This window comes from Colius striatus, chromosome 1, assembly GCF_028858725.1.
Source record: "Colius striatus isolate bColStr4 chromosome 1, bColStr4.1.hap1, whole genome shotgun sequence".
Classification (NCBI taxonomy): domain Eukaryota; kingdom Metazoa; phylum Chordata; class Aves; order Coliiformes; family Coliidae; genus Colius; species Colius striatus.
In genome coordinates this window covers 190,541,280-190,613,368 of record NC_084759.1, presented here as the reverse complement: position 1 = coordinate 190,613,368, position 72,089 = coordinate 190,541,280, and the positions used below count along the sequence as shown (strand labels likewise).

The 72,089-nt window shown below is 38.8% G+C and overlaps 1 protein-coding gene across 2 annotated transcripts; it reads right to left on the bottom strand.

The window, feature by feature from the left end:
- Window positions 1-15,631: 15,631 nt before the first annotated feature.
- On the bottom strand, window positions 15,632-56,591 carry CERK (ceramide kinase). 2 transcript variants are annotated; one of them, XM_062018462.1, is made up of 13 exons: window positions 56,324-56,591; window positions 45,503-45,616; window positions 44,215-44,337; window positions 42,134-42,259; window positions 41,549-41,612; window positions 37,830-37,975; window positions 28,815-28,889; window positions 27,024-27,176; window positions 26,131-26,236; window positions 24,100-24,170; window positions 21,563-21,768; window positions 18,894-19,102; window positions 15,632-17,548 (listed from the first exon to the last, which is right to left on the bottom strand). In XM_062018462.1, exons 1-13 carry the CDS (start codon window positions 56,460-56,462, stop codon window positions 17,449-17,451), a joined length of 1,632 nt encoding a protein of 543 aa, XP_061874446.1. In that variant the 5' UTR covers window positions 56,463-56,591; the 3' UTR covers window positions 15,632-17,448. The 2 variants fall into 2 exon arrangements, with proteins under 2 accessions (XP_061874446.1, XP_061874456.1); XM_062018472.1 differs by having other exon boundaries at window positions 21,563-21,765.
- Window positions 56,592-72,089: the final 15,498 nt, after the last annotated feature.

The following is a 72,089-nucleotide window of genomic DNA, read 5'->3' as shown; positions in this document are numbered from 1 at the left end:
TAAGAAAATTAATTGAACAATAACGAGTGTCTGGTCTGGAATAAAAGACAGAGAAAAATGGCCTAAACATATTGGGAGTATTATTAATTTATATGGAAACAGTGGCTGAGTTTCATCTGCCCTAGTTTAGGCTCCCAAAGTAGAGTAAACTTCTCCCTCTGGCTATGAGCCTACATTTAGTTCCAATGCAATTGCCCCAGACAGCAGATTTATTTGCCCTGGATTGCTAATAACACCTAAGATGTCTAGGCTCTAATTTCAAGCAGCTCAGTCCTATTTAGGCTCATTTGCCAGCTAGCACCCTCATACCCAAGAGGTGACTACAAGCCACGTCGTCCATCAGATAGCACTCTCATCCACAGCCTTTCCTCAGAGACACTCCTTCCACCAGAAGTGCCCAGCAGGCAGCCAAAGGGCACAGCATGGACAGAAAAGGACTGGGCACAAACCCGAAAGCCAAGCCACAGTCATCTGGCTGTTGGAAAGCCTGATTAGGGATGGGGCTGCCTGGCATGCTACCTCCCCTTGCCACAAGTGCTACTCCAGCAGCACTCTTCAGAAGGGTGAGCAGTCCCCACTGTACACGTTCCAGCCTGGATTACTGGGGCCCTGCTCTTCATCCATTTTGAAGCTTCGATGTTTTCAGGCTACCACTGCAAGGAGATAGAAATACTGTGTGCCTTAACTCTCCTGGAGTAACTCAGGGCCAAGAGAAGGAAGAAAATATGGAGGATAACTGGAAGATATGGAGGAAATTAAGAGTTTCTCGTACTTAGTTCACCACCCCTCAAAGGCATTGCCCACAAGAGCCCAGGGAGGCAGATGTCCTCCCCAGCAGCATCCACAGATGAGAGTCCCTGAGAAGCTTCATATCCCAACCCAATTGCATCTCTAGCAAGCCTTCCCCCACCCATGTCATGAATGTTCTGCCTTTAATCATTTGGCACATTGGATCTTTTTCCCCTCTTTTCCCTTTAGTTTGGCTTGCCAGGCACACAAACAAGCCACTCTTCAGAGCAGACTCCTCTTGCCCAGTGCTCGGACACATACCTGTAGACAAGCCAGCCTGACTGCATGCCCAGAAAGCAGTGGTGCTGTGTCAAAGAGCTTGGAGGAGCTGAGAAGCCAAGGACATGTGGAAGTAGTGTACATGTAGGGTAAATGTGGAAGGAGACAATGGAAGAGGAGAAAAAGAAGCTGTGACTGTTGCTCAGATTGACTCGGGGAGAGCAGGTGGGGACTGAGAGCTGCAGAAGCACAGGAGGCATCGGCAGGAGTTTGTCTAAGTGCGTGTGTGCAGAACTGCTGCTCACAGCAATTGGCCATGGCTGTCATGGGGTCTCAGGGTAGAAACAGCATCACGGGCTGGCTCACCTATCCTTTTCATCTCTCAGTCTCAGGTTAATGGGATGAGAAGGAAACTCATGCTCTAACTTTGGCCTCATATTAGAAGATATGCTAACAAATTAATTGCTTGACGTACTTGCAAAGCACATTCACAAATTTCCCCAGAGACCATGCGCCAGCTGACACTAGTCATCAGCCTGGACATGCACAGAAAAGAGCCAGTGGCCAGGCTACTCATGGTGGGCTTTGCAGATGTCTCAGGAGAAGTGGTGAGAGTAATTCCGATGACAGCCTGTCTAAAGGCCATTGCAAGGACATTGCATAATGTCCATGCCCTGTTTGGCCTGAGGTTTTTTATGCAGTCCTTGTCTATGAGATCTGAAAGCTGGATTGCAGATGAAAATCAGAGGCCTTAGAAACCAGACAGTCTCCTGACAGGCCCATGACTGCTCCTTTAGGTCCTCTGAGCAGTAACTATTGATAAATGCACCAGGCTAAGTATGAGAGCTCACATTCAGGACCTGTCTTCTGTCTCCTACTGTGTGTGTCTCCAGGTGTAAACCCCTCCTTCTGCTCCCCAGCTCAGCTCAACACCCTTCGCTGGCCAACCCCACACAGATCATACACTGTCACCCTGCCTCATAGCCTTATTGCTCTCCTCAGCACAAAGAAATCCTCTCAGCACATGCAACTAGCTTATTTTACACCAATCTAATTGATTTTGTTTGCTAAAAAGATTTGTTGTTATATTTTTCTCCAATACTTTCTAACCCAAATGGTAGGGACAATGGCTGAAGTTTTAGCTCAGCACAGGACTCAAACAAAGAAGCTACTATGGCAAAAGCTGTGGACTCCAGTGCCATGGATTCCAGTTGAGTAAGCCATCTGAGCCTGGCCACTGGGCACTGGGGAGCTTACACTGGAGTGTGATCCTGGTAAAGGATGGGAAGCCAATGACAACAAATGTACTTGCAACAGAATGCAAGTCATGAATGTTGACTCAGGATGCTGACCACGTGCTTGGTCTGAAAACATGTAAGAACCTAAGAATGACCTAGATTACAAGTATTGTTACTTTTTGCTTTGTCATTGTTTACTGTTCTGGTTTGGAGTTGGGTTTTTTGTTTTGATTTTTTTTTAGATGTTAGCATGGGAAGATGTAAATAGTGTGGTCTTACACATTTAATACCATTTTGTGGATGACAGGTTTCATGTACTTTATTTACTTCCAGCACAAAGAATGTATTAATTATTCAGTGTGGCAAGAATCAAGTGTCAGAATGCCTATGGGAAGTATGAATTATAGATTGATCTTGATATATACATGTTTTTTTTTCTCATGAGTGGCGTTTTTAAGACTTTCTCTCAGTGGATTGTTCATCAATCCGATTCTGATTCATGTCAGTAATCAACTATCACTGCAGGTGCATGCTCTGTCACTGACAGAGCACCATGCTTTCATCTCTGTGGTCCTGCTCTGCTCTCTCCAACATCAGGGATTAGCCCTATTCAGGAATGTGCGTGCTACCTATACAGTGGCCATGGCCACCTGACATGGCCATTGAAGGTCTCAGTGCTTACTTCCTTACTCTGGTCAGTGCAGCACTAAAGTACATGTTCTGTGCTGACTACTGGGAGGAGAGCTGGAGCCATCACACTCTGCTTAGAAGGTACAGGGGGTCTCACAGATATGCCAGAGTCCTGCTGGTGCAGTGGTCCCCTAGCAGCCTACCCAAGAGCAGGGGAAGCTGACTTGTAGAAATTTGGCAGAGATGGGAGATGTTGGCCATCAGAGACAGAAGCTGCTGTCAATCAGTCAGTAGTATCCTGCCCCTGTGCAAGGAAGAAACACTTCAGCTCCTGCTGCTTTTGAGATTTCTCTATCTGCTGCCCTCCTGAAGGCTTTGTGACTACCGCCAGCACTTGTCAGGCCACACCTGGAGTACTGCATCCATTTCTGGGCCCCATAATTCAAGAAAGAAGTAGACAGACTGGAGAAGGTCCCAAAGAGGGCAATCAAGCTTGGAGAATCTGCTGTTTGTGGAATGACTGAAGGAATTAGACTTTTAGTCCCCAGAGAAAAGAAGGCTCGGGATGGACCTCATCACAGTATTGCAGTACTTCAAGGATGACTACAAAGAGAACAGAGACTCTCCTCTCTCTTCACACCTTTCCCACGAATCAGGTGATCTTTTGAAGTCTTTTCCAATCTGGGCTGCTCTATGACTCTGTCATTATTGTCCTGTACAAGAAAATCTTTTCCAGACAAAGTTCTGCTGTCTTAATGATGGCATCATAACCATATACATTCATGTCTGTCTTCAACTTTGAGTATAACCACCTCTCAGTTACAGATATATTTTCTCACAAATGGCAGATGGTAAGGAAGTGTTGTGTAAGTGATATGCAGCTATCTACTTCTGAGACTGTGGGACTGGTGAAAGCCACAGAGAAAGGAATCCTAGCTCAAGAATTCTTAAGAGAAGGTATTTTTCAAACCCATGAAACCACACAGACTTTAAAACATCAGGCACTTGATATAGTTGAAAGTAATTGCTCCGGTGCTGAAAAACAAAATTGTTCTCTAGGGATTATAGTGTTCTTTAGTTAAAATCACAGGAAAATAAATAACTTACTTTTCTAAAAGAAAGCCAAAAATGTCATTTAGAGCTGAGCAATCATTCTTAAAAGGCAGCACTTGTCTGACACGGCTACAGAAACAGCACTCGTCTCAGGAAGGAGCTTCTGTGGTTATTATCGTAATTTGTGCAGGTCCAGCTGCCTTGCCAGCAGAACGCAGAGCAGCTTTAAACTAACCTGGCAGATATTCATGATAAGAACAGTGGTGTCAGCTGTGTCAGATGCTGTAAAAAAACCCCTCAAAACAATCAGCTGCCAGATGGATTTAAAAAGAGCCACCATCCCCCTCTGGAAGTGCTAAGGGGATTTAAGGAAAAAACATAAAGAGCAAAATGAAATTGAATCGAACTATTTAAATTACAAACCGCACATGGGGAAGTCTCCCAGAGTTGCAAAGAACATGTTTATATTGTCAGATGTGTCAAAAGGAAGACCAGATGGAGACATTGTAATGGCAGGGGAGAAACAGAGAAGGTCCTTTCCCTCAGTTCTCTGCTGTTGTATCATCCCAGAAGTGGGATGTGCCATCTCCCACCTGACGTGGCCAAGTGACATCCCCTGCCTGCTTTCTGCCCCCCTCAGGCTTGCATCACTGAGAACACTTTGTTCCACACAAAGATGGAAAATAGACAGAAACAATGAGAAGTCACCTAATAGCCTACTCTTCTACGTCTGCTCCTAAAGCCACAGCTCTGGGTGCAAGTATGGGACTTTGGCCAGCACTGGTTGTGCTCCTGCAGGGTCACGAAATGAGGGAACACGCAACTGTGCTCTGCTCTAACATCACGTCACTCCTCCTCTCTCTGCCTTGGTGCTGGGTGGCTGGAATTCCCTCCCTGTGCTGATGTTGTCAGGTGGGATTGCAGGGAGCTCACCTCCACAGTGAAATATAGCCACTGCTCAGGGTTTGTGATGCAACACATTAAGGGTGATGTGCCTCAGGTGAAACTGGGGATAACCACTTTGGCTTATATGATATATATAATCATGATCCATGGTAAACACTTAGCACATTAAAAGGGACAAGTAGGGAGATGATCAGACAGCTCTATGCATTAATCCTATATTAAAAAAATAGTAACTCATCTTCTTTGCTGTTTCTGTATTTTTAATGGCAAAATTAATATGGGGAAACGGGAAAAAAATGAAATAGGCTGATCACTTAGTGCCAGGCATTAAATGTTATCATTCAAGAGTGTTGTACACAGAAGACAGCAAATATTGTAGATGTGTCAGGGATGATTCAATGTAACTGAAATAACTCGAGAACATAAGCTCTCCTTCAGCACTGACAGAATAGCTAGACGTGTTTGATTTAGTTCATGCCGCGGTGCTGTGTCGCTCTGCTTTGTAAGTCTGCACTTTTTCTGTTAACTCCTCAATTCAACCTTACAATCGGGAATTCAGATAACACAGCCCTTCACTTCTGATCTTGGTTGAATACCAATGCAATAATTTTATGCTTCCTTGCTTTCTCTACTCCCTGACCTTTATGCTTCTTGAGGGACATCTCATTTCCTCCAGCTTTCAAACACCTTAACACTTATTTCTTCATATTGGTTATACAATTAAGTACACATCTTTAATTGAGTTACAAGCAAATACATAGAATAATAACAGGGTGTTTATCTTTGTCAGCCCTAGACAGGTAATTAAATAGCCTCCTTCACACTCTTCTAAGCAAACAGAACCCTTTAAACTGATATGCCGCCTTTACATAATGTCAATAGACCATCTTTTCCTTGCCTGTGTTTAGATGGGCTTGTGTATTCAATAGAAAATGCAAATTTGCCTTACTGGAGACCCAGCTGGAAATGAACCTTACACTCCTATTAGTCTAGTTCCTCTAGTTCAGAGAATACTGAAGCAGAATAAAAAGTTACTTCTTTGCTAGAGCTGTCAGAAAACAATTCCAGAGGTCACACGGTGTCTGCAAACTCTGTTCACAGTTTTGGTGCAATACTTCCTGATATGTGCATTAAGCACATGTACTTGCTAAGAGCAGCACATCTTCACCTATGGTAAACTGATGTGACTCTACCAAAAATCAAAGGAGATGACTTCTATCAGCTGGGGATGCAGTTGCCCTGCCACCCACGTCTTGTGCCTTTGCCATTCAGAAGACGAGGAAAAGCTCTGGTGTTCAGCACAGTACCTACCTCCAATGGTAAGGAGCAACTGAATTTCAAAACACAACGCTGTTGAAGAGGAATGTTCACATGCCACAGGCTACAAAGTACAGCTGGTTTGGATTTTGTAATCAACATGCCACTGGCTGAGCCTTCAGTGCAACCTGAGATACAGAAACATGCAGAGGTCTGGCTTTGGTTTGTGCTTTACTCTGCTATGTATCATTTCGCTACTGCTCCCCGCAAGGCAGAGGGATTGATACTTCTGCTGCTACTTTTTTGATAGCGTTGTGTTCTCTCTCACAATTTTCCACCACAAGCCCTAGGGATCTTAACACTCCTGAATTTAAAAGATGTCCACACACAGCACAGACTACATGGCCCTTTTGGCCGTAGGAACAGCCGGTTTCCTTTATACAGCTCATGGTTTCTGACGAAATCCAGTTACAAACATTAGGATGCACTTCAATCATATGTTGTGTGGATTATGGATCCCATTGTAAACAAGCCAGCTCATAAAAAGAACCACTAGAAACGTTTGCACTGAAATCACTCTATCCTATTTTCTGCAAAATTGCCTTTGCACATATATCATTGCTCTGCTATACAGCAGAAAAATATGTAGAGCAGAAATATTGACATTTATATTGTTCATATTTGTACGTGCTAAAGAAACCTTTATTTTTTAAAGGCTTTCGATAAAGATGGCTGTTGGAAGGTTAAGAGAGGGAACAAACATCTTAGCAGTGTCACACGGTACTTCTGTTTCCTTGGAGATTCCTTTTAATGTAGAAATAAGAAAAGCTCACTGTTCACAGCAACGTGCTTTTTTTAACCCAGTCTTTCAGACAGAAAAGAAGTATGAATATGGCAGTACCTTACCCTGACAGTGAAGTTTCACAGTCTCATGTCAGCGATACTTGGCTTTTATATGTTCCCATAGACAGTATGGACTTACCTGTAATTGAATTCTACGTAATGAATAATAATTTCCTGTTGCTGTTGTCATTCATTAATTGTACATCAATATTTCCCCTTGATAAAAGGAGTTTTGGTGAGTTTTCAAATATTCAGACAGAAAAACACTCACAAAGCCACAAACTCAAAGCTGATCAGCATGGCTTGGATATACCATACCATAAAACACTTGTGCTCCCAAGGACATGTCCAGATGCCAAGCATCTTCTCTCAGAGATATGCAAGTCCCTTGTTTCAGATTTAAGTCTCTAAAACAGCAGAAAAGTTCTAAAAGAGAAATAACGTAGAGAACTTGACAGCACATGTGCTGCAGCAGCAGGCAGACAGACCGAGGGAGTACCAAAGGTGGAGCAAATGAGGTCAAAGGAACAGAGAGAAATGTCATCAGGGTAGTACTACAGGTACCATACTTGAGCTCCAGGAGCCAGTAAGAGAAAGCAACGGGAACAGTGAAAGGTCAGGGTAGAATGAGGAAGAAGATAAGCTGCAGGATAGCTGGCACACTCAGAAATGCCGCTATGGCCCTAAAGGAGGATAATGGGGCTGAGCCAGGAACTGTCAGGGAGAGGAAAAGATCTAGTCAGATTTTCCCCAGGTGTCCTTATGCCATGTGACACTGACTAAAAATGGTCCATGATATACTTGCAGGCTATCAACTTAACAGGTATGGAATCTTATTTTCATTATTTTTTACATTCTTCCACACTTGCTTAGGGCAGAGCACAGAAAACTCTCATTCACTGAGAACAAGAACTACCTGAGAGCTGGGGGAAACAAATATTTAACCCACCTCTAATAACATGCCCAACACACTTGCAGCACAGATAAATTCTCCTGAGCTAAGAATGTTGGTACATGAACAAGAATCTAAAGGTTCTAGATGCTAAAATTTGCAGTTACACTTTTCCTCTATTTGACCTCTGTTTCTGTCCTTTTTTAATGAAGATATTGTGCAGATCATTCAGTTTTTTGAGAAAAAATAAAACAACTGTGCAGAATCAATCACGGTATCACATCGAATTCTGTTTCTATTCGATCTTCCACATTGAATCATGTGAAGAAAATTAAAAGAAGAAATTAACAGTGTGAAGTAACATGTAATTTGAACTGAAGCACATTACTGCAGATCTCATCTGTAGGGAACCATAAGAAATTGATTTGCCAGACTACCTTAAAAAAGACTGCTGTGTTTTGAAATGTAGAGTTATTTTCAAGAGGAATAATTTTCAGTAGAGGGAGCTGCAGGACCAAGTCAGAATTAAAACTCTGACAAGCAGTCACTGCAGTAAGGTAGATAAAAAAGTATTTACATTAACAAGCAGAATTATTAAACAATGTTCCAGAGAGTTTATTATCATAAAATAATTTAAACTTTAGAACCTTCCACTGAAGCTTCAGTTGTGGAGAAAATAAATGATGTACATAACTGCATATGAAGGCATTGTTTGATGTTTTACTGAAAAATAATCTTCTCTTTTCCTGGATTATAGGCACTGATTTGTTATACAAAGATTCCAAGCCCAAAACAAAGCTGTATTTCTTTCCTTATTGAAAGTTAGTGGCAATATTTCCAACATGGCAACTGCAGACTGCAGGTTCAGGGATTCAACAATGTGCACAGTGAAGAGCAATAGGCAGAGTTATCTGTGCTGTCTTTGTTCCCTCTTATTTGTATGCAAAATAATCTGCTTCTACCCAAAGGCACATCTTATGTGTGTATGATTTTCTCTGCCTGTGGTGTCATTTCCAAGTGTCACCTTTTAAATCCAACATGCACTGTGCTTTTTTTCCCTTGATACTGCTCTACCAAGATAGGCCAGTTAGTGCCACTTGAAAAGCTGTGTTGCTTATGGATGTTCAGCGTCGCTCAGTGTTAGTGAGCCTTCTCTGCACTGACACCGCTCTGTCGGCACTGTCAGCCCAGACTGAAAAACAAGACCTTGACAGGAGCCTGAACAGGAGAAGATGAGGTTACAACAAAATATCCAATGTTATTTACAGATCTCAGACTACATCAAAGAGTGTGCTTGAGATTTTTATTTAGAGTTGAGCGTCTCCTCGAGCAGACCTGCAAGGAGAGCCTTTGAAATATACCTTTGTCACAATTATATTGCCATGTCAAACTGCTTCCAAATGCTCAGTCACAAGCATGCTGTAACACTTGAGTAGCAGCAGCAGGGCTGCTCTTTGGTCACTCCTGATGGCTGCTTCACAGCAGTGGGCCCCTCCATGGCACGTCTATGTCACCTGGCATGGTACATGAACCCAAAGGGCAAGACTCTGCTCCTCCATTTGAACTTCTCTGCAGCACAGAGATCTTGCTGCCCTATATAAAAAGTCCCAATGCCATCACCTCTCTGTATCAGTATTCTTCTGGCTCATTAATAGGTTGTAACAGGCTGGTACTCATGTGAGGAGAGACAGGTGAAAGAGCAAACAGGAAACCAAAGAAAGCTTTAAGTACGAGAACCACCACACTAAGTGCCCCAGTGCATCTCAGGAGTCATGCTGCCTTAGCCATTATCGGATACAAAGGAGGATAGCTAAGCTCTGGAGGCCACCACTCATGAGATCAGAGATTTGGGACTTGCATCAGGACCTTTCAACCTCCCTGGCACAATATAAGCACCTACAAGGGGTTAGTTTTTAGATCTTTGGCCAAGACCTGGAGTGTCAGTACTCCTGTTGTCAGGTCCTCACCCTCAATTGAGACAGTATTGCCTTCTGTGAGCTGGCTGTGCTCAGTCCCTCCAAGTCTGCTGTGCAGTAGTTCACAGTCAGCAAGTCTATTATGGACATCATTAGCACACTGTGTCGTCTCTTCCACTTTGTATAGCCTCTTTTGACTGCTCCCTGTTGGTTGCTGTTCCCCAGTGTCATTTCTGCATTCTGGAGGCAGAGGTACTGTGTCAGAGCCATCAATGAGATGGACATCATGAGGACTACCTGCACAGCTATGGAGATCACCACATCTTTCTCTTGGTATATACCAGGGTTCCCCACCACACATTTCAATACGTATGAGAGACAACAACTGCACAGTCTTCAACACCACCTCCACTTCTGTTGAAATGTCCGTTGCTTTACCTTAAAGATAATGGCAGCCATGTTTCCTGATGGATGTCTTTTCATTTCACTCTCACCTGACCAATGGCCTGTTGTTACCATCTAAGACACTAGTGGATCTCCATAGAAATGGCAGTGCAGGGGTCATTGCGACCCGACATGTGTTTCCCAGCCTTTATCCCAGAATCCCTTTATCCCTTCTGTTATCCCAACAGATAGGAGATGCATTGCCACCCCAGTGGCTTTAGGAGCAACATTAAAACCACAGTAACACCATTGCCTTGCACTTAAGAGAGCAGGGAGGCATTTGCCACTCCATGGGAAGCTCTGGCTGTCACCACTGACAGATCTATGCTGTCCAGGGATTGAAGAGAATTCAAATACAGCTATTTGTGCTTTTGAATGGCCATAGAATTCATTCCCTCAGCCCTGACCCATGTCAAGTGGAGAAAGGAGTTCTGGTATCTCAGCAGCCTTTGTTGGAAGGTAGAAATCAGAAACCCTGGTAGAAATCAATACAAGCAGCAGTAGCCTTCCACTCCCCTTGAACGTGTAAAGATGCATTGTGTCAAGTTCCTTTAGTAATGGACAGGGTGAATCAACAATCCTTTCATCATCTCCTTTTTCCTCTCTCTCAGCTCCAGTGAAAAAACTGAACACAGTCTACTTTGCTAATAAATTCCTACTGTGCTTTTTCACAGCAGTGCTACAGGACAGATTTATCCCAGACCAGTGAAATTTCCTCCATCAAACAAAGGTTGGGCAGACAGCAATGGCCTTCAGTCCCAAACCTAGAGCAATTTACACAGGTGCAGTGCAACATTTTGTTGGCTGGGAAGGTGAGTTTGGACTGCTGAGTCTGCACAGCCACAGATCTTTTGATATTCCTACTCATCTCATCCCTCTTCTGCACTAGTCCATGCAGAAGCAGCATTACTGCCTGCATTCCCACCGTAACAGCCTCAAGGTGAGCTCCTCTCAGCACAGACTGCAGCAGGTCTGTGCTTTTTCCCCATCTCACCTTCTTCCATCGAGTCTGTAGACTCTTTAGGCAGGAAAAAACCACAATTCTTCTGTTAGCTCAAAGTTTTGTCTGCACATAGAGAACAAATACCACAATCTGTTTTCTGGTGAGAGAATGCAATGTGTTGAGGATTTTCTGAAAGACTTTACTAGGAAATTGCAATCACAGCAATGCCTGGGTTTTCAGGTTTTGCCAGTTTTCCCTAGAAAGTTCCAGTATTATGAGATGGAAATGGGAGCCTCCAGCCATCTGAGAGCTACTTATTTTATTGGATTGATTCTTCCTGGGCTAGGGGCAGGGCAGCATCCACCAGCAGTGTAACCCTCAGAGTAGTTAACAGATAGGTATTGCTGAGGGGAGATATCTATTCTAAATGCATCCATCAGAGCTTTAGACGGTGTTCTGTGACAACATAGTATCTGACCTGACTGAAGACTTTACGCATACGCTCATTCCTTTTCCAGAGCAACCCTATCAATACCAGCTCTCCTTTCATAAAGTCCCTTCTTTGGTGGTAAACAGAAATCACCTTCAAGCAGTTTTTCTTGATATTGATATGTGCTCAAATACTGTAGTTTTTTTCCTTCTCTATCTGAATATTAATACTGTTTAGGCAAAGAACAGAAGACTGAGAGGGAACACAATAGCATAGGTAGGGAATTCCCCTGAAGGCAGGGAGCTGTTTTCTGTGCCTGCCAAGGACACAGCAAGCATGCTAAAACACAGCAAGGGAGAGTCAGGGAAGGGAGTAACCAAAGTTTTCTAACTGTAAAAATCTTTAAATCTGTTCTGATGACTAAACTGCTTTGCAGAATACACATCACCAAAAGCTCACAAGAACAAGTTACACACGTATCTACCAGGACCAGCACAGCTATTTTCGTATGCAATTGTTTTCTTCGGGAACTTTCCCCAATGTGACCAGGTCTGGGGGGCAGACCCTCAGCTGATGTGAGTTGCTATCCCACCACCTTAACCTCAGCAGCTGAAGTGCTAAGCTAGCATCCCTTCTTGCTGCCCTATCACTCTTTTCCTAAAATACAGCTGCTGAATAGTGACTTGAAAAATAGATGCTTGGCAGATTAAATTGAGCAGTCATTTTGGAATGCTGAGCATTGCTGCAGGAAGCTGCTTTTACAGCTCTCCTTGAACACCCCCTCCAGTGACGCTGCTATTTTGGGAAGGTTTGTGAGTGCAGATACAGAACATGACACAATATTTTTTTATTAATACATTTTCACAAGAGTGATGAAGCTTCTATTTTGTCTACCAGTTGTAAACAGTCAAACTTCATGCAGTGTACTCCAACCTTTAGTGCTAACTTTACTGTGAAGTACAAACTCCTGGGCAATGTTTTCCAGTAAAATCCATTTAAAAAAAAATCTGTATTGTTTTCCTACTTCTTTTTTTTAAGTTTGTTTTGCAGTTATTCTCTTTCATCCTTTCCACAACTTGGTCTCCGTGGATTTTTTACATTTGCATCACTTTTGTTACTCTTTCAGAATTTTGCCTTTATGAATAATTATTTTTCCCCTTCCATGTTTTTCTGTCCTACACTATTGAAGTCTTCTTTACATGCAGAAGAAATCTATTCATTTTATTTATCGCCGGAGGATACCTCTGAAATAAGGCACAAAACTGCCCTTTAAGTGAAATAGCCACCAACAAGAACAAGTCACCCATTCAGATGTGTAAGAATCTTAAAAGAGAAAATACCTTTTGAAGACAACCTGTCGGCAATTCTGGTAGGTACAAATTAGGAAACATTTCTAAACAGTAGGAAAGGGAATTTTTAAGAAGTGCTAATCCCCTCACTGCAGAAGGTTTGAAAGGCATGACTGATTGCAGAACGAATGCCCCACCCCCTTCTAATTAATGGGACTAGTCACACATTAATTAAGAACATGCACAAGCCTTTGCAGAAGTATATCATGGACGTGCCAGTGGGTAAGACAGAAGGCTGGGGAGATTGTCACTCCATAATGGACAGAATTCATTTACTGCAACTTAAACAGCTGTTAGAATCTATTAAATTTACTTAACTACCCTGTTGAAAATTTTAAATAAGAGAAATGTGACTAATGAGAATAAAAATGATTAATTCCTATTACTCATTTACTTCATAGAGATTAAGGCAGGAGTTCTAGAGAAATAATACTCGAATTGCAGGAATTGAAGACAGAGATGTTCAGACAAATTTCTGTTCCTGCAAACCACCTTCCTGCTCATGCTTTAAGTCATCCCTGGAAATGCTGCCTTGTTGCCTAACTGCATGTGGTGGGGTGACCTTCGCTGACAGTCAGGTGCCGATTTAGCTGCTCTGTCCCCCTCCTTCCTCAGCAAGAGTGAAAAATGCAATGAAAAGCCCATGGGTCAGGATAAGGACAGGCAGATCACTCAGCAATTGCAGTTGGGGCCAAAAGAGTCTTGACTTTGGAAAGATTAATTTATTATCAATTAATAACTGAGAAATAAAAACAAAACCTAAAATCATATTCTCCTTTTCTCCCTCCCAGTCTTCCTCCCAGGCCCAACTTCACTCCTGACTCTTCCATGTCCCCACCTTGCACCGCACAAGGTGATGGGAAACAGGGACCGTGATCAGTTTGTAACATGTCATCTCTCCTGCTCCTTCCTCATCACGAGCTTCCCTGTCACGGGTCCCCCACAGGCCACAGTTCCTGGCAGAAAGCCTTCTCATGCATGTGCTCCTTCCTCTCCAAGGCTGATGCTCCTGCCAGGAGCTTGCTGCAACGCGGGCTTCCCCTGGAGTCACGGCCTCCTTCAGGCCTCCATCTGCCCTGGCATGGGGTCCTCCCCAGGCTGCAGGTAGATCTCTGCTCCTCCTTGCCCTCCATGGACTGCAAGGGCAGGGCCTGACCATGGGCTGCACTACAGGAATCTCTACTCCAGGCCTGGAGTCTGCAGTGATGTTTCTTCATTTTCCCCTCAGTACTTCTACAGCTGCTGTCCAGTGTTTTTTATCCTTTCTTCTTCTAAAGACAGACGTGCTCTGCCCATCAGCAGAGCTTTGATCAGAGGGAGGTCTGACCTGGAGCCAGCTGACACAGGGGCAGCTTTGGCCATCTTATAAAAGCCATCTATGCTGTACCCTCAGCCACCAAAACCTTACCACATAAACCCAATACACTTCTCACAAGTCTCTACAGTGCTGAAAATCATGTTATCCTTCTGTGCAGATTGCCCCTCTACAACAAACATGGTTTACTTCTTAGCATAGCTGCTGCATCTGTAATAACTATTGCACTGAAATTCTAAAACACTCCATCTAAATACTGTACACTATTCATACTGCATAGTTCTTGCTGCTTAGAATGGTAGTTTTCTTTCACTTTTTTGTATTTAGATTTTTTCCATACTAAATACCTGAAGTATACATAAGTTTCTTCTCCCTCTTTCAATCTTTAGTTTACCGAGGCCGAGGTGTGTAGTTCTAGTGTTAGTCCAGCCTTGCCGGTTGCTTTGCTTCACTCTCAGTGCTTGTCCACACTCCCACTTCCTACAAAGTCCTGCTCAATGCAAACTGAAGCTTGTGAATTACTCCTCCACCTGGTTACTTTGTCCCCACTGCTTACACTGAGCACATTATTGCCACAACAAAGGTAGGTATTTTTTCAAGTGGTGAAAAGAAGAGAACCACTGTATTGCTGTACGATGTAATTTTATTTTTGAAATGAAATGCCCTAGCATCAGAAACCAAAATGCATTTTCTAATCTTGAAGCCAGCAAGATTGGGAAAAAAAGAAAGAAAAATAATTAATCAACCTGGGTTTTTCTGCACAGAATTTCCATACTGAGGCTACATTCAGAGGAAAAAACCCTACAAGTAAAATGTAAGCAGACGTTACTTAGGCAGCTCTCTTCTTAAAAAGGGACTAGATGTGTTGCAAAACTCATATATGGTGCTTTGCTAGTATGCTACAAACAATTATTCAAATACAACTATGCAGCTTTTCTATCACCTAAGATCTTTCCATTCTATTATGGTGCAATATATTTATTATTTACTTCCTACTTAACAGCCATATTGCAGAATGATCTTTCCTCCTGCTTTTCTGGAGGCTGGTTCCTCAGAATGAGGTTCTTCACTGTGGCCTTCTTTGGAAACACCAAACACTCGGCTTCAGATATTAGAACTATTCAGAGCATTTCAATATACATTCACAAAGAGATTAAGCCTCTATTTTTCGAGTAAGGGTCTTGTGACTTGTTAGCAAACTAATGGAAATAGCTGGTTAGTATTTACTCCTGTTCTCATTCAAGAGAACATGATCTGGATAGCTGTAACGCCTCATAAATGCCCTCATGAATGGTAAGTTGAGTGTGCACCACCATACCCCGCGCAAGAATTACAGTAACTTCCAGTCTGGGTTCTCTCACAGTATTGACAGATAGATGAAAATAACTGCACAACTTTTTAAACAAATGACACTTCCAAAAAATAATTGCATTTGTAGCACTTCCTAATCTCATTTCAACAGGATTCTTAGTTAAAAAATACTATTTAACTTCTTAAACACGGCTTCAAAGATACAGCACATGTAACACGTGTTACAAATGTGTGACAAACATTCCATCAACATTTCAGCTCATTGCATTAATAAGGACAGTAAACAGCAGTACTTTGGAAAAGTATTCAAGTATTTCCCTGAAATACTATATAACAAAAGACAGATTCTGGACTTTGTATGACAGTACTTCAAGCAAAGATCATTTGCAAGTACTTTTTGTCATAGAGAGCAGTATGAGTAACACTTTGTAGCAAAGATACAGGACACCATTTTGATATTATACACAATTGGAATGTAAATAACCTCAATAGAAAAAAAAAATCTGCCATTTATAACAATTTTCAAGTGCTTCAGTAATAAAATGACCAATCACCATGGCTTACACAGACCAAATAGATGAGAGACATGAAATCAATGCAAGCTGAATGACAGAAGTGCCAATAAATATACACAAATAGAGAATCATGAGCTAATTAGACACAAAAAAGAACTATACACTTAAGACAGAAGAGAGCAGAGGCTGATTTCTGGTCCTCAGACAGGAATAAATTTATGTAAGAAGAGCAGAATTTAGCCCCAAGCCTACACACAGAACATGTATGTGCCACAACGGACAAATCCATATGCAACTTAAAGAATCACTCCGTAGGTAGATATGATAGTCTTCATTTTTTTCCCATAAAAACAAATGAGCACAGTGAACTCGTGATTTATCAGATGCCCATTTCTTCCCTTGACTTCACAAAACAAATAATTTTTGCTTCCTATGTAGTTAAACAAATGTTATTTTAAAAACTTTAAATCATCAAATAATATTTTTAAACTTAACATTTCAAGATCTTGTTTTGCAAAGACACCTTAACATACATAGTAGAATCTCTAAATGACTGAAGAGGGAAGCTTCTCATATGTTAATTTTAGATGTTTCAAAAAAATTAAAACTTGCTGGTGTTTCAGAAGATACTTATATTTTCTTTTGCCTGTGCCTTCTTACCATTGTACAAGTATCCTTGCAAGCTGCTTGCAAGACATTGCATTTGCAGAGTGTGGTATTTGGTTATTGTTCAAACAGTCATAAAACCCCTTTATAATGCCAAAAAGCATCATGCAAGGAAGCCTTCATAGAATAGATAAGGTATGGTCTGTATATGGATGTGCTTTTGTTTTTCAAAGTACTTCTAAACTCTTATTAAAGCCAGGAATGTGTGTTTGAATTGCATTGATAAGTTGCAAGGTATAGTCAGAATTACAAAATGAAAGATTTTACTACAAAAAGATGCGAATGACACCACTGTTGCCCAGCATTTAAGCCACATACAACTATGTAACACTCCCAGCAGAAGATGTCTTCTAAGACACTGGAAACATCTTGGTATCTTGGTTTGATGACAATGCAAAGTCCAATGTTTTATGACATTTAGACATTATTGCAACATAGCTGCTAAATTAGCTCTCTAGAAAAGCACAGAGAATTTATCGGTCATTGTGAATACACATATATATGCCCATCTTCTTTTCTAACAGAACTTAGATTACATTGATCCAAGGTATATTTTAATGATTACAATGTTTTAAAAAAAAGACACAATGCAAGAAAATGTCTAAAATTATACTGAAGCAGCCAAAAAAGTAATCTAAAACTTTAAAATACTTGTCAATTTGACTAAAATGCATATTTACTCAATTTCCTTGAGCTTTTACTTTTTACTTCTCCCCATTGGAGGAACAATGTCTATAGTAATTGTTCAGTGCTAATCTGGCTGTAGGTAGCTTCATCTTTACAGTTTTCCTCGATTCCTCTTGCAAATAGTTTCATTAACTGGCAGTGAACCCTGAAAGATAATAATAAGAAAAGAATGAGTACTATGTATTTGATTCTAACAAGCCAAGAATTTCAAGCAGTTGGATGAAGTTCTTTGCTCCACACTACAGGAAGTGTGCTCTCATTTCACATATGATCGTCTACCAAAAAGAAGGCTTTATTGCTTCCACCTAACCATAGAATCACAGAATGGTAGAGGTTGGAAGGGACCTTTAGAGATCATCTAGTCCAATACCCCTGTGGGATCAGGTCCACCTAGATAGGGTCACACAAGAACACATCCAGGAGGATTTTGAAGACCTCCAAGGAAGGAGACTCCACAACCCCTCTGGGCAGCCTGTGCCAGGGCTCCCTCACAGTAAATAGTTTTTTCTTATGTTTAAATAGAACTTTTTGTGTTCCAGCTTCTTCCCATTACCCCTTGTCCTATTGCTAGCTACTACAGAAAAAAGGGATGGTTCAACCTCCTGACATCCACTATTTAGGTATTTGCAAATATTAATGAGATCCCCCCCTCAGTCTCCTCTTCTCCAGACTAAACAGCCCCAGTTCCCGCAGCCTTTCCTCCTATGAAAGCTCCATCGCTCCAATTATTCCTTTTTTCCACAAAAACAGATCTATGGGGCATTTAAATGAGCTGATCTTGTACAATACACAAAATTTATAAAAATCAGTTTGGAATGCTCTGTGATTATGTTTTAATTGAACACACTTGTATGTAAGTATTTTGTATTGTAGTTTTGGTTCCCTTTGTTCTAAAAACAAATGAAGACAAGCAACAAAAAACCTCAACCAAACCTCAAATCCCCAGCCAAAAAAGAAAAAGCCCTTCAAATTTCACAAACCTCTTCCCTTCTAATCTGACTGTTTGCACAACTGCAAACTTCTTTCTCCATATGCCAAGGCTGGAGATAAGACTCTGTGCTGTGTGTCAAAATAATCAAAGTATGAGACATACTCAGTATTTCTGTAAGACAATGATGTTTATTTAAGCTTAATAGGAAAAGCTACTGCTCAGAATAATGAGGTATTCCACTTATTTAAAAAGAATCCTCCCAACACCACCTCCACCACGATCACTTCAAGCACATAACATCAGTTCCTAAGAATTAAGTATGACTTCAAAGATAGGGCCATCCATCTATCCCAGAGTTATCATTTACATTATATATCATTGGAGTATTCTCTGGAAAGGATTCCAAAAAGTAACCAAAAAAATTAAGTTTATCATCAGAAGGCTCAAATCTGCTATGCAGAGACACCTTTTTGGGATGTCCCTATGAGCACCTTTAAAATCAATGTTTTCTTAATGGCTTAATGTTTTCTGGTATACACAGAGAAAAATCGATGCGTACCTCACTTCAATTGCTGAACTGTCCAGAGTTTCTCCATCACAATTCCAGGTGCTATTAGCAATATTACAGCAACAGGCCGGATGGTCTCTGCAGAACTGGCCAAAACGTTTCTTTCCTATGTCTGTGATGCTGCTTTCGTTGTCTTCTGAAAGCTTTGATGTAAATTGAAAACTCTTCACCCGATAAACATCTACAAATGAGAAGTCAAACTACAAAGGAAAAAAAAAGTTAAATTGGGCAATTACAATTAGTTTAATATGTTTGATGTGCAAAGCAACTCAGCATGCAGCATTTTTGTATTCAAGAAAGTCTGTCCACTCCAATTTCCTAGAGAAGCTTATCTAAGGCAGAGAACAATTTTACTGTGAGGATGAGGGAGCAGTGGCACAGGCTGCCCAGAGGGATTGTGGAGTCTCCTTCCTTGGAGGTCTTCAAGACCCACCTGGACATTTTGCCTACGCGACCTGATCTAGGTTGACCTGCTTCTGCAGGGGAGTTGGACTAGATGATCTCTAAAGGTCCCTTCCAACCCTACCGTTCTATGACTCTATGATAAGTCAGAAGCAATAAAGCCTAATGGAACCTTACTTTTGAATGGTCCTCTTCAAGTAGCTGCAATACCACCACTTTATACATAATCAGGTAACAGGTTCTGAGATTATGAGTAAATGGTATATAAAAGCTATTAAAAATTCCCTACAAAAACTATTTTGACATGGAATCAAAATTAAAAAGGTTTGGAATCTATCTCTGTACTATCCTCAGGACCTATTCAACTCTAGTCCTTAAGACACATGGGCTTTTCTGAAAGTCTCCTGCTTCTGCATCTGGAACAATGTCCTGAAGGTGAAAATTCCATGACAGTGTAATCGCATCACAGTGCTAGATGTACAGGAACACAAGAACAGAAGGAATGTTCTTACATTCCAATAGAAAAAAAAAAATGGCTAACTACTCAATTAAGAAAGAAACAGTAGGACAATTAAGAGATTGCTCTTCCAAGAGAGGTTACAGCTTTATGTTACAATATTTAAAAATGCTTTATAACAAGCTCTGTATATTAAAAGAACAGTCAAATTAGAGGGTATCCCTATCTGCTCTGAAAGCAACTTAACTGATTTGGACTTAAACATTTTTCAAGCTGTAATAAATACAGACATGTCATTTAGCAAAACCAATGGAGTATGTTTGAGTGCATCTATAAGAAGGGGATGGCAAGGAAGCAGAAGTGAACAAAGAAATAGTTTACCCATAAATCAGCCTGTATTAATGTATTGACACCCTTTTCTTCCTTTTTACTTTCCCATTTTCTGATGTTTTCAAATAGGGTTTCCCACTATTATGGTAAACACTAATCAGTGGTGAGGATGTAGGTACAGCCCTGCATTAAATCTACACTAAAAGCAACATATCCCAGAAAGAAACAGCTGGGAAGCACTGGAAGCAGAATGGCCACATTGGCAAATCACAAAAACCATCAGTTGAAGTGACCTCCTAGATCTGAGAGTTCCCTCAGCGTTTAACCATAAACAAACTGTCAAGTTGTCAAGCTTCACATCTGGAAGCAGTGGCTCACAGGTAAAATGAGCCTCACTGAGCAGTGAGCTAGTCCAAACAACTTTGTTGCAAAAACTGTCATTGATGGCTGTACAGAGCCACTCATGAATGCTCTCATGTCTCAAGTCTAAGCAGAAGAGTCTATTGACAAATGCTGAAGCCAATTTGAGAGACAGACAAGAAAGACTTTGAATAATCAAAAATACCAAGGGAACAGTGAGAGTTAGTGTGAAGGACTAAAGGGAAGAAGAGAAGACTGAGAACTGGCAGGAAGGAGGAATGCAGTCAGACACACAATGTCCCAGGGAATGGTAATGAGGAAATACAGGAAAGAGAATCTATACTAATTCTTCTACAGTGAAGGAAAAATAGCATCATAAAAAAGTGAGATTTCTTATTGTTTTTATAACAAGATAAGACTTTAGTCCATTGTTCAGATCATTTCCAAAACATGTTCATAATATCAAGTTGTGACAACTATTAAATAAGTGTATTCACAGCCATAGCTCTGGCTTCAACAGATACTACAACCCAAAGCAGTGACAAATCTTCCCTTGCAGTTTATCCTGACAGCTACAACATATGCAAGGAATAATTTTGAAGCCGAATGCATATCCTGACCACATACACATAGTAAAATTCTGCTACAAGTCTGCAGTTTACAATCAAACTGCAGTTCTAGTAACTTTCTTCTAAATCTCATTTTTATAGTTTATAAAAAATGATTTATTATTCTTCACTAGATCACCTACCTCAGCTACGCTGTACTGCTGTGAGCAGTTTTTCATAACAACTACATGGGGGCAGAGTTGCGACAGAATCACTTTAAGTAACTGTCCAGACAGCAAATACATGGAAAATGTTATGAAACAGAATTCAATTAGTAAAAGTGCAATTTTGTTAGAATGTTATGGCCAAAAACTTGACTTAGCTAAACTGGTTTTTTATTCTCTAAATGGCACACATGCTGAGATTATGGCACCCAAAATGTACGCACACTTTAAAAAAAACCCCCAAACCTGCTTTGCAGATGTTCTTTTTATCACATAAGAATATTGATATTTACAATTTAGACTAACTCTGGAGAAACTGTTGTCAAAGGGAATACACACCTGATCATCTTGGTTTGTGTGTCTGACAAGATACCGTAGAAAATCAAATCTGGAGCATTTACGAACTAGAATGAGGTCGGCTGCACCATCTGCCAAGTGAGCTGCTGGTGAAAGACCTTTTGGACTTCGTGGACAGGCACAGCTCATATTTACTGCATTGATGGCTAGAAATTTCCCTTTAATAACCTTCCATTCTTCTTCATCTTCTGAAACACATCAATAAAGGCATTAGAGACAGGTTATTATTTCATCTACTCATCAGAAAGTTAAAAAAAGCAATCACTCTTGGCAACTTAAAAAGTTTTTACTGGGAATATTCATGTACTGTCAATAAATGTCTAAAACTAAAAAAAAAAAATCTATTTTTCATATAGTATCAGAAAAAGTTGCTTTCTCCCATTACAGACTATGATTACCTATTAAAGTTGCTCACAATGTCTGACATATACATGTCAAATTCAGGATCAACAATACTCAGGTAAGGCCACAAAGTCTCAGGCAGGGAAAAGACAGAGGCAAGCTACAACTCTGGTAGTGTGAAACTTCAACGGGGGGGTTAACCTTTGAAAAATTTTATTCTTGCTCTTGCAATATTTTAATCTCTAATAAACAACAATGCAAAGGCAGTTTAGTATTTGGTTTCTAAATCAGTGTTCCTCTTCTGCTTCAATACCTTCAAACTATAGCTAGGAAAAAACCCAAAAGACAAAAAGTGAAGAGATGACTCAGGGTTCAGCAAAGACCAGCAAGCAGCAGATCAGTAGCCTGTTTTCACCTCAAGCCCAAGTGTCTGAAGATGAATACTATTAACACTATTGAACTTTCCCATGTGTAGATCTTCAGAGATTTCTGGGAAACAACACAAAAGTCTGTTTTCAAAAACATGAAACTATACTGTTAGAGATTTGACCTAGACTGAGCTTAAGTATGTGATGGCATCATTACTACCATAGGCAGAGGAATTTTCTGGAACAAAAAAAACACTTACAGGCACTGAACAGAGCCATCATCTAAACTGTATTTTCTTGACTATGGATTAAAAAAAAAAAGATTAAAAATGCCTTTGCATTTTTGGATTACACATGACTGCCTTCCTCACTACAATAAGAGCAAGTCATAAAGCAGTCATAATGATCTCTCCTTTTCTCCTCATGATTCAAAGGACCAGCTCCACGGAAGTAGTGATCTGGAGCAGTCCACGGAGATACACTCAGCTCTCAGACTGTTCAGGAGTCGAGTGCCATTGTTGATGATAAGGATAAAATTAAGGAATGAACAGAAAACTATTAAGTTTATAAAGCTTGATCATCAAACCACAGCAAGGAAGAGGTCTTGAGGCATATTAACACGTGCAGACTTACATCTAACATTATTCAGTTCCCCACATTTGGGTTAACTTAGTTACTTTCAAGGTGTTTCTTTGATGAGACCATAGATGACATTTATACTACATATTTCATGTCGTGAAATTCTGATATTCTTTACTGTATTAGTTTTAGGAACTTTGTATTTACTTTAGAGAAACATTATTAGATTTGGACCTAAAAGTCCATGATGCATTCATTTTAATTGACCTTTTACAAGCTTCCTATGTCAGAAAATACAGGAAAAAAAAAAGGAAAAAAGATGTTTGAAAAACATTCTGTCATCATCCTTTAATCTTTGAACTTTTCTTGCTTCCTTGAATTTTTATATTGGAACTTATTATCCACTCTTTAGTAACAGGACCAAGAAAAACAGAATAGGATTATAATGTGACAGAAGACATTGATAAATCAGTAATACCAAGAAAAAATGCACCTCTTAAATTCAACATTTTTACATCATTTGCCAGAGTGGTTTTAGTATTGCTTGCTTTACTGATGATCTTTTTATGTTGCTCTCAAGCAGGACAGTACAGAAAGAAATACTTTAAATCAGATTCAAAATGTGTATGTTAAGAGAGATGATAAACGACCAAAACGACAAGCTACAGAATGACTCTGTGCAGGCCGCAGGCAAATGATGAGGCCATGGCTTCAAGATGAAGGTGAACAGAACAGAACTGAGTAGTGGTGGGGTATCGTACAGAAATATGTAAGTCCACCTGGTCACTGATGAGTTCTCCAAGTTCACTGCCTCACATTTATTTAATAAACAGCTTTACAAGTTTGTGCTAATAAACACAATTTTTTAAGCCTGATCTATTCTAAAAGTTATTTTTATGAACTGCTTCCTTCTGTACTGCCTCATAGTTCATCAGTTAAACTCTTCTCAGAAAAAGTCCCAGATCACAGAAAATATTTTTCTAAAGAAATGAGACCCAATTGAATGCACACTTAGTGTAACTGTATTAGAATTTTCTAAGGTTTGGATGGAAATTACACTTCACATAATAATCACCTATTTAAACATATTTCCTTAAACTCATAAAAATTGTATTATCTAGTAACTCATGATGATTAAAAAAATCAAACACACAACACTTGAACTGACATATTTTGAAGAATAATACTTTGTATAATACTATACCATCTTATTTTTTTATGACAAATTACCTTCTTGTTTTAATCCACATTCCTTGTTCTGTTCTGCCAGCTGTTGCTCACTTCTCTTGCAAATGTAACATCTGAAAACACAAATACCATTCAGCTACGGAAAACAAAACCAATATTCAGTTCAACTTTTTTGCTTTACCCAGTCATTACAAGATCTTCCCCCCACCACAGGATGCAGCAGTGCACTGACAGCTATGAATCACCATCGCCCTGCAGGCAGTAATGGTAACGCACAGTGCTGGAGGCTCCTGGATTTCAGAAACAACAGAATCACAGAGCCATAAGCTCCACCCACCTAAGCTTTGACTTTCTCACTTCCATCCCTGCACTTTAGGCAATGCTTCTTTCCATTTCACCGGAAATTCATTCCATTTCTGCTTTGTAAGGGAGTGAAGCATCTCCCTTACGATGAAAGGCTGAGGGAGTTGGGGCTCTTTAGCTTGGAGGAGACTGAGGAGTGACCTCATTAATGTTTACAAATATGTATACCGTGGATGTCAGGAAGATGGAGCCAGGCTCTTCTTAATGATGTCCAATGATAGGACAAGGGGCAATGAATATCAGCTGGAACATAAGAAGTTCCAAAGAAATACAAGGAAGAATGTCTTCACTGTGAAGGTGATAGAGCACTGTAACAGGCTGCCCAGATGGGTTGTTGAGCCTCCTTCTCTAGGGACATACAAAACCCATCTGGACGAGTTCCTGTGTGACCTGCTCTAGGTGGCCCTGCTCTGGCAGGTGGGCTGGACTAGATGATCTTTCAAGGTGCCTTCCAGCCCCTGAGATTCTGTGATTCGTTTTACCTCCAAAATCCTTGTTGATCTGCACTGGTTTTCTATCACACTTACTCAAGTTTTTGTATAGCAGAATGGACTGTTCTTGTGGTTTGAGTAAGTATCATTCAAGTCTCCTGGGCCTCTTTAGGTCTCCCACTGAATCTTGACAAGATTCCCAAATAAATAGAACTCTATTCTCCTAAACTTCAGGGTTGCAATTTTACTTTTCACCTTGCCTGCTTTCTCTCAGGATTTTAAACTATAATCTCACAGTCACTACTGCCAAGACTGCCCTCAATCATCCCATCCCTGCTTTCCTTTTTCTGTAAGCTTAGCATTTGTTCTAGTCAGTCTGTCAATCATCTGCATGATTGCTGTCATCACCATACTCCAAGACTCTCCTAAATTGCTTGTGTCCAGCCCTATTGTCCTTCTGGCAATAACCAGGATGTATAAAATCCTCTGTGAGGCACCAGGCACTCTTTACTCCCTGACAGACCTGGGTAACAGTTCTCTTGCTCTGGATCTTCCCTTGCATCAGGAAAGTTGCTGCAGGTAGTAAAGGGGGCTGTGATCTGTAGTATGTCACAGCCCTACCACAGTACAGTCTCAAGTTACATGTAATTTCTGTCCAAAGCTTCTGGCTCCTCTGAACCTTGCTGTGGTTTTTGCTGCTGTAACAACTACTAGCTCTCCAATAGCTATACTCACATATAAAGAAGCATATAAGGAATCATGGGAGATTAAGGTAGGCCTCCTGACTGAAGAAACTACTGAAGAATATAATTCCGAATTTATAGAGCATAGTAACAATCTATAAAAAAAGGCTAAACAGGTTGATTCCCGAGAGGATCTATCCCCAGGACAAACAATGACAACTGTTGTCACGGCACTAAATCACGAGAATTGCTAGATCCAGCTACAGTGTGAACATCTGAGAATTTTTTAATAATTATTTCCATTTGTAAAAGCTACAAGGTATCCAGACTTAACATTAGCAGTGACACATCATAGTACCTTCAGTATCTTGTATATTTTTCTGCATTTAAAATTGAGTGAGGAGGGGAGCAGCTAACAATTTTATTACATTTTTGTTTACTGATCTGATAAAAATGGTGCTCTCTTTAATGAGTCAATGAACCTTTTTACAAGCTTGCCTCCTTCACAGTAAGCATTTTGATGTTATAAACAACATTTCTGTAACCTGGTTATGTGCAGGCCTCTTCAAATAATTCAGAGATAAACATTACCCTACCCTGCTCTGCAGCTATCTTTATCTCGTGGAGATCCCAGTGTGTGCTTTGCTGGTTGAAATGAAATTGTTCCTTCATAGTAATGATGAGAAAGAAAAGTCTTGAAGCCTATATGAAAAGAGATATTAAGTAGCATTAAGTCACTATAAATCCACACTGCAAACACCTCTGCATACAACTCTCGATTGTTCCTCTCCTTCTCTAAGGAGTGGAAAATAATAGATGCCCTCCTCTAGTTAACAGATTTCTATTATGATGTTTTAGACTGTAAACGACAAGGAAATACTACTCCCGCCAAAATCTTTAACATTTGCCAACAGTGCCATGACTTTGCTTGACACCTTTAAAAGCCAACAAAAAAATTTTATCTGTACATCACTGCCAAATCTTAACACTGGCCCTAAAATTTGCTTTTGCAATTCCTTTCTCTAAAACAAGACAAATCAAAGGAGGCAAAAAATACTTTTCAATAGCACAGGATTAACCCAAATAATCACGAGCTAGGCTAAACTTCTCATCTATAATCACCGCTGGAAGAAGGACAACATTAACAGTCCATTCCATCAGCTCTAAAGACATAGGACTACCTATCTCTTTCTAATTGACTGAAAAGAAAGTAAAAATGATTAGTACAGTAAAGCTATTACTTTTTAGGCAGCTATGACTAGGTGACATTCAACAGAACTTTAATGAGCACCCTGTTAATGTTATCTCCAAAGTTACAGAGCTTTACGTGATGTGATCCAATGTACTTGGTATGACAAGGAGTTTAAAATCAGGTTCAGTATGTTTCTGATGTTTAAAAGCTTTAGAGAAGGTTGGCTTGGAAAGAGTACATCTACTGCTCCAATATGTTTACATTGTGACATAGGAATGCAATCATTACACAAGTTACCTGAGTAGTCATATCTCATCGGACCCATCCACCGCTTCTTTTCACTATCTTTTAATATATCTCCGTAAAAGCCATAACCCAGCAATGATACAGAGTATCTCAAAAACGTGTTGTTATGATGTACAGAAGAGACATCCAGAGGTTGACAGTCACCTATGAAGATCAGAAGACTTATTTTGTTTGCAGTTGAAAATACAGTAGTAACTTTTAACAACAAAGTTTAAGAAAGTTAAAAATAGGTTGTATTTATGTCACAACATACATGTCACGTCCTTATATATTTCTTACACATGCAGAAAGGAAAAAACTTTAATACTGATTTAATTTAATAATTAAAAAGCACCAAGTGGGAAGAAAGAGGTCAATGTGCTAAAAAAACTATAATTAAGAATTCACACTCATTTCCCCTCCATTCATCTTCAGCACACTAATCCTGCAAGTCAAATTATCAGAGGATAATTCGAGCTGGAAGGGCTCTTAAGAGGTTTCTCATCAAACCTCTCATTCAAAGTAAGTTTAGCTGTGAGGTCAGATAAGGCTACTCAGGGCTTATCCAGTCAAGTCCTGAAAATCCCTGAGAACAGAGTACACCACCTCTCTGATGTACCTGTAGTGTAAGCTTTGGAGTGGTGGTGGGTTTTGGTAGGTCTGGGGGTGGTGGTGGTGGTGCTTCTTTGCCTGTTTCTTTTTTGTTTTGTTTGATTTTTTTCCTTCTTTTCACTGCCTCTTATCCTTCCACCACAGACTACTGTGAAGAACCCTTTTTATAAGCGACTGAGACTCTTCAAAATCTAAATAATCCAGGTAAATTACTACAATATACTGAATCTCTCTCTAATCCTAGCCCAATGGCCTGAACTCTGCATACACTGAACAGTTAACTCTAGGATAGTAACAGAGAAGTACACACGTAAACCTTTGCAACACCAGCTCCTAAAGCTGCAATTATTAAGCACTCAGTAACATGTGATTATGAAAAAAATCACTCATTTGAAGATTCTATCCTTTTAAGCTTACACAGCACCATTAGAACTGAAGACCACCTTGCACAATTTTTCACATTCAGTATTAAGAACTGGGTGACTGTGATTCTTCAGGATGTGGCAGATGGGATGGACACCACCAATCACAATGCACTGAATATGTCAAGCTGTTTCCTTCAGCCCCTGTGCACTTCAGGGACTCCATTACGACAGGACTTTGAGAAGTGGCAATGTCAGCATCCCTACTGATGCCAACATATCAAAAAGCATTTACTGAAGTGTAGTTGTTTTCCTCCTTAGCTCTTCCTCAAATACATGACTTACAGATGGTAAAAATGGTAAATTATCAGCCAATTTCAGTTAAGAAGAAGCCATACTTTTAACTTGGCATGGAAGCCTTGAATTTCACAGGACAACTGGGCAACTAGCAGAAAATACTGCCAATCAAGTGTACGTGCACTTGTCATAGCTTTCTCTATAAAAGATATATAGAGTCCAACAACTTACTCTACTTATTGTATTTCACTGCTATTTTCAAAAGCATGCTGAAACACATGAACACTTAAATAACCACATATAAAGTTTCATAATGTTATGATCCTTTGAAAACAAAGAATTGCAGTAGAGAAAGTAATTAATTTTTAGACTCTTGCATTGCAAATCAGGGACTTAAATCCTGGACAAAAACTTCTTATTTTGACTCAACCCTTATACTCAAATTATATTTCACAGACAGAATTAAATGAAATTACTATTTTTTGCTATTTTCATAATTTTCATAACAAAATCATGAACTGTGATCACCCACCTACAATAATATGAAGAGCTGATGTTACTGGATCAGAAATGCCAACAGTTGAGTAGCATACACAATCTGTTGATCCTGAAAAATAAAAAAACTAGAGATTAATTTATATCTTTTCAAAACAAGTATCATTGGTGGGGTCCTCCAAGTAAAGGCATTACATTCCTTCGGCTTGCCCCCTTCTATTTTATGGAACAAAGTAAACACAAAGATACAAATATTGTGATTTCAATAGTAATACCTTTCCCACGGTGAGCAGAATTTCTCTCTCTTCATATAAAAAACCATAGATTTTCACAATGTAAGCAATAAATTTATAGCTGGTAGTGGAGGCAAATAAGTTAATTCACATGAAAAATTAAAGATTACATTATATCAAATAAGGATGGAGGAGAAAGAATGCATAGGCCAATTCTCCTTTGGTTAAGATTTCTTACTTATTGAGACCTCATGAAAGAAAGGAAGTTGACTAGTCTCCTGTTTTTTAGGGGACTGATCTAAATTCCTGTCTGCCAACATACTCTCCTGCACTTACATCTTAAACCAGAAACTCTTGCTTAGTTCCACTATTTGAAAATTAGTAAATATTTGCTTTCAGGAATTCCAGATAGGGGATCAAAGTGGATAGCAATATACCATTACTGTTTTGAGCAAAATACCTACAAGAAAAAGGAGGATAGCTTTAAGTTTCACCTATATTCTGTCTTTGTTACTAATTTCAGGCTCTTCCTCAGTCAGTATGTACATTCATACTGTGCTGTTTAGAGATAGGCAATTGTCTCCCATACCTACAAAAAGCAATCTAAGAGCCTAAGGTAGGGTTCTAATTTTTACTCTGGAGCAGGGACTTGGAAGTCAGGGCCAGACATACTGCAGGATATTTGTTGCAGCACCTAACTCCAAATTTATCTTGTAGTTTCTCCCATCCCTTCCTTGAAAATGAAATCCTTTCAAGTCAAGGCTAGCAATCTGAAAACAAAAGATTACATATATGTTATCAGATTTGCTACTGATACACTAGATATAGAACAGCTCAGACACTGCACTCCATTTCTGACGCCTAATCAAATTTAAATACAGAACTAAAAATGAAGGAACAAGTAATCACTATTTAGAACCAAAAGTGGATTTTTTTCTCATTTCTGAGAACAGTCAGGACATATAGTTACCAATATGAGCAAAGATGACCTTTCCCCCTCCACCTCACTTCTCAGGAAATGGACACTACTTCCCCTGCCAGTGAAAGGCATGAAAGAAGCTTCTATCAAGCAAACACTATACAGAAGGCAGCCACAGTGAACAAGAAGCAACTCCAGGAGCCAATTAAAGAGACAGTAAATACAACAGAATTGCAGAACAAAAGAAATACTGTGACTGAAGAGATCTCTCTTTAGAAGGTTGAAGTTCAAGATGGTGCAAGTGTACCATTACAAGCATATGCCAGCACAAAGGAAGCAGGACTCCACTTTCCCCTTAATTTTCTAACAGACAAGGTACACAGATGACGGCCACTGTGTTGCATTTGGAGTTTTATAGCAGAAAATATCAAGCAGAGTTCAGATACTAAGGCAACGCTTTACTGCAATCTTTTTCAGTTTCATTTTGCCTCCTACACTTATGAATTCCAGTTAGGTTGAAAATTCTTACTACTTCTAAAAACAAAACCAAAATAATCACTAAAAACAGCTGCTGATCTGAGATGAACTTTTACTGATGAAAGTACAAGTCTAAGATTTTATCCACCCTTTCTCATTTCTTCAAGATCTGTTTGCATTTTGCTGTTAGAATTACCTTAGTCACATTTGTTTTGATGTAAATTGAGCTTCCAAGTAGTCTTACGCTACAGGTAAGAGGAGAAGAGGGGAACTCAGGCAAGCTCTATTTTAATACCAGAGGTTTATCCCCCTGTACTCTTCTGTAGTCAATTAAAAGCTGATTTAGCTTTTGGGCAACTCTTTAGAACCTGCTTTCATTTCTGTTCATTAGCTAGCACAGGAGGGCTAAAATTAGATCTGAAATCTGAAATTAATTCTAAGATTCTAAAACTGGGGAAGACACTAACGCTGTTTTCCAACTGTCAAATCATCTTCTCTCAGATATGCCAGTGGAGTACCAACTACAAACATAAAACGTTGGGTTTCTTCGTCAGAGCTAGTAGCATAGAATAACAAAAATAGTAGCATTCCTTACACATATTCCATAAGACTATAACTTGTTGTAACACTACACCAAGCATGACCCTAACAGTACTAATGTAAAGGTCACAAAAATGTCCAGAATGCCTGTCAACTTGAATCTATTTGACTATTTCATAACCAGAATTCCAGACCACTTTGGACAAAAAATGGGTTTCTCCTTAGTTTTAAGTTAGGTGAGTCTTTTAAAGGATTTGGAAGTTACTGCTGTTGAAACAGCATTCTGAGTAAATACACATGCAAACCCCACCAAAATCTGGCTTATTTAATCAGTATAAATCTGATACAGAAACCAGGATTGGAATGTAAACATAGCTAGACCAACAGTCCTTGATTAACAGCCTAGGATTTCCAGAGTGCTCAATTTGGCCCAGAAGCTTTCAGAGAGCAAGTCTCTTCACTAATGTTAGGTGGTAGATATCACTTGTTCTGGTTAAATGAACAGAAAAGCTATACACATAGTCTGCCAGATTTTTCTTGGAGATTTTTAAGGGCTACAGCTTAACAGAGTGAAAGAGAATAACATGTAAATGAGAAGAAAGCAGTTTTCCTACTTGTTAACTAGCTAATTCATTAAAAAAAAAAGGGAGAGAAAGATCTTCAGAGTGGTAACTAATTTTTGCATTAGTGAAACAGAAGGGAAGAAAATTGGTATGGAAGCAAATAGTTACATTTCAGGTTAGAGACATGTAGAAGTTACATGTGTACATGTAACACTGCAGACTATGTCAAAGCTTCCATTCTGGTCAAGGATATCTTAGCAAGAATGGCGAGAGCAGCTTGAGCTTGATTCAGGGTACTCACATGCAGGCTCCATCTGAAGAGCCTTAGGAAACAAGATATTTGCAGAAGATACGTCAGATGCAACAAGGTCTACAGACTGAACTAACCATATTAACCAGATGCCCTGGCTAGAATATCAGTTTAGATGCCCATCTCACCCAAAGACAATGTGAGCATCAAAATTTGGGTATTTATTTCAAATTGAAACTTAACTCTAGGAGAGTAACGTCATCACCTAAAATGACACCAACTGGCATTCAAGTGTTGGAGATTACTCTGCTTGGCCTCCAACAGCAATGGAGCGTAACATCTGTCTTGCAAAAGGCTACTGCATTTTAAGACAGGGGCATCAGACCACCATACATAGATGGCTGAATTCCAAATTAAATGTCTGAAGCCTCCCAGCTAAAGAAAGGTCTCACCCTGGATATTCTGATATTGAGAGCCTACTGAAAACATGAAGTATGTGGAAGACACATCAACTAGTCTGTTGAAATAAGCATAATTTCTTGGAATCTTTACCATATTATATGTACTAGAGCCTGGTTTCACTGCCCATTTTCCCAAAAGTCTGTTTGTTATTAGGAGGTATGATACATTCATGAGGTATGATATGTAGATTTTATATAGGCAAGTTCTTCTGTGTTCTTCCCTCACCAAATTTAAATATTGCCTTTTTAAAAATAAATAATTTAATGACTTAAAATAATCAAGGAAATCCTTTTAATTAATCACAAGGAGAAAAGAGCAAGGTATGTATTTAAAACATTGAAGAGTATGTACTTCCCATAAAACAGTTTTGCTAAAGCAAGATTAAAGAAACCACAGTGATGGACTGTACTACACAGAATACAGTGCAGCTAAATCACTAGATTTCCCCTTTGCATGCAAATATTGCTGGATACTTGTGAGTAGACAAGTCATGCAGACAGGTGCTCAGATACCACCTCAAAAGCTTTAAATTGGTCATAGAGTCACCAAAGTGATAAGCAAAATCAGATTATTTATTGGTTGTACAGAACAGTACATGCCATAGGAATCAATGTTTACTATCTGTAATAAATGAGAAGGCAAAGTGCTAGAATTAATAATCTGAAAAATTAATGACTATCAAATTTACAACTATGTTCTCTTAAACCAAAATGTGTGCTTTGCACTATAAATATTCATTTTTGTGCTTTTACTGATGGAAAACTAAACAAATTCCAAAGAACTGGAAGACTGCCATTGTAGTACTGAACTTAAGCAGATGACAGAAGCAACAGTCAGCTAGATGCCCATGCTATAGAGAAGAGAGAATTTAAAGCAATATTCTCAGCACTCATGAACATTGCTCCAGATGAGACACCCTTGACAGGGCAGGTGCTTCCACAGGACACTCAGAATCCTCAGAGACCAGTTAGCATGGCAGCAGGATTCTGTACTGCAAACAGGTAGAGTACCAACTCAAGCATGGGTCCTCTATGTTTTCACTATTTTCTTGGTCACAATCCATGCAGTCAGTTCAATGATAAAACAGCAGGTGAGTCACGTTAATGACAGAGTAACCTTGTACTCTTGTACATAGCATTTAGTATTTTTAAAAAAATATAGATGGTGACTTTTTCTGGGAAGAGATTTTCAAATGACAAGGATCTCACCCATTCAAATCTAAGAGGCGAAGCTACTGTTACAGGCAGAGATGAATGGCTGAGGCACACAGTAACTCTCCTACTCAAAGATTCATGTAACTTCTTTTCTCTATCCAGAAACCAAGACATCTAGTTAACACGTCTGCACAATGACAGACTGGCTTAAAAAAAACAAGAGAAGTTCAGAAAGACTTTGGGCTGGGGAATTTTTGGTAATCACTTCAGCAGAAGTTCAGTACCACAAAATAACAGAATCTTAAGAGTTGGAAAGGATCTCAAAAGACCATCTGGATTAATACAATAATAGCAGATTTGAGAGAGGAAAAGTAATCTTTACTTGGTTGTCTTCAAACAGTCCTACCATATTACATGGAGCATTTGGCTCTACAACTGTCATTTCCAGAATAATTGATTTAAAATGCTGAAGAAAGAACACAAAACATTGCACTTGAGATTTCAAACTGGACATACTGAACCTTGAAATGAGATGCAAACTAAACTACAAAGAACATTAAATATTAAAAATGTTGTAACAGAGAAGGCTGTGGACACAGCACTTGGAGTCATTTAAAAAAAGAATTAGATAGCTTTTTACGCTATGCTTTAATACATTTTCAAAGACAAATTTTGCAATGTAGATGTCAGCAGTATGAGTCCAATCACGCTTCATGATTTGACTTGCAGCCACTTTTTAAGTTTGTAAATGAAATCTCCACCATTTTTCTGTACAACCTTCACATAAGCAGCCTGTGCCGTCTTCGCTAAACTGCTACAGCTACACATCAACATGATTATAATCATAACACACGTTTCAGTCCTAGACATTAGAGTTCATACCTTGACCACAACAGAAGTCAGAAGGATGTGGATATTCTAGAAGCATAAATCAATATAGCAATCAACACTTTGTTTCTACACTTTACTCAATCTTCTCAAGTGCTTGGAAGCACTATCCCCAGGGCAGGCTGCCCGACTTGGTTTTCAGAAGAACAAATGCATTAATATGATGCTACAACACAGACTGAAATGGGATTATTTTTTTTTAAACTGCTGAGACCATAAGAGCATTTAATCTAATCACTAAAGAGTCCTTTGATGGCAACTGACAGCTTTGTCCCCCACTTTCAGTTTAGTTTAGTAAGAAGAATAAACTGCTCCAGAAGGTATCATTTTAATGCTGCCACATGTGGATAAAACCTCAGTGTCACTTAAAAACAGAATAACTTCTCTTACAAGTTCTATGGAAGTATACTTCCACTCTGATTGAGTGAGAAATCATTGCTGAATGTGCTCTTAAGTCTAGATGGCACAAGGAGCAGATAGTAAAACCTTGTCAGGCTGTCCTCTTAACAGCTAGTCTGTTTGCAAGTAATCAGTCAGCTTACACTGCCAGATTTAAATAATGGCTGCAACTAAGAGAAATTAAAAAGTTTAAACTGCCATTTGGATAGAAGCCTTTATTCATGCCAATAAAAGCACAAGCTATCTCATTAAAATGTATCATGAAGCATAAATAATATTTTTCTAATTAGAGGACACACTAAGGAAACAGACTGTTGGGAAACAGTCATATCTGTTAAAAAAAAAATCCAAAAGGCCAAGCAGGAGCTTGACCCAGAAAGTTAAGTCATGACTGACAAGAAGTATCAAACATTAAACACACACACATAGAAAAAGAAGAGCCTGCACAATGTGATTCTGCCTATGAAATAAAGTTAATTACTCAAAAATGGTCATCTATATGACTGTCTTAGCATTAAAACTTTCATTTGTAGTTTCAAACTTTTTTACAAATAAGCTGACAGTTTTTGAGCAAAGATAGTCTCATGAATTCAATGTTAGCTTCAGTACAGACACTGACTAATCACAACCACAAGCCAGTCTGCCACATTTCTGTTAACGCAGCTTGACATTAGGAACTAAATGAGAAAAAAAGAGGTAAAACTGCTGATTGTGTCACTTTACCCCAGGCTCCTGCCCTTACTGAGTAAACTGCCTCCATTTATCAGAAGACACACAGAACTTTAGAACTTAATCTCTAAGCTCTGAGTAATTTGTTTTCAACATACGTCAGTGAGTACTTAGGATTTTAAGAGAGACATTGATTATAGAAAACTAAGAAGAGCAACCTGTTGCTGTCAGTTTAGGTGGTTTTTTTTTTTTTTTAAATGTATTTTTAAGTATCTCACTTATTTTAAAACATTCTTCTTGCACTAGTCTGGGAACTAGGGGATCTGTTGGGGTCCAGTACACGGTCAGAGCTCCATGACATGAAGCAAAGATGAAGAGAGAATAGCTTCACCTAGGGCTGTAAAAAACGCAAAATTCTTGCTGCCCTTCCTGACCACTCTGTAATGTATGAGCTTGGCTATGTCACGCACAATTTAAAGTCCCTGTGATGGCTAAAGAAGTGTTAAGAAAGGGATAAGATTTGTTCAGGAATTTAACTCCCTTTTTCAGTAAGCAAGCACCTTCCTATACTTTCAGTAATATTTTAGAACATACAAAAAAATCAAGATATACATTATCCTCTGTACCTTCACAAATTTGATAACTAGAACTCCAAGGCCAGCTTCTTTATACACCATTATAAGTAATTTTTGAGGGATCTGAATAACAACTTGTAGAAAATACTTGAATCGTAGCACTGACTACAAGGCTGTACCTCATGTTAGGTCAAGGAATCAAGCACACAATACACATTCAACTAGCAAACAGCTACAATGGACAAAGCAACAAACAAAACACTGAAGTACTTAAGAGAAAAAAGTGATTTCGGCAATACTAAAACATCAGTGAAGATCATACTTTTCGGTTGCAAATGGAAAAAATGCATTAAGAAATCAGTGACAAAGCAAGGTTAATCATTCAATTTTAACATGCTTATATAGTTAACTTCCTAAGGACAAAGAGATAACTTTTAATACTGAGGTTTCACTTTTCAAATTGTGTCTTCTTATGGTCACTAACATCATCAGTAAAATCTTATGAAACTAACCATGTAAGTAAAAACATTTAGTGCAAGAAATTTGCCCAAATAATGTAAATGAAGGCTAAAGTACTTAAAATCCTATACTTGCTAAGTTTATTATACAAACCAATTTTAATACAAAAGCTTTAAGAAAGAATATAATTATAGTCATTCTGTTATACAGAACCCTTAACATTATAGCTAACAATAGGAATGAAAAAAACCATATAGGATATTCACATTGTAACTTTTAGATATATAACCCTTATTGTACTGCAAGCAGAAAGGGTTAAGCTTCTTCCAAACAATTCAGGCCATTTAAGTTTGGATACACTCTTCGCAAAGATATAACAAATATAAAATTAGTCACCTAAGATCTGAGGATACAGATGTAAAATTTCACTTGGGGTATTTTTATAACTTGTGTTAAATTTTCTCATAAAGCCCAAGTTTCAGTTCTGGTCAGGAACTCATGTTTACTTCATATTCCAATTCTTTACCTCAAATCTCAAATGTCTGACAAGAGAAAGTCAACAGAATAGAAAAGACACTGAACTGTCCCTTTGTCTTGCCACAGAATCTTCAAAAATGCAGATGCTATTAAAGAATTGCAACACAATCCAATCTTTGAAGACAGAGTCATCTTGTAAGTTCATTTTTGAAGGAATCTTGGGGACTAACTGGACAGGGTGAGGTAATGTGTGGGACACCAGATTTAACAAGACTGATCCAAATAGTGCTTATGGTTATTAGAAAAATAAGTTTATCATTAAACACCTGAATTCCAAGAAAGAGCTCTCACAAAAGCCTCTTAATGGCAGTAGTCAGGACTGCCTGAAAAAAAATGGCTGACAGAACAATGAAAACTGAAGGTATAGCACTTCTAAAAAGGGGAGGAAATTGCAACTTGGTCTGGAATCTAAGAACTGTTCCTCAGCTGTAGTTGCCTTATGCTTTCTGTGATGACAACTGGAGGTTAAAAAAAAATAAAAAAGAAAAAGGAATTTAGCAATTTAGCATTTATCTAGAGTTTGTTAGACCAGTGGGAGGTTCTAAAGAAATTTATGGAGTATTTGGAACTGAAAGCATGTTTATCACGAGCGTCTATGTTCAGTAAACTTCACTCATTAATGTATACAGATGGCCAAAGGTATTACTGTCAAATCTGGTATTAACACAAAATAACTCTTAAAAGAAAAACAAGCCCTTAAATTCTTAAGTTACACATTAAGATTTTATTTCCTTTACAAAGTCCCATTCCCAAATAAAATTGCACGTGATCAGTAATTATACCAAGATAGAAACATCTTTAGCTAAGTGTCTTTATGGAATATCACTGCTCATATCTCACACTTAGGCCTAATTTCAAGAAGTTATGAATAAGAAGTTGTTTCACGAATAAATTAATCAAGTCAATTGGAAGTTAACCCTTTCTTACCAGCAGGAATTATGCCAATCCTTATATTGCACTGGACTAATGGTGCTTTGGGATTATTTTGGTCTATGCCAGAGTCCTTCTGCATTCTTCCAATGAGACCATGCATCACTTCACTGAACGTGCCGTCCCCACCAACACAAACAACACTGCCAGGAAACACAAATTAGAATGCACACTAACAGTCAATAAACAACACAGTGAGTGTTCTACTTAGGGCATGCCCTGGGCACATTAAAAGTAGTTGTTTGATTCTCCTCCATTTTTACAGAATTTAACAGTCCACAGTCAACTTGGCAATTAACAAGAAGCAGGAATGAAAAAAAAAATAAAAATCAAGCTACACATCTGCAAATGCACCTAGACATGTCTACAATGTTTGAAAGAAAGTGTTGGAATGTAATTGGAAAAAAAAAGTCTTGATCCTCTATTACTGCGTGCAGACAGACAAGTATCAGTGGAAATTCACTGTACAAGGAGAACACTGAACGGGACTGTACATACAGCTTTCTGAGGAAACAAAATGGAAATAGGGTACCTTCACTAAAAGGGAGAAGTCAGCTAATATTTGTGACTTCAGGGAGAAGTACATTTTAAGCTATTAATTTAATAGGGATGCACATTACAGGACGATCAAAAACCACAAAAATGTCTTGTTTTCTGAACATGCTGAGAGCTTCTCAACTATGCATATCTACATAACCATTCATAATGAAACACGAGAGTTCTCCGTGTTACCAGATGCAAAAGTCTGATTTGCACATTGAACTCAGGTCAGAGCTGGTTCAGCAGATACACAGATTCTCAATATGTTAAAGCTCATCAGAGAGTATACAGTCAAGGAAATAAAAGACACCTTTACAGCAGTATACATTTCATGTGCAATAATCAAACGCACACCCTCCACTCTAGAAGCATAAATATTCTTTAACTGACAAAGTAATTCAAACACATTTAAAAGGAACACATGACAAATCCAAATTATGCACGTAGTTCCCAGTATACACATTTAGGTATATTTACTGTCACCTACAGTAATCATTTCCAATGTATAAACTAATACTCTTCCACATAATCAGCAACAGGTATTGCAGAATGAATACTTATTTCATAGGACAAGTTAGTTTATGTAATTAAGTATTGATGACTTAAATTTACTTATTACTGTATTTTCAGCAGAAGGAAAGCTTGAAAAAAACAACAGTATTTTTTCATGAATGGAGAGGACAGTCTTAAAAATACACACTGTCCAACTCCTAAGTCAAGATACAAGAGACAGAAAGAAGGGAGAAAACGATATTTGCTGTTCATTTTAATAATTACTCTTCTTATAGCTTAACTACATTATTCCTCAACCTTCTCATCCATTTCTGCACATTCTAAGGAGGTTAAGTGGAAAAAATTTCTACCTAAGTCAAGGTAATGTTGTCTCAGTAGTGTTTTGTTTATAACAAATGATATGTCCAGGCTCAGAGATGACAATATGAATATCATACCTACCAAGGGTATACATTGACAAATACAGAAGTTCATATACACAATATCAGCATGACCAGATTCATTGCAAATGTCAGATGATGTGTGTGAGTCACACACATGAAGGTCCCTAGTGAAGAGCTACTATAAGAGAGATTTTCTTAGAAAAATTCTTGGAATTTGGGTTTACCTTTCTAATGGACTAATATCTCACTCTTTAGACAGATGATAACAGTAAACTACATATATTAAAGGACTTCAGGACAAGAAAGTCCACAAGAGTTTTAAAAGAACTGTGATCCTTTCTAATTTTAGTCATTCTGTGAATTAATTAAGACTAGGAAAACAACCAACCTGAAACAGTTTTTAAAGGCTTGTGCAAAAGGTATATGGATAAGGAAGCACTGTGATTCAGATGTGTTACACGTTCTACACATGATTATTACCTGCACAATATTACAATTTGCCTTAGTTTTTCAGCACAACATGAATGAGCATTTTAAGTAATCAAAAATGCATACTTTAAGTAACTGCCTTTAAAGAGAAGCTGTTCTATAACTGAGCTATTAGGTTACTATACTCACCATAAGAAATTCTTGAGGGAAAGTGGGAAATATTAACAGGAACTATGCACAAGAGGTTTAAATAAGCTGTTTCAAGTAAATATACTTGGAAAGTAGTGAAGCCATTATCATTAAGAATTCTGTTATCTAGATCCAAAATTACAGGCATTCTCCAAATAAGGAATCTAGAGATTAAATGAAGAAACTCAACATTGAATGAAGGGAAAGTCATCTATCAGAAGCCATCTAAGAGGACAGGTGAACAGCAGTTCTGTGTAAGAATCCAAAGCTTTTCCTATGAGAAGAATCAATGAAGCCTGAAGAAACATACTCATTTCTGCACTTTGACCATTTTTTACATCTTCCACCCAATCACATGATTTACTGTCACAAAGAACTATAAGAACTTCCTGTTCTGTTCATCACAGAAATAGATCTGTATACAATAAACAAAAATCAGGTTTAGGAAGACAGGTTGCAGTTCCCAAGCTAACTGTCACTAATGCCCAGTATGGCAATAGAAAAAAACCACATGAGATCCTAAAACAATGCAGTTCTCTGGCCAATCGTTCATCTCAGTCATATTAGAGAAAGAAAAACAGAAAAAACCACCAAAGGAATAAATAAATAAATAAACTCTACAATGAAGGACTGTCTGAATCTGACAAAGACACTTCAGGTACCACTACAATTGGTCACTCTTATTTGTAGAATACAATTTGCTAGGATTGGACATGGGCTCACTTTCTTCCCTCTTCTGCTCGGTATTGGAATTTCACCAACCATCAGTATTATCTATATCAAACCACCTAAGTCAAATGAAAAGGAAAAGTCTTAAAGAGTTACTTTTATTCTAGGATTCCAGTTTCCCTTCCTTGCACTTCTGCAAAATTAAGAAAAATACCAGCATAGTAGAAACTGCTCAAAGTCAACTCTAAAGATTAGAGTAGGTGATGCCAAGGAACAATCTGTGAATGTAGTTCCCTACTATCACAATTTCTCAACCCCATGCCCTCATTTGGTTTATACAATCAATGTGTATAGATCTGCTCCCCTAGCAAAAGTACTCTGAAAAGACAGTGGTTTATAATTGCAGCTTACAGGGTGAATGTACCTGTCAACAAACACAATTAGATGCTATTTCAAAATACAGTATTTATGAGAGTTTATCTGCACAGGTTCTGTATGCATTTTTGTGACTTTTCAGTCATGTAACTTATTTCATGTCACAAACCTTATGGTGGAATGACTAGCTAATTCATTAATATTTTTTTAACAGTTCATGGTTTTTACACACAGGCTGAATGCTACTGATGCACTGTTCTGGATTAGTGTCTATGTCAATGTCACATAAACATTTTCAGCTAGCTCTTGAGCTATCACAGAATGCTCAACTTCTGCTCAAGTGTAATTAACCTTACATTCATCTTTTGAACACATAACTTACGCAAACATTGTTATACTACACTTCACCAAATTGTGTATTGAACAGGTTCACTGAAACAGTTCTGTTTTCCCTTGATACTCCTAAATGTGGATCCCCTATGGAAGGGGATATGCCCAGGAACTTTTAGGTGTTGCAACAAACATTAGCAATGGAGGATACTACTTTAAATTAGAGACAAGAACAGACAGATTACAGTGTATATCAGATAGAAAAAAAAAGCAGCTGAAACTACTTACCCATCATATTTATTAATATTAACTTCAAATAAACTGTCCTTAGCATGATTTGGGTGTTCAGTTACTATGAAAAAATAAACACATTAAAAGTTACTATTATAAAATTATATACAATACATAACTATTGAAATGCTATTATTAATTATTATGATTCATAATTATGATTCATAATCATGATTATGTTACCAATGTGACCATAGAACAGCTTGACCTAAAATGTGTTCCAAAAGATTTTATAGCAAGGAAAAAATTGAGAAGCGTGCACTGCAGTACATATGGAAATATATTTCACTAAAATGTGCAAATGAACAGTTGGTTTTAACCGTATAAATAAAGACAACAAAGGCAGCATCTTATTAACGAAGAGTTCAAATAGCTCAGAAGCACCAGGAGCTTTAATTTTAGTAAGCAGAAAACTGATGTAAGGTCATCACTTATCTGGCTATCTATATGTCAATTAGAAAACACTACCTCTCTATCATTTAATTTCCTTAGTAAGAAAAGGTATGCAACAGAAACAACTTAGGTTACTCAGAAATGTGTTCACATTGTGTTTGTTAAGAAATAAAAATATCCATTACTCACTAACAACATCGGTGGAGATAGAGGCAAGACTAAAGAGTGGAGCAACTTTCTGTTCATAAATCCTCTTCCCTTGTCGTTTTCCTCCATATGGATTAACATACACAAGCAACTGCTTTGGTCTAGACTCTACAGTGAGGAAAAAATACTATAATATACTGCTTTTGTACACAAACAAAAAATTCAATAAGCTGTGTGAACCATTAGGACACAATACATAAACCCTTTAAAACCCTTTATTAAATCTTAGAACTCTATAACTCTTTATCCAAGTGCTACAGAAATCTGCTTCATCTCTCCTCTTTATTATGTTGAAGACACTGACAGTGTTGAACAAATTGGTAATAAGACAGCAGGTGAAATTCAGAACTTATCTATTCTGAATCCATGTCTCACATTCTTAGGTGTATTATTCTTGTGGTACCTCCCACAAAATTACCTTAGTATCACAGGCATGCAAGACAAAAGACAAATGAAGGGCAGCAATAGGAAAGGCACTTGTAAGCAAAGGATATACAGAAATACTTTTGTATTCATTTATTTAAACAATGTTCTTACTCTGGTAACATAGCTAAAATGCATTTGCTTTCTCTGATAAAGAAGTAATAAGAATACCTCATAAACCTACCTGATGCACAACTTGTGCTTGCCCTATAGTGTAACCCTTTCCCCCAGAAAACATCTTTGGTATTACTATCTCAAATTTGTTCAAATAGTTATGTATTTACATCAGTGGTGGCAATGACAATTATTACATGCCTGTACTAACAGATATACAAAACAGTAATGCTTGCTCCACCTAGAGACCCTTCCTTTTTTGTATACAGCATCAAGACCTATTACAGTATTTGCACTTCCTCAAATGGTATTCTAAACAAAAAAAACAATTAGATCGGCACACTTGCATAATAAATCCACTCAAGATAGACTGTTTGAATGGTTTAAAGCTGACACACACCAAAACCACCATTCAGCCTTTTGGAGAACCTGTTCTCTTTTCTGAAATAGTTTGTTATCAACAGGATGAACACCTGTACTCAGAGATGACTGCCCAGGCCACATCTCACAGGTGTACTGAATGGGTGTACAAACCTCTTTTTTTAAACTCTTTTATTGGATGCCAGGAAACTTGTGTAACATATACAAAGCAAAAACATAGGTAAAATGCATGCTTACAATGCCTGTTCAGAAGAGGATTTTTTGGTTATATATCCATTTTTATTCTGTGAGTCTTAAGTACTTGCTTGAGTCACACTGTAGATGTATCCACTCCCTTATCTAGCTCTGTGTCTGAGATAAGCTACCTGCAGCATAGGATCTGAAGTCTATCTCAAGCCCTGACTCCAGCTCCATCTCCTGATGCTCCTGTCTGGCCTCCCTGGACAGACCTCATTACTTAATCTCACTTGGGCCATAAATGGGATCTGCTGCTATCCCCACCCCTGCTCTGCCCATGTTACTAAGACACAGAGGAATGCCCCCTGGTTACTGAGGATTCGGTCTGTGCAACAATCATCTTTCACTTCCCTTCTATTATGGAGTTGTTCAGCTTCTGCCGTTCCCTGACATCCCTCACGGTATGTCTTTCAGGAGTAACTCCTGCAAAACTAATTTTAGCCTTCCAAGAAGTAGGTGTCCAAGGGTCCCATAAATGAGACTGGAAAGGTCAGACAGATACACAAAAGAAAACCACCCAAAAACCTTAAAATTGCTACAATCCTTGTCCTCAGATCTCTAGAGAACCTCAAACCTCTGAGTTCACAATTGTTTATTTTCTCCAAAGCTACAGTAATTCAAAGCCTCTGCTAATCTTCTAACCTGTCTCAATTTTGTAATATAGTTTACATCTGGGCAAAATTACAAGATACCTACAGATCTGATCAATTAGCATAAAACACTCCATATATTTCAGTAAATGTGAGATACAAAAGCAGCAATAAGACACTTCAACTCTCAGCTCCCTCAATCTTTAAGCATAAGCTGCTCTGGCCAGAGTTCAAAAAAAGCACACATATCAAAAATATTAATTGACATACAAGCTTGTAAAATGATGCTCTAAATGTTAGTAGTGTAGTCAAACTTACTCTGCATTTCAAGTAATTCTTTCAGCTCCTGTATCCACTGATTACACAAGTGCTCATCAACACACCAGAACGTCACATCACTGCACCGCCAGCGGTGATTTCGGGCTTTCTTCACATAATACACTATTCACATTTTAAAAAGAAAAAAAAAAAAACCAAACTAAAGAGGCATGATGAAACAGTTCTATGAAATGACAAATGCATTTCAGAGAGTTCTCCAAATATCTGCGTTTGGAATAAAGGCGTTATTAATCCCATTACATTTTTCTGTAAATAACAGCAGCATTTAGAGTGTGAATGAGACATTCGTAAAAAGTAAAAATGAAAATATAAATGAAGCATTTGCTCTACGTCATTACCCTTTAGCAGACACCCAAACATAAACCCGTTTTTATGATTATAGACATACAAAAGTTCACTAAGCTTATATATATGGTTTTATCCATACTGAAGTCTGCAATGTCTACATAATACATAATTCCATAACCTTAAAACAATAAGCCAAACCCACATGAAGCTCCCATATAATCAACAGGGTGAATTTCATTTCGTTAAGCTGAAATTTAAGAAAATATATTTTGAGTTTTCTTGTGCATTAAGAACTAGGCTGATCAGACCAGAAGCATCCTTACCTTTTCATCTACAGTATCATCAATCATTGTTACTGAAGGACTAAATGTGAGGAAAATACCCCATAACATAAAATTTGGCATGGGAGTCATCACACTTGTCCCAGCTTCACAGCACAGAAAGCATCCCTCTTTCCCAAAAACAAACAGGTATTTAATTCTGGCACTTTGTTTTAAGAATGTAGTCAATAATACAAAGAACCTTTATGGGAATACATTCCGATGGTTAGGGATAATTTTAAAAAAACAAACAAAAATTTAGAGCTCATTTTTCCAGCCTCCCAAGTTTGTAGCAGGAGACTTGCTTTCTGCTACTTGACCACAGGGTCACTCAGCAGCAGAAACTTGAAGATAATTATGACTTTGTTCAAAAACTAAACCAACACATGTTCTTAAAGGACAGGTTTTCTTTTCCAAAATAAGGATCTTTCTATTTAAACAAGCAGACTTTGGTGGGCTTTGGTGTTTGAGGTTTTTTTGGGGAGGATGAAGGAAGTGTGTTTTGAGGAGGTAGTTGTAGAGGGTTTTTGTTTGGTCAGTTGGTTTTTTTATACATAATTTCTGTTAAAAGAAATCTTCAGATTTTTTTTTTAAGTCTGCCCTAAAGTATTTCCAACAAAGTAATTAGCACAAGCATCCTTAGACTGTATTTGCCTTACCTGTGAAAGCATGTGGCTTCACCATTTTTTGCCATTTGCCAATATTACGGTGTTTCTTGTTAAATTCAGTTTCCTCTACAGCAATGATCTCAGAGATCGGTATAAAACAGCTTTCTGTATGAACACAAGATCTTATACATTAGCATCTTAAAAGAGCACCAGGATGATTGTTTTTACACATAGTATGATATAGTCATACAATGGGAGTAGCTATTCAATAAGCACAACCAAGAACATAAGTAGAAATTTGCTGAAGATATGCAAATTCCTTTTGCTTTTAGTCAAAGCACATAATCCACATCCACCTACAAACTACTTAAATATTTTAAATGTCTATAACGTCTCATAAAATTAGGTATTCTAAGAGCATTTTTTCATGAAATCAAAACCCAGCAACAGTGATTTCCGAAAAATGAAACTGTCCCTTGAAGGCTGCCTAGTTCTGATATTTGACACTGAACAGCACACACTATTTCAAAGAATGTGCAACTAAATCTAGTGCAGAGAGATTACAGAGGCCATTTGTTATTCTCAAGTAGCCAACTTATGAAAGAAGGACATTCATATGAATTCTTAAGACTCTAAATCCCACTAAGCCTTTAAACTTCAGGATCTTGTAAGAAACAAGTTCTAGATGTTATGTTTATGTACTTTTAAATGTATTTCCCTTGAATCAACTTTGTTTTTCAGACTTAAAGGCCTCTTGCTCTATGGACGACACTATGGAAGAAAGTCGTCCACCCTTTTTCCTCTTACAGTCTGTCAACACTTCAGTCTTCTTATCTTCTGTCAAATTGCATATTGTCTCATTTTCATTGCCAGTTTCATAATAAAAAAGAGTGGAACTGAAAATGCATGCTTTATATTTATGTAGAAGCAAGCACTCTGTGTATATATACATGCATATGAAATGTTTAATTACATAAGATTACATTATTATAATAATAGCTTCATTTAGTAACAAGTGCAACTGTTTCTCTCCTATGTAGATAGACAGAGAGAGATAAAGAGATACTAAACACATAAAGCCCAAACACTAATACTGCTGTTACTAGGTTTATCCTACATTTCACCTTCCTCACTGTTTTGCAGAAGTATCATAGTGGTGGCAAGGAAAGTATAGTAAGCAAAATACATTCCTGAGCGAAGTGGTGGCTACAATTCATTTGCCAGTAGTTCAATTTTACTTTTTCACCATTCTATTTATTTTAGTCAGAGTTGTTATTATTGTCATGTCTACTGATATGTCATGGACTACACACACAAGGCTTTTTTTTCCTTTATGGGTGTTTTAGTAGTCGACTTGATTTGTATTTCTTCAGGGATTTTATCTTCCCAGAGGTTTTTAGCTTGATTAAAAAAAAAAAAAATGTAGCCTCCAAACTTTACTCTGGCTTTACATCTTTTAAGAATCTGGCTGTATTTGAATGTTTTAACTACTCACAAATCAACTTTCAGGTTACAGGAACTGCATTTACTATACTTAAGGCATGATGGGTAATTGAAGCAGTCACAGAATGTCTTCAGAGATGAACTCACTAAAACCACTTTACTTGTATACATACATAGATATCATACATATAAACATGTAAGACCACTAGAAATATTTAATATTGGATACTAACAGTTAATTGGTCTTCCTAAAATTTAGAGAAAAGATCTGCTATAGGCTCTCAATATGATTATCCATCTATGCATTTATCCAAGGAAAAGAAAAAAAACCAGAAGAGATGGACCAATAAATTAAGGGAAGGGAACATGTTCTTTAGTCTTTCTTTCCCAGAACTGCTTTTATTTCTCACTTTTCTACTGGCTATGCCACCTATCCCGACATCAGAATATGAAAGGATGCTTGTTATGTTTATAAAGATGGCATTTAAGTGGTAACTCATTTTATTGTTGCTTGCAGATATGCTACAAAGCTGACAAACTACATTTAGATCAAAGTTTAAATGACAATGCTCTAATGAAAATTTTGGGAACAGACATTTATTAGCAGGTAAGCTAGGAGGAGCAACAGAAGTCTTTGTTGTCCTACGCATCTTCTATATAACAATATTTTTCAACCGCACAAATAGCAAAGATATTAAAAAGCACTTTCAACATTCTATCGTTGAAAGTATTTCTTTGGAGTATATATTTTAGCACAAGTTATACAGTTTATATTAACAGCCCTAGGCCTTGCAACCGCTTCTACTATGTTCTCCTAATTTTTCAAAAGTGCTCTCCCTCTGACAGTTGTATGACTGGAAGTTCTGCTTTTCCACCAAATCTCTTCACAGGTATGGTGAAAAAAGCAAAGAGTATGTGTTTCAGTTGTATATGTGCAGTTTTCTCTCTTAAGCCACAAAAGTTGCATATCTGGAAAAAAAAGATTTGTGAAAAAAAAAAAACCAACTAAACCTAAACAATCCAAGCCAAAAAAATCCCAAAACAATGGCAAGGAACAGAGTGATTCTACTTTCTCTCTGTCAGTTTCAGGGTTTGGTAAAAACTCTGAGAAGTTTCTGTTCTATGAACACCAGTTATGTCAATTATGACCCTCAGTACTAGCTGGCACTTTACAAGAGTCAAGAAACTCCAGTGCCCTGACAGTATACTCCAATCTTAAGGCAGTCAAAACCATACACTGCCTTCCTAGAGTAATTGCAGAGCGCCAGAAAGATGTAAAGCTGTCTCAAATACATTACTGAGAACACAACCTACAGCTTCAAATTTGTATCTGCTCAAATATGACTATATCACTATTAAACTTAGTGTTATGCTACTTAGTCCCGTCCTTCTCCTTTTTCCCCAGGAAGAAGTTTCCAACATAAAGAAAGTAAATACGGAGCATGAATACAAGTGGCACAATCCTACTTCTATAGACACAAAGTCCTTATCTACCATTTAATCACCAAAACCTACCTCATAAAAATAAGTAGAAGGTCCACACAATCCTCTTTTGAGAAGTCAACAAGGTTCACCTATGTATTAATTATAGTCCTTTCCTACACCTACCCTATTATCAAGTTGCATGAGCCATTTCTTTCACCAACTTAGCAAAAAGGTGTTCACTCATAAAGGCCTTCACCTTTATGAGTTCATTCTAACTCATGGAAAATCTCGATGACACATTAACAAAAATAAGTAAGTACTTACATCACCACTATTAGATCAACACTACTGAAAAAAGTTGAGCTATAGGCTCACACTATACCAAACAAACAATTTCACTTGGCTTAGTCCAATATACTCAACCAAGTAGCACAGAACAGTTCCTAGACAAAATTTCATGGAAAATACTGTGACTTCTTCTACATACACATTGAGATTGAAGAGATTGAATTTTGAGCACAGAAACACTAAAGTACATACCAATTTTCTTGAGTTTAATCTCAAAGATCTTCACACATGTATGTTTTGATGTCTCACCTCGTTCAATGTCTAGCACATGTAACACACTAAAGACAATGAGTTGTCTATCCAGAGCAGTCAGATGAAAGGGTATGACAAAAAAAAAAAAAGGTAATTAAAAAACTAAACAGAACACACAATGGCTATGTGACAGTCTTCCCAGCACATTGGCTGTGCCAGACATCACTTCTTCTGGGTCACAGTGCTCTTACAGTCCTATCACACAATTTTCTTGAAGTACAAACTGACAACTTAGGAAAATACTGTGCTAAATGCATACTACTTTCCCACCAGTAAGCAAATAGAAGGAAAAAACAAGATACACATACTAATGGTGGGCTGCTTTGTGGAAAAATGGAGCCAGCAGTTATGATGTTGTTCTCTGTTAAGAAAGGCTTTTTGGTGTGTCACTGCTGTCTGCCACTCTCATAGGACACCTCCTGAGTTAATAATCAAACTCACTCAGAACCCCAGTCAAGATTTTTCATTTATCATTGCCAGTTACCTATATTAGAGGCCAAATTCTTCCCTCAGAAAAGTATTAGCTCAAAGCAACTCAGGGGTTGCACTAGATGATCTCTAAAGGTCCCTTCCAATCCCTACCATCCTAAATACTAGAACACAGACATCTGTAAATGCAAATTCATGAAGGACAGGCAAGGTGCCTGGGGACTGGAGAAAGGCCAATGGTCACGCCAGTCTTCAAAAAGACAAGAAGGATGACTGAGGAAACTACAGGCCAGTCAGTCTCACCTCCACCCATGGAAAGGTGATGGAACAATTCATCCTGAATGTTATCACTAAACATATGAAGGAAAAGATGGTTATCAGAAGCAGTCAACATGGATTCACTAAGGAGAAATCCTGTTTGACCAACCTGATAGCCTTCTATGAGGGCATAACCGGCTGGCTAGAGGAGTGTAGAGCAGCAGATGTCATCTACCCTGACATCTTCAGCAAGGCTTTTGACATTATCTCCCATTACAGCCTCATCAGAAAGCTCAGGCAGTGTGGCTTGGGTGAGTGGACAGTGAGGTGGATCGAGAGCTGGTTGAATGACAGAGCCCAGAGGGTGGTGATCAATGGCACAGGGTCGAGTTGGAGGTCTGTGGCCAGTGGAGTTCCACAGGGATCGGTTCTGGGGCCAGTCTTGTTCAATATCTTCATCAATGACCTGGATGAGGGGACAGAGTGTACCCTCAGCAAGTTCCCTGATGACACCAAACTGGGAGGACTGGTTGATTCCCCAGAAGGCTGTGCTGCCATTCAACGGGATCTCAACCAGCTTGAGAGTTGGGCAGAGAGGAACCTCATGAGGTTCAACAAGGACAAGTGCAGAGTCCTGGACCTGGGGAGGAACAACTCCATGAACCAGTACAGGCTGGGGATTGACCTGCAGGAAAGCAGCTCTGCAGAGAGACACCTGGGAGTCTTGGTTGACAATATACTAACCATGAGTCAACAACGTGCCCTCATGGCCAAGGCGGCCAATGGCATCCTGGGATGAATCAAGAGTGTGGCCAGCAGGTCAAGGGAAGTTCTGCTCCCCCTGTACTCTGCCCTGGTGAGGCCTCATCTGGAGTCCTGTGTCCAGTTCTGGGCTCTCCAGCTCAAGATGGACAAAGAATTTCTGGAGAGAGTCTAGCACAGGGCCACCAAGATGATCAGGTGACTGAAGCATCTACTTTATGAGGAAAGGCTGTGGGAACTGGGGCTGTTTAGTCTAGAGAAGAGGAGGCTGAGGGGGGAATCTCATTAATATTTACATATATATAAATAGTGGATTCAGGAAGTTGGTGCATCCCTTTTTTCTATTGTATCTAGTCACAGGACAATGGGTAATGGGATGAAGCTGGAACACAAAAAGTTCCATTTAAATATAAGGAAAATCTATTTTACTGTGAGGGTGGGTGAGCCCTGGCACAGGCTGACCAGGGAGGGTGTGGAGTCTCCTTCTCTGAAGGTCTTCAAAGTCCTCCTGGACACGTTCCTATGTGACCTGATCTAGGTGGACCTGCTTCGGCAGGGGATTTGCAGTAGATGGTCTATAAAGGTCCCTTCCAACTCCTACCATTCTATGAGTCTATGAAAAGCATATAAATGTTGCCGATCTCAGTACTTGGTTTATTCTTAAAATTCATCTTAGGTATATGGATGCAATGGCATTCAGAATTAATTTAAATTATTAGTATATGCCCCTGAATTATAAACATTAATAACTAAAAAGATGGGGAGAAGATTCAAAGACAAAGTATTATTTCAGTCACTTTGAAAAATAATTTACTGTTACAGACCACAGGAATGGTAAGCTAACTTGTCCTATGCTTAAGCTTTGCCTTCACCTAAATCCAAATAACAAGCACATATTCCATCAGAAGATACACTGCAATGTATTGATCATACACTACATAAAGCCAGACCAGAATAAGAGAAAGTGGATAGCAATATAGACCAGAATAACAGACAACTCACATTGTGGGGGAGAAGGGAGAAAAAAAGGAGTCATGACTAAATTATTTGATTCAAAAGTGTGGAGGAGTTACAGAAACATCTATAGGCCTTCCACTCACAATATACAGCCATGTATAGAGAACCTGGATTTTTTTCTTTTTTTTTAAAGTAAGTTTTCAAGTATTTTGCAAACCAATAGACCAGTTCCTAATACCATCAGTCATACAGTTACTACTTCAGATTGTGTATTTGAATCAAATCACAGTAATTTGACCTTGGGCCAATTTGCATATTTAAGACATACTATTGAATGTAACAATTTAATTTCCAAATTGAATCTTTACAACTCTACTATGAATATTTCAGTGGTAAAGCAAGAATTAAGATGCACTTCTCCTTAAGTGAAAAAAACCTCAAACCATATCCAAGAGGTGTGTGCTGAAAAACATGTATTGTTTAATTAAGTGACACGTTACAAAGAAACAATACTTTCTAGAGCTTTCATTCCCCACATCCTACCAGTTCAATGCAGTCAGTGGAAATGCCTAGAGAAAAACATGGTTCAGATTTCTACATGTGTCCATTGCTCAATGAAGGACAACCTTGACAATGGGTATGCCAACACACTACAGGTACTGGACAGACCATCTTTCTTTCCAAGGAGGCCAACCTCTGCTGGTGCTGTGTTTACCAAACTGAGCATTCTTTAGAGTCCACAACATCAGAATAGCATCACTCTTGTGAACACTAGTACTGTGGCTTCCTCAAGTGGTTGTTTTGGAGGGAAAACTGGAAAAGACTCACCAAGACAGAATTGAGGGAGACACAGAAGAGTTAAAAGAAAGTGCACACAATAAGTGAAAGCATAGAGTCTAGTGCCTAGTCTCATCATCCCCTGCATACTTGTACTTTACAATTAGCAAAACCCTAGGAAAAATGTCAACAGAACCTCACTCTGTGTAATTACTTTGTACTAGGCATGATACAGTCTTAGACAATACTTCTAAAATACCCATAAACACACATATAATACATAATCTGCTATGAAATTTGGTATACAAAGTTTCACCACATGTTCCTTGATAAAAACTCAACTGTGCCATCAACGTGAGGAAATAATAAAACAATTTCATTTGCCCAGTTTTGCAGATCAATGAAATATCATGGTGAAGTGTTATAAGGTTGAAATATAACGTACTTCAGAAAATTTTAAGATGATGGTATGCCTAGGAAAAAAAAGGTGCGTAGCTAAAAGTAACATGGAAACATATGAAAAGTTTCAGGCAAAACTTCTCCAAGTTCAAACAAGTCTAATCAGGAAATGAAGAAGAATAGGAAGAAGAAGGAGGGGAAATGGGTATTCCATTACATTGAAGACAGACCTTGAAAATAAGATGCTGCTACATAAGGTCTAACAGCAGGAAGGAAATTATACAGTATCTAGGTTTAGATGTTTTAAAAACATACTGCGACTTGAACAAACATTATATGGTTTTGTTATTGTCGGTATGTTCTCAATGATAGCATTAAAAAGATTTCTCCTGAAATAATACTTCTTTCTTCACAAAATGCATTTTGACGGGAGGAGATTTAATATATATCATTTTAATATCATTGTACAAAGACTAGAAAACACAACAATCTCCTCATATTCTGTAAAATTATCTTTTCCTGGACAACAGCACAAAGTCTCTGTTGTTTCCTATCTGTTCCTAAATTTGGATACAACAGGGAGAGGCAGGTATTTCAACACTTCTACACTACACCCAACTGTAGCTCTACTTCCTTACCTGGCAAAGTCCGAAAACCTTGAGAGAATATATACCAAACCATTTCTACTTATGTAGTTAAATCCAAGACAGCAATAAGTACTCAGAAAACAAGCAGCTCTCATGGAGTTTTTTCAGTTTAAAGACAACTGTTTCATGGTAATAACTACCTATTAAACAAAAAATCCAGCCCTTTTATACTGCATAATTAAGTCTGTATTTAGGTATAATTCAGAGTTAGTCACGTAGTCAAAGGCTAAATGGCAGAAAGATACCAATCTTGGTCAAGCAACTCCTCTGAAATTACATGCTTTTAACTAACCATCTTCCATATTATTAAGTTTATTTATATATTGTCATGGGTGCTGCTCGTATTTCCCAAATAGCTGTAGAGAACACTATGAGCTATCCCGGGTCTTAAAAGACCTTAAAGACAACAGGACAGCAGTAGAACCAAACTGTAATGATAGTAAAGCACAAGCAGGAAATATGCTAATTACTCAAGGTGTTAAGAAGAGGAGATACATCATTTATAGTATTGCTCTCTATAGAATCATAGAATGGTAGGGGTTTGAAGGGACTTCTAGAGATCATCCAGTCCATCAACCCTACTAAAGCAGGTTCACCTAGATCAGGTCACACAAGAACACATTCATGAGTTTTTCAAAACCCTAGAGGAGACTCCACAACCTCCCTGAGCAGCCTGTGCCAGGGCTCCCTCACCCTTACAGTAAAGAAGCTTTTCCTTGTGTTTAAGGGTACCTTTTGTGTTGCAGATGTCTATTACCCGTAGTCCTGTAGAAGGACATTACACAAAAAAGTGTCACCCCTTAAACTATATCCATGTCTCCAGAACACTGTTCCATCCTCTCTTCTCTGATTCCATGATGTATTTTCAAAAAATCTTGTAAACAGCTGGACAATAGCCACACTCAGTAATCAGACTTTCCTCCTAACGAATTTCCAACTGGCAACTGCTTCAGAAAATGCCTCAAAGAGTCTTGTTTCCTGTATCCTACTCTCTTTCAGACTTTCCTAGCATTCTGACATACATTTTGGAAGAGGCTTCAGGGAAGGTTCATACATGGTTTGGCCCACCAGGAATAAGTTCAGGAAAAATACTACTTCGAAAAGTTGCAAAAGCTTACAACTGTAAGGAGCTGTAGATTTTAGAACGCTAATGAGAGTGTGATTCTGAGGCCTTCTTGCATGCCATTAAGGAAGTCATCACACAGCAGAATGGAGCTACAGAACAGTCAATTGGTAACTTTGCAAGGGCATTTTTAGAAAGATTTTAGACAATGTAACAAAATTCTCTCTAAACCAGAGGCTACTTCACACCCTGGGAGCAACTGTCTCCAAGGCTTCAAAACTTTCTTTTAAATTTAATGTCAAAGTTCTTTTCTCTAGCCTCCTTGAATTCATTTTGAAAAGCATATGGCTTGTTTTTCACACCAATATATTAATATTGAGCTCAGCAAAATTCAAGAACTAATTTGCCCTCAAAGTCTTAAGTTCACTTTGCTGTACATCTGAATTAAGTTCAGAAATTTTCAAATAGTTTTTATGAGAAGTACTTCTGAAAAAAGTAATTATGTCAAATTATATTCACACAATAGTAGAGGAACTCTATCTTAAGTTGTCAAGAGTAAGATGCATTTAAAACATAATCAGTTCTCAGTTAACTGCAACATCAAAGTCTTAAAATTCTTCTTGAGTCCTCCTTCTTCCTTTTCCCCACAACTTTTTTCAAGAAGCCTCAGGTCAGTAAGATATTATGACAAAACCCAAGAAAATATTTAAGAAAGGTGCAAGGTAAGAAGGGAAGAACTATTTAACTATTTCAGTTTGGGAACTTGCCTGGGACTGGAGACATCTATATTCAAACCTTTCTCAGACAAGCTTCTAGTCAACCTTTCTATTTTTAGTTTCTGTCTCTGTTCCTCCAACCTCTAAAATGAGGATGACAGCAGTTTCCACTCTACATCAGCTGCTGTGAAAAGAAGGACATCACATATTTTCAGATGTTCACATACCACGCTAATACAGCTATATAAAGAATAATTATCATTTAAAAACCCCAAGGTCAAAGACTCTGATAAAATACCTCCTAACATGTAACAGAAAGCTTGATACACTACATGTACAGATGTTTTCAGAAGTTATCCTGAAGCTGTCAGTAACTTCTCTCACTTGCAATTTTAAAAGTCAGTACTATTTTAATTATAAAAAGAGGGAACTGTAAAGAGCTTTAGTACCCCATTACAAGCTATTAGCCTAAATGCTTCCAAAGCAATGACTTGCAAACATTAAACTTTTTTAAACTCCCATGGAGCCCTTTAGAAAGGGCAATGAACACTAAAAAAAGAGGCCTGAAACACTACCTCAGCATGAAAGTGTGTTTTAACTGCAATTAAGTAATATAACTAAAAGTAAAAAAGTTGATTTTAAATTTCTGTAAGTCTATTATGTTCTGCTATGATCAATCTGAACCCAACATGACCAACTACGTGCTGCTGCCGGTTCATAGTGTCAAGAAACAAGATTCAGCTACATGAGTCTGTATTTTCCCCATCCCGCTGTAAGGACAAGTTTCCTCCCTTAGTTGTGTTCTTCCAATACCAGGGAGCCTGCTGCACTCTCACACAACGCCTGCAACTCACCGGGCGCCGCTTGGAGCTCTGTTTGGAAACTCACAAGCCGACTTACGGGCCGGTACGTTCAGCACAGACGGCTGTCTGCCGATGACAGCCTGGGCACCTCTCCATCCCGGCTTCGCTTCCCTCTGCCCGCGGGGGATGAAGCCCCCACTCCGTCTGCCACCGTGGGGCTCTGAACCCCCGCGCCGGCCACCGCTGCAGACGGCGGGTGACGGCGACTGCCACCTTCGCTTTGTCGAGTGAAAAGGCGCCCGAGTACAGGAAGCACTCGGCGCGGACTGAACGCCCCGAAGGCTCCGCTCACCTCGAGCTGCAGAACGCCGCTGTGAGAGCGGCCTCGGCGCCCGACGAGCCGGCCGCGAGCCCTCCCGCCGGCAGCGTGCCCCAAGCCGCCCTGCCCCGCGCCGGCAGCGACACCGCGAACGCCCCTACCCCGCCGCGGCGGCCCCTCGGGCGGTCCCGGCCCACAGCGAGGCCGCGGCAGGTGCGCTTGAAGGGCCGCTCGCCCCAGTCCGGGGCCCGGCCCGGCCCAGCTCTGCACTCACCGCCGCCGCGGCGCGTCGGGCGGGGGTCGCGCCAGGCCAGCTGCCCCCGCTCCCTGTCTAAGGTGACCTCCCAGGAGCGTTGCCCCAGCCCCAGCGAGGAGACCAGCCGGGGCCGCCGGCCACCCGGGAGCCGCTCCATGGTCGCCGAGAGCCCGGGCCCGCCGCGGCCCGCTACCGCATGGCCCAGCGGAGTGTGCGGCCGCCGGCGGGGCAAGGCCGGCAGCTAACGGCGCCCCTCGCCCGCGCTAAGCCGCCTGCCCCGGCGGGACGCGGCGTCAGCGCCTACGCCAGCGCCGCCGGGGCGGGGCCTGCGGGGCCACACTGCCCGCACGCCGCCGTGCTCCGCGGGGCGGGGCGTGCCGGGGCAGCGGCAGCCCGGGGCGGGCTGGCTGCGCCGCGGAGCAGCCAGAGGGCCCGCCCCCGTCACCCCGCCGGCGAGAGAGCTCTGTGAGAGCTCAGTGCACTGAGGCTCATCCAGCCCGAGCCCCGGGAACGGCGAGAACTGGGGGTTTATGCCGTAACCTGTTTGGATTGTTTTCGTGGTTTTGGTTTGGTTTTTTTTGCGGGAGGATCAAGCACCCATCACGGTGACGATGATCTCTTCCCTTACCGATACAGTGAAAATGTAATGAATACATATGCCACCAATATCTAGTAACCCAGACCTCTCGACCCAACCTTTTCCATAAAACCATTCCCATAAAAAACACTTAGGGTTTGCCTTTAAAGATGCTGTCAGTAATTCACCCTGTTTAAACTCTTGATTCTTTGCCACCTTTCAGATCCCCTCCATGGTCATCCTGACCCTCGTCACTGCAACCATCAGCATCTTACCCCAAAATACAGGCCAGAGTGAGCAGCAGTTGCTCCACCTCTGACCTTACTTCAAATCAACTGGTTCTGAATACTTTCTATAGAGTTCAGAGTAAATGTCACCTGTCTGTTCGTAAGTGGCTCCAGCCTTGGGGCAGTTCTCTGCTTTGTGAGGATGATGCAGAAGTGCTCTAGTTGTCTTTGCTCACAGCCAGTGCAGGTCTAAAAAGCGTCTGCACTTGAGCTCTGCTCTGGACCTTGTAATGCACTCACATTTTGTTTTCTGAGAACAAATGAGCCAGGCTCTGTCTTCCAAGTTATGTGTTAAAAATAGTCTTCCTGTGCCATGAATACTTGTCAGCTTCTATATAGATTGTTGTGACATCCTTTCCTCTTGCCTTGTTACCACCTTTATTGTCAAAAACACCTAGGTGTGCCATAATTTTGAGGAAATTTGAAGTTACTTCAGCTCCTGCAGTGTGTGGCACAAAACTTCACACTTTATGAAACTGACTGGAAAACATGAGGGATAGATTTAAAAGCTCAGAGATGCAACTGAACTATCAAGAAATGGATCAAAACATGAGCAAGGGAAACAATTTTTTTAAAAAGGGAAATAGAATTAAAAGAAGAAGAATTTAAAAAGAAAACTTTAAAAAAAGAGAAAATACTTTGTTTTGGTCAGTTATGTTGCCCTTTATATTTTTTAGTCTTTCCCTCCACAAACACCTGTAAAAATCTTTGTATCGAGGCTTAAAGTTTGTTTGTTACAAAAGTCTCTTGTGACCACTAGTTTGCCAAATCCACTGCTGAACAGTCATTAGTGTCTCACTGATTCTTTGCATTTTGCCAGCCATATCATCTGTTATCATCTCTCTTACACACTTTGAACGTATGATCCCTGGGCTAGGAACATCCTTTTTGGTTTGGGTTGTACTGCATCTAGAACATTTCACTTCTATGAATGGAAAGGCCAGAACAGCTGTGTAGAAATCACAGCCTAGTTAAAACGCAACAGAGACTTTTTCTGTAGACCACTCTACATGCTCCAACAATTAATACATCATAAATATAAAACTATATTCTTAAAATATTACACAGAGGTACTTATTTATTCTTTCTCCATAGGGCAAATTGGATCTAATCTTTCATAGCCTACAGTCACCTGAATTAATAGTATCACACTGTGATCCATGCTAGCTGAAGAAGTAAAAAGTTTATTCTTTTTACCAGTCTTGCTTATGATTATTTCCCTTTATTCTTATTTGCCAACTCTTCTTGGCTTAGCTAAGGATAAAGCCTTCAGCTATAAAACACAGAACTGGTAAAATATCATCTGGTTGGTCAGAAGCCTATGAAGGTGTACTAACACCACGAGCAGGAACAGCGTTCTCCATTTACATTTCTCATTTGTTTAGGTAAGGAGAAACCACTTATTTTTTCCTTGCACACTGTTTTAGCATAACAGTGTTTGGTCCATGGTTTGGGATCCACTATGCTGTTGCAAGAATGTCTTGATGGAATTCTTACCAATGCTGTGTTTGGTTTGCTCTGGCACTCTCTGATAGTCCCCTGAATACCAACGTGTCCTTCTGTCCCTAATAAGTAAAGGTCAAATTTGAGCCAGCACAGTATTTTTCTCAATCAGCTTTAGTACTTTGTGATAGTCTTCCCTGACTCTTAACAGAGAAAGAATTTCTACAGGATGACTGACTGGGTAGGCTAAAGCACATGTATGTCAATTATAGTTTTACTGCTTATTGCATAAGCCTTTAATTAGCACTGAAGGGACAGAACTGCAGATGCAGAAATGGCAGTAAACTGCAGGATTTTTAGCCTGAAATCTTGGTGCTAAAGACAGCTGATCACAGGTCTCCACCCTGAGAAATGACATGGTTGTAAAAGCACCTCACTTTGTCCACAAAAGCCACAGGAAGGATTGCAATTGTATTCAACTTGGGAACAATAATACGTTGTGTAACAAGTACGATTCACAATGTCAAATGAGAAGAACACAGCAAGATAACACAACTTACAAGGTTTACCTCTATCACCTATTTACCATCTGTCTAGAAACAACATAACTTTCAAGATGTCATAAAAAGTCATTCATTTCAGATGGCACCAAGCCAAACTCTTCAGAGAAGGGATACTATCCAGAGGGACCTTGACAGCCTTGAAGAGAGGGCCAATGCAAATTGGAAGAAGTTTAACAAGGCCAAGTGTAAGATCCTATGCATAGACTGTGGCAATCTTCAGTACCACCACAGGCTGGAGTATGAAGGGGTTGAGAGAAGCCCTGTAGAGAATGACCTGGAGATGAAAAGCTGAACATCATCTGGCAATGTGTACACACAGCCTAGAAAGCCAACTGTATCCTGGGCTGCATCAAAAGAAGGGCAGCCAACAGGTCTAGACATTTCTCCTGTTCTACTCTGCTCTTGTGAGGCTTCACCTACACTACTACATCCAGCTCTGGGCCCCCAGCAGAAGAACAACATGTAACCATGGGAGAGCCAAAGGTGACAAGAGGGTAGGAACACCTCTCCTATGAGAAAAAGCTGAGACAGTTGGAGTTGTTCAGCTTGGAGAAGAAAAAGCTCTGGGAAGACCTTATTGCAGCCTTTCAGTACTTAAAGGCAGGTTATAAGAAAGATGGTGACAAACTTTTTAGCAGGGCCCGTTGAACCAGAACAAGGGATAATGTTTTTCAATTTAAAAGAGGGTAGATTCAGATGAGATATAAGGAAGAAATTTTTTACAATGACAGTGGTGAAACCCTCAAATAGGTTACCCAGATGTAGATGTCTCATCTCTAGAAATATTCAAGATCAGGTTGGACAGGGCTTTGAGCAACCAGATCTAGTGAAAGATGTTCCTGCTCATGGAGGGGGGCATGTACTAACTGATCTTTAAAGGTCTCCCAACCCAAACTATTCTATAAGTCTATGATCTCTATAGAACGTACTCACTTCTAGCAACTTTGTGTTGTGCTGAACAAGGTCATTTCATGATAACGTAGGTACTCAATTAAGGAACACTTCTAAGCTGGTATGTCTTTTTAAACAACAGGAATGGACAGGTATTCTTCAGCATGATCTGCATTAACAAAATATTGATTTAAATTGTTACAAACTTGAGCTATCTCTCTTCCAAATATTTTGGAGATGTACTTCTTATTTAGGACCCTGCAACTAATTTTTGAATTAGCTAATCCAGCCTGACCCTGTAGTGCCTTGGCAGAAGTAGCAAGTACTGTGTATCCAATGCTACCCAAGAAGGTGAGTCTAAAGTACAAAAATGTAAAATATCTTAACCAAAGTGCACTGGAGACTACAGAAGAACCATATTCTGCCATATTTTTGCCATTGAGTTCTGTGTTGGAATTATAGAGGGAATGTGATGGGAGCCCTTCTATGCCCTGTACTCCCAGGGAGATGGCTCAAGGCTCAAAGACTCCCTCATGTCCCAGAAAACATCTGCAATGGTGCTCAGTCCCATTGAGAGGAGAATATTCAAGATCATTGAGGATGTCCATTGTACATCCCTTGAAAACGTACATGAGAGGCAGCTGTGGTTTTGCTGAAATGACAACTAATGCAGAACTGAACCTTTAATCTCATTGCTCAAGAATTAAAAACCAGAACCAAAATGAAGAAATGTTTTTACTGTTTTGGGGTTCTTTTTGCATATTTTGCCCTGCCCATTGTTAACCACAAATGTTTCTTTTCTTCGACAGAAAGAATGCCCCAAGAAAGTTTATAGACAGATGCTTGGGAATTATCAAAAAAAAAAAATCTCAATGCATCTCAGGCAAATTGAAGTACTTACACATGAATCGAAGTCTGTTCTCCAGTACACACATGGAAGTTCCATTAGAATAGTGTAAATATACTCAAAGGTGGAAAGAATGACATCAGCTTCTCCTGAAAAATACCTGAGCTATTCTAAAGCACTTCAATGCTTTTATCATAAAGGTTTAAATTACAGTTATTATTGGAAATTATCTGAAAAAAGGTAGTTTTAAAGGCTTGTCAGAAAGGTTAACGGCAGCCCTTTATTCACTTGAGCCAAAGGTAGCTGAGGAAATGTCGTTGATATACTGGAGTGTGTGGGAATGGATTCAGAAGATATTTTGTTTTCTTCTGAAGGGAAATGTTGCATACCGTTCCCAAATCCTGGAAGTTTATGGAAACCTTCATTTCTTCCAAAGCCCCAACCTACCTTTATGTTGTCTGCGTAAATTATCTATTACTGTGTATGCTGGTTGTGTCTGAGATAGTGTTAATTTTCTTCACATCAGCTACTATGGAGCTGTGGTTTGGATTTATGCTGGAAACGGTGTCGATAGCACAGGGATGTTTTGGTTACTGCTGAGCACTGCTTGCACAGAGTCAAGGCCTACTCTGCTTCTCACCCCACTCCACCAGCAAGTGGGCTGGGGGGCGCACAGCCAGGACAACTGACCCCCACTGACCCAAGGGATATCCCACACCACAGGACATCATGCTTAGCATGTAAAGCTGGGGAAAGGAGGAAGGAGAGAATGTTTGGAGTGATGTCATTTGTCTTCCCATGTAGCCATGGCAAGTGCTGGATCCTGGCTTTCCTGGGGATGTCTGAACATCTGCCTGCCCATGAGAAGCGGGGAATCGATTTCCTGGTTTTCTGTGAGTGTGTGAGTATGGCTTTTGCTTTCCCTATTAAATTGTCTTTATCCCAACCCGTGAGTTGTGTCATTTTTACTCTTCTGATTCTCCCCATTTCACTGGATTTGTTTCAAGCTGTTATAGCCATGGCTCCCACCTACATATATACACACAAGTATTGGTTTGTATTTCTCTGTTTAAATCCTTATTCCTATTTTAACTATTAGCCTCAACTGGAGACTCTGAAGAGCTGTGAGACATCTCTTAATGCAATTAAAACAATGAGGTTTCCCGTCTGGCAGAATGATAATTCTCTCTGGCAGTGTGCAACTTTAGTCTTAAATTGATAGATTGCTGTAATTAGTTGAAAAGGCCAGGAATCACTCCTCTTTCTTCTTTTGTTAATTGACTAATACAGGAATCTGAGTTTTGTTATCCTCTTGATGGCCTTTTGTGGTACAAGGTTGGTAGAGGGTGTGTAAGAAACATTTGTTCTGCTCTGGTAAGAATGCTTGAACAAGTAAAGTGGGTCTTTCCCTGCAGTACTTGTAAGTAAGAAGGACTGAAGAGGCAGAACTGAAAAAGTGCTGGTAACATCCAAACGTTTCTCTCTTCAACCCTCAACTATGTCAGATGTTCTAATATAGGAGTATATTTCTCTCTGCAAGCTATGCTTTGTGATACTCCCAGTCTCTCAAAGTGGCAGAAAAATTGCTCCTTACTGGGCTCATGCTTGACCTTGCCTGGAGCATACCCAGGTGCTTTTTTCCAAAGACATGCATATGGATCAGTTCTCAAGAAGAGCTCTAAGGACAGTATCTCTGGGTAGGCAGACTTTTTTTTTATAGTTCAGATATCAAACTATTATCAAACTACGTATCATGTTCAACAGAAGCCTCCATCATATATAGTAACTCTTATACTTACTGAATGTGAGAACAGTAAGATTTTTTTTTTTAAGGTTTATAATTCTGCCTGGAGGGTTTTTTATACAATTATGGGGCATATGGGAGCCATGACACTAGTGACACATTTCAAGTGTGAGCTCCAGTCTAAGCAACAAAAGAGCTTTAGGAAAAAAGAATCATTAACATAAAAATTCCTAGCATCACCAAAGCAATATTTTTTCTTTTAAATCACTTTTAGATCTCTAAGTTGAGTCATTTTTACCAGGACTTTTTATTCCCAGAGTACTTTGCTGATGCTCTGCTTCGGCAGGCAGGGCTCTAATTTATATGAAGGCTCTTCTAACTTACTTAAGAAAGTGTGGCCTTCCTAAAGTACAGAATAAAGTAAGATTATTCTTCCATTTAAGATGGAATGACATATGTTTAAGCTACTTTTAGCAGAACACACTGTAAAACTACTAATCAACACTCCAGCTAAAAGAATAGGCAAGCATAGGGAAAAAAAAATCACATAGTCTACAAAGGCAGTAGAAACAGTTCCTTTGCAAAGAGAACATGAACCAAACCACAAACAAGATTTTCTGAAACAGAAGAAGAAAATCCAGACAGCATATTTATTTGATGTGATCAACTAATTAAATATTTTTTAAAGAAAACAATCTCAATAATTCATTTCTTCCAATCTAATAAATTTTTAGACTGGAAGATACATTTTACTTCCTTCAGTTATAAATAACCTTATTTTCAACACAGGAAATAAATAAAATACAGATAACCAGATTAGCAACACAAGTAAATAGGCACATATGTGAAACACAACCCCATTATTTATCGTGACATTCCAGACTGACTATTACCTAATATATGCTTAGACTAATTACCCTAGCACATAAAACCAGGTAAAGTACCTAATACTTAGAGAACTATGGAAGCATCTCTGTAAGCACCAACTATGGTCATTATCATCTTACATAAAATATAATAAAATAAAATTAAAATAATAATAGAAAATACCTGAACCGCAATGTCATCCAAGAAACTCAAATCACTTCTTCATTTCCAGGAATCACTGAACATATCTGTAGCCTCTCAATGTTAATAACTTAAAAACCCATAAACAACAGTGAAATCAGAATACATTGTGAAGAATTTACATTATTTTAAAAGGTTTTGACTGTGTACAGCTGCTAGGATTAAAACTAGTTGATACACACTGAATCAGATGATATATAAACCTAATTTATAATATTGCTTTAAATTATTTTCTTTTTTTTTTCTTAGCACTGAAGAAGTTACACTGATGTGTCATTTCTGAATAAAAAGATAATCATGTCAGTGATCACAGGTGGACTGAGCTCCCTGAGAAGCTGGTGAAATGTTTAATCATCAATTACCAAAAAGTCCTTCTGCTGCTTTCTAGACATTTGGAAAGTTGTTCAATGCTTTAAGCAATTTTTGTCCTTGGGAACTTATCACCTATAAAATATACCCTGAAACATAAACATCCATGCCAGTGTTCTTGGAAGACATCTACTTTTGACCTGATATTCACAAGCTCATGCTTTTTCAGTACCTCCACAAGAGCATGAATAATTGCAGTTAAAGATGGATCTCGAGGTCTATTTTCTAAGAAGAGCAAGAGATGTTCTAAGACATAGCCACTATTTACAAGACAGCAGAGTTGCTTTATGGGGTAGAGGGATGCTCAGAAAGGCAAAGACATTTTGCTAAACTAAAAAAAACCCACCCAAATGATGCATGAAACTCCCTCTTTCTATTGAATGATAAAATTTTGAAGTCAAGTAGCATTAGATCATGGAGTTGACTTTACTGAAAGTCCATGTTGAAAAATTCATGACTTATATTCATGGTTTATCATTTCATATTTGCATTCAAACTACCCAATGATTTCAGTTTCAGCAGAAAACAGCAATCCTACAAAATAACTTTACCAGCACAATTTGAATTCATATAAGATAAGCATATATGAAATTTAACATAAAAAATAGTTAAACTTCTTGTTTATAGATTCTTTTAAAGCTGTTTTTATGGATTTAAGGTAGAAGAAGGAAAAGGATTTTTTTGGTCTTCAAATGCTAACAAATTGTCTTCTTGAAACTGGTTTAAATAATTAATGTAATTTAATTAACAATGTTACTTTCTGTGGTTAGTACAATATTTTAAAAGTACAATAGAAATCTAAAGTAAATGCTTGGAAGTGCAGATGAAAGTGTCTATCAGATTCTGAATGATCAGATTCTGAATGATCAGATCAAAGATAGATTGAAGCAGTTTGTCAGAATAGAGTAATTTTCACTTTGGTTTTCAGCTGACTACTGCAGTAGAAATGATGGCAGCTGGTTTGAAGTTGTCTGAATCAGTGATACTAAACCACAAATATATGCCAATACTTTGCATAAAATATACAAAGTAGAGCTATTTCTGCACTGTGCCTTTTGACATCTCAGCACGCACGTTGACTTGAATTGGCATCCTCTCTTTTTGATTTTCTAGTATCAAAATTAATGGAAAGCTGAGAACAGAATATAAAATCAGACACAGTTACTAAAAAAGAGGGCAATAGAGAACAAAAAGGATCTTTCATAACTAAGTTTCAATATTTAATTCTAGCAAACAAATACATTTAAGGAACTCCACTGTACCCAACTTCATAGCTGTTCGAAGGGATGCCAGACATTCTGAGACAGTTCTGAATATATTGAAAAGAAAATTCAAAGACTGATTAATCTGTTAAACATTTGCAATCCATTTGTCTTGACATTTGGCAATGGCTGACAAATTAATCTGGAGCACATCATTTTATCAGAAATATATTTAGAGCTGACTAGTCTACATGCTATTCTAAATACAATTTATAGAAACTGCACATTTTAATGAAAGTGATACATTTTCAAAAGGCTGCACAGGGTTTTAGTCAACCAGCCCATTTAGTCAGAACTATGAATCAAACATCACTGCAATGCTTTGAAAAATAATTTGTCTCCAAACTATCTCCAGATGCTTTAATAGTAAAATTTTTGCAAAAAATATGACTTTGGAAGATATAATTCTAAATCACCGTGGCTAAGAAATGACAAGAGTAATTCACGTTTTGAAAAAGAACTTGAGTGCAAAGGAGCCATTCAAACCAGTTTCTTTTATGGTTGTGTCTGTAAGAGCAAGTCAACAGGAAAAGAGATCTGACATTGTTAATGACAGATTCTTTGACTTGATTAGAAAAGGAAATGCAATAATGAGAGTTGAAGTAACAGCACATACATACTAGATTTAGCTGTCACAAACTTCCATTTCCATCGCAGTAGCATAGGTGTACAATAAAACCATGAAGGGCAAGAACAGCAGCTATACCAGAAAATGATACTGAGTTCAAAGAAGAAGTATTGAGTTGAAATAAACATTCACTCTGAAATGGATTGGTACAATATCTAATACCTCCTGCTTTTTTTACCAAATTTTGAGACTGTGACTAGAATTCTTAGGACAGAAAGTATTGTAAAGCAATGTGTGTCTTTCACAGCCAGCAGCCACTGGCTACTGATAGAACGTGTGACTTAATCACTATACCATATGGTTGATAATCTCAACATTGCAAGTTGTTCCAGTTTTGGAAGGAAGCATTTTGAAACACTGTGGGATAGAACATGAAGTGGGGAGAGAGAAAAAGAGAAAACTGAAATGCAGCTACAAGCTTAACAGGAGCTGATGGTGCCCAACTACAAACAGGGCAAGAATAGGAGACAACAACCTACATCTTCCCTGTTTTACCAGCACAAAACCCTACTGACAATGCGCTGTTTCAGAAGACAAGCAATGTTCCATACAGTTGATTAGAGAAACACACACAACAAGGTTGACAGCAACATAACTTTAAGTTGGGTTAAAAAACACAAACTGTTCCTATGTAACTGAATCCCTGCCAGCGTGTCACTCTGAAAACTGTGAGACGAGTAATGACAAATAATACTGAAGAAAGACATTAATTCCTTTCACTCTCTGAAGACACTGTGACTATAAAGGGCATGGGTGGCCATGCAAGTATGCATGTACAGCCAAGTGAAAAACCCATTTCTCTGGATCTCCAAATTCACTGGATAATAGTGTTGCTAACAGCTCACCCACTACTTTTCACTTCAGTGTAATGAAAGTATAAGGCAGATAGAATTCTTTAGCTTTGAAAATTAGTTTGCTAACCCTAAAAATCTTAGAAGTTTCTCCTTTCTATCTTCTTTTCTCTTTTAACCTATTTAGCTATATGAAGAGTATATGAGAATAAATAATGTTTGCTTCACAGAAAGTGAGATACAATCTAATCAGAGTGTTAGAACATTGCCACCTAAAATTAGTTCCATATATATGAATAAGTAGCTTGCACCTCAGAAAGGCATAAACACCTGTGGGCAAAGCAGATTTAAAATGAAAATCCTCATCATCTCTCCCTATCCCTGTCCCACTTTATGGACAAACACCAAAATGCCATGTTTAGCCCCAAGCCATAGAGTCCATTGGAATCCTAACCTGGTCTGATTTGTGGAGTTCATCATTCAAAGCTCTAGATTTTTTTCCCTTTTTTTGTTTAGCACACACCTGACTGCTGAACTCAACTGTGATTCATCTGCCTAAATGCCAACTAAGAGTCCCTCAGTTAGCCAAGATGTCTTCAAGTGCCAGCCAAATATGACACATGGTCTCAGAAAAGACTCACACGCTTGGAAGCAGCAACTAGTAGCTAGGGTGGATACCCTACAGCTACTCTGCATCTCACAAAGTAATAAGTGCCTAGGATTGGGCAATGGAATATCAATCCCCATGTCTGACAACATGATCTAGCAGAAAGACTTCAAGAGTTTTGTCACCTAAATCCAAGGATTAATGTCTGAGCCAAGAAAACTTCTAATATTTTAGACACATTTTTATTCCCTTACTAGAAGTGCAATGAGCAAAGTGATTGATGCTAAGGCTCCATACATCTCCATTATATGAGGCTAGGGAGGTTCTTTCGGTGGAATAGTCCACAAATAACCTAGGAACCTGTTGTTCCTGAAGAAACGGCAGTACTTCCACACCAATCTTTCTGATTCAGTTTCCTAACAGATTCTGTTTCACAGGAACCACAACTGTCCTCAGAATTTAACTAATACATGGTAAATGGAGACAATCAAGTGATTTTCTTCAAAACTGCATTACTACTTTGAACCGAGTAGCTAATGTCAATCCAGTTACACTGTACATTCAAAACTTAGATTTCACCTGGGGCTACTAGGCCAAATCACTTTTATAATTTTATCAGCTTCACTGCTTGGTGAAATAGCTTTCATGGTTTAGAAAGCATTATCTTTTTTAAAAATCCTTTTTTGCCTTTACTTGCATTTATATGTCACCCGATGAATTACCAGGCTCCAAATCTCCATGGGCAACTGTTAAAAGATACCGTCTTTGTATCAAAGGGGTCAGAGCAACTCAGAGTTGATGGCCACTACCTGATCCTTCATAGTTTTATGACTGTGTTCAGGTTCTTGTTACAGTACAAGTCAGGTTTCAGTCAAAATGATGGCCAAATTATAATGCCCTAAATTTGATAACTCAGTACCTTCAAGAGAGAGCAGCTAATGTAGAAAACATTTGTTAACCACCAAAATCAAATATCTTGTTTTTTATCAGTTTTGCAATAGTGAAGATATTATCATGCCTAAGTAAATCTTGATTTAATCCATCTGGAACTGGATCAACAGAGACAACCTCTATATCATTTGTATTTGTCTGTGTAACTTATCTCATGATTTGGTCTTCTCCAGTCCACCAATAATAAAACATATACTGCTTATTTGTCTGCTTCAACAAATGCTCTTCTACAGCACTTTATATAAATATTATGGAATATCTAATTTCTTTCAAAACTAATTTTTTAAATTGAGATACGTAATGGGCAGCTAGTGAAATGGCAGTTTTGTGAAATCAGAATCATGTTCATCATTATCATGGTCTCAGAGTCAAAGTTGCTGTTGCCATAAGGAAGTAGGCGGAAACATGTAAACATTGTAGCTACTTTTAACCCTGTGAAAGACTCCTCTTTTTGATTTAAGGATCCTGAAGCATTACCTGTCAGGGTATGTTCAGTCAAATGTGCTTCTAGGATATTTTTGAAGTATAACCTAACCACTCATCCTCCTTTTCATGTGTTCTGTCTCATTGAATGGGAATTGCATGGTCACTTATGTGAAGTCTATCCAAACCACACCTACCACCCAGTGCCGCTGGGACATTGTTATTAATGACTCAAAAAGTGTTCAGTCAATCCAAGCAAAAACAAAGAAATGTCATGCTACTTCATTAAAAGCAGGTACACAGGTTCTTCTCATGGCAGTTTTCCACAAGCAGGAATCCATGGGTGGGTGCATCTTGTATGCAAATTCTCTGACTCATATAGGTACATGGTAAGCACAGAAGTGCTATGTCATTAATTTGGTGAAGAAGCTGCTTTCATACTGATTCAATAGTTAAACTGTCTAAGCACATAAAATTTCAAATTTATTTCTACCAATAAATTTGGAAGGTAAAATGTATTTTCCTTATAATCTTTTGTTTTCCTTGGAGTCATCAATATTTGAAAGATGACGGTAAAAGCAGAAAATCAGCCTGCAAATGAAATGTCTTATTTAGAGTAGGCTGATAGTGAATGATCAAATCCCCAATGAGTTTTTGTAGACTGGACTAGTTCAGAAGTAAACACTGTTGATTGTTTTAGGGCATTGTCTAGCACAAATGCACAAAGTAGCATGAACAATGCAGTCCCTAAGATGCAATCTCACTTGCTATTTGCTGCAGAGAAATGATTGGCTTGGAATTCTACTGACCTTTGCTGTGCCTGAGGGAAGCTCTCTCAGACAGCCAGGTCCTTCCATCAAGCTTTGAAATTCAGCCTGTTACTCAGAGGGCAAGAACTTTAATCAAATAAATGGACATTCAACGGATTATAAGATTTTTCTCTTGATGCAAAATGATGCAACTTTAAGAACAGTTCCATGGCTTGTTGGAACATGTTTTAATTTAAAAAGCTTGCTTTATTTTATTACAATATTCTAGGATGTTTGGAATTAATGTTTTTTAATTGTTTTATTTCTTTGTTCATTAAGCTGCAATGCAGTTGTTGGGCACTAGTCTGAACTGCTGCCACAGGTCATAGTGATGCTACCTTTGGCACCTGTAATTATTTTGAACAAACGTAAAAAGTGCTGGGCTTACCAACCTCACACCCCTTTCAACTTTTCTGCCCTTTATTGGCATTATAATGTGCTAACCTTTATAATGCCTTGAGCTCAGCTTAGAATAAACCCATATTAGAAACACCAAACTGGTGAAAAATGAATGATCAGAAAGGAAAGTTTTTACTCTGATTTTATGAATCCATTTTAGTTAATATGTATTCGTTATCTGTTAATTAATCTGCAGTATGTACTATTTAAAGAGATTAAAAGCTGCTTCTTCAGTGAAAGTAGGATTTTCACTTACATACTTGGTTTCAGCCTGCTTCTGTAGAGCCACTAGAAAAAAAACCAGGAACGTGAGAGATGATATTTCTGAAAATTCTAATGTGAAAAGACAATCTTTTACTGCCTTGATATTAAAAAATGTTGCAAAGAGGAACAGAAGCGCTGCACATCACTCAGGGCAGACGACTTTTATATTGAAGTCTTGGAAAAAAATTAATCATTGCTGTAAGTGGGCAGAACACAGCTGGGAGTGGCTGAATTGTGTTTGCAACCGAGGCAAGCTGAACAGCACTCTATGAAACAGCTCAGCAGGATTCCTGAGAAGTGAGGGGCTGCTAACCATCAGCCTTTTAAAACACCACACTAGTAAAAGCCCACCAAATGTCTGCAAGAAAGTGTTTGGTCTCAGGCCCAGTGGGAATTTCCTCAGTTTTCAAGTAATGGGGGCCATATGCCAAGATCCCTGCAGCACTGCTTAACTTGAAAGTAAACAGCTGAATATATCTGGCACAGTTTTTACTACTGCTGCTCAAGCAGCTCTTGTATGGGTTTGTATAGGAACAGCTCTCATAGCACTAGAATCAGGAAGAATCCTTTTACAGTCAATATTCTTTTGCTGAATTTCTGGAAAGAATGTATAGGGAATATATGAATTGACAAAAAACCTCTCTTCAAAAACAGATCAACAAACATGCAGAATCTTTTACTCAAGCAGAAATCCCCCTTCCAATCACCTACCTATATCTAAGGACAAAACTTACGAGTGTGGAATAGAGTAGGATAAAGGACTGTTTTTCTTCTCTCATATTAACATTCTGCTTTCCAAGTAGGTAGGTTCCAAAAATGCAGATTCATGTTAGCAGCCCAACGATTGTGCTGACATTAAAAAGATCAGGTGCAAATGTCATGCCAGAACTCTTTAGTCTTCAGCTGACTGCCACCTGGAGATGCTGCAAATGATAATTGCCTTGATCTTCAAGAATGAGATCAAAGCACTGAGCAGTACCAACACATCTACTCCAACAGCTGTTTTGTGGGCAGATTCCAGGGAGACCTCTTATCATAATCTCATAGTGAGGTATTAATAGCAACCTCAGAAGAAACTGCTTGCTCTTTCCAAAGGAAGAAATATTAGTAATTGCAAAACTCTACTTATTGTAGCATACATGATAGAAAAGCTGGTGACATGGAAATCATTCCCTGACCCTTCTCTGCAACAGAGAAGACACTCCTGAGATGTGTGCTTCCTTCAACAGGAAAAATTGTACATTAAAAGTTCAATACTTGGTCAACAGAAAACTGAAACCAAGACAGTGGGCTTTGGTGATACTTTAATATGAGGATAGTAAGAGCAATTTTTATTTTTGCCTGCTTAGGTGAGAAAAAGCATTGCTCCTATACAAAATGATAGTGAGAGACATTTATACAGTCTTGCTACAATTGGTTCATTGTGTTGCATAATAGAGGCCAAATGAAACAGACTAATTGTAATAAAAAAGGATCAAGTAATGAAGCCTAGTCCTTTCTCAACCGCACACAAGGGTATTATTCTTTCTTATGGCTGCTAGAAAAGCTCTCAGAATATTTCAGAAAAAATGAAAAAAGGTCTTTGTTCAAGGTTACAGTCCTCAGAATACATAATATCTGTACCTATACTCCTTAGAAAAATCAGTGTTTCTTAGAACAGCGTGAAACCTTGCCACCTAGGTTCAGTTTCTCCCAGGCATTATAAATGTGCATATTGAGACCTTGCCGTCAGGGAAAAATCTATAGCAATGCAGGTTAGATGAACAGGTGGCAACACAAAAAAAAAGGCTGCATGGAAGAATAAACATTCAGAGAACCACAGATGCCTATTGCCGGGTGATTTCTCCAGGTCTCCTAGGCC

Excerpts from the sequence above, each read along its gene's own strand:
- CERK (XM_062018462.1), bottom strand. The coding sequence starts at position 56,462 with ATGGAGCGGCTCCCGGGTGGCCGGCGGCCCCGGCTGGTCTCCTCGCTG. Across the intron at positions 37,976-41,548 it reads AATATTAATAAATATGATGG|TGTTGTTTGTGTTGGTGGGG; the intron begins GTAAGTAGTTTC and ends GTTTCCTGGCAG. Across the intron at positions 28,890-37,829 it reads GATTGGCATAATTCCTGCTG|GATCAACAGATTGTGTATGC; the intron begins GTAAGAAAGGGT and ends TTTATTTTTCAG.